Source organism: Arachis stenosperma, chromosome 10 (genome assembly GCF_014773155.1).
Source record: "Arachis stenosperma cultivar V10309 chromosome 10, arast.V10309.gnm1.PFL2, whole genome shotgun sequence".
Classification (NCBI taxonomy): Eukaryota; Viridiplantae; Streptophyta; class Magnoliopsida; order Fabales; family Fabaceae; genus Arachis; species Arachis stenosperma.
Window position 1 is genome coordinate 5,968,305 of NC_080386.1, and position 72,089 is coordinate 6,040,393.

General features: G+C 34.6%; 4 protein-coding genes and 2 long non-coding RNA genes across 9 annotated transcripts in view; 1 reads left to right on the plus strand and 5 right to left on the minus strand.

The window, feature by feature from the left end:
- Nucleotides 1-8,531: 8,531 nt before the first annotated feature.
- LOC130954716 (uncharacterized) lies at nt 8,532-9,896 on the minus strand. The gene is made up of 3 exons (XM_057881475.1): nt 9,459-9,896; nt 9,274-9,369; nt 8,532-9,193 (listed from the first exon to the last, which is right to left on the minus strand). Exons 1-3 carry the CDS (start codon nt 9,894-9,896, stop codon nt 9,122-9,124), a joined length of 606 nt encoding a protein of 201 aa, XP_057737458.1. The 3' UTR covers nt 8,532-9,121.
- Nucleotides 9,897-9,899: 3 nt separating this feature from the next.
- On the minus strand, nt 9,900-15,631 carry LOC130954713 (outer envelope protein 64, mitochondrial-like). Of its 2 annotated transcripts, none has more exons than XM_057881472.1 (10): nt 15,246-15,631; nt 15,015-15,167; nt 14,818-14,942; nt 14,144-14,269; nt 13,724-13,906; nt 13,397-13,541; nt 13,077-13,245; nt 12,812-12,946; nt 12,553-12,718; nt 9,900-10,083 (listed from the first exon to the last, which is right to left on the minus strand). In XM_057881472.1, exons 1-10 carry the CDS (start codon nt 15,491-15,493, stop codon nt 9,920-9,922), a joined length of 1,614 nt encoding a protein of 537 aa, XP_057737455.1. In that variant the 5' UTR covers nt 15,494-15,631; the 3' UTR covers nt 9,900-9,919. The 2 variants fall into 2 exon arrangements, with proteins under 2 accessions (XP_057737455.1, XP_057737456.1); XM_057881473.1 differs by lacking the exon at nt 9,900-10,083 and adding an exon at nt 10,106-10,316 and having other exon boundaries at nt 15,246-15,630.
- Nucleotides 15,632-16,088: 457 nt separating this feature from the next.
- Nucleotides 16,089-19,636, minus strand: LOC130954714 (probable protein phosphatase 2C 9). Its single transcript, XM_057881474.1, has 6 exons — nt 19,322-19,636; nt 18,987-19,084; nt 17,860-18,099; nt 17,456-17,732; nt 16,722-16,876; nt 16,089-16,637 (listed from the first exon to the last, which is right to left on the minus strand). The coding sequence occupies exons 2-6, from the start codon at nt 19,020-19,022 to the stop codon at nt 16,500-16,502; spliced, it is 846 nt and encodes a 281-aa protein (XP_057737457.1). The 5' UTR covers nt 19,023-19,084; nt 19,322-19,636; the 3' UTR covers nt 16,089-16,499.
- Nucleotides 19,637-21,970: 2,334 nt separating this feature from the next.
- Nucleotides 21,971-30,470, minus strand: LOC130954129 (calmodulin-binding transcription activator 2-like). Its single transcript, XM_057880866.1, has 13 exons — nt 30,271-30,470; nt 29,474-29,593; nt 28,706-28,821; nt 28,511-28,599; nt 28,058-28,100; nt 27,323-27,500; nt 27,093-27,182; nt 26,631-26,941; nt 25,630-26,157; nt 24,667-25,358; nt 23,632-24,217; nt 23,087-23,410; nt 21,971-22,702 (listed from the first exon to the last, which is right to left on the minus strand). The coding sequence occupies exons 1-13, from the start codon at nt 30,308-30,310 to the stop codon at nt 22,589-22,591; spliced, it is 3,231 nt and encodes a 1,076-aa protein (XP_057736849.1). The 5' UTR covers nt 30,311-30,470; the 3' UTR covers nt 21,971-22,588.
- A 20,175-nt stretch (nt 30,471-50,645) lies between these two features.
- Nucleotides 50,646-52,710, minus strand: LOC130956415 (uncharacterized). The gene is made up of 3 exons (XR_009077096.1): nt 52,148-52,710; nt 51,465-51,566; nt 50,646-51,360 (listed from the first exon to the last, which is right to left on the minus strand). It is a non-coding gene; the product is annotated as an uncharacterized LOC130956415 (long non-coding RNA).
- An 18,664-nt stretch (nt 52,711-71,374) lies between these two features.
- LOC130955283 (uncharacterized) overlaps nt 71,375-72,089 on the plus strand; it is a 7,333-nt gene continuing 6,618 nt past the window's right edge. For all 3 annotated transcript variants that reach the window (XR_009076701.1, XR_009076703.1, XR_009076702.1), the window contains exon 1: nt 71,375-71,735. This is a non-coding gene — a long non-coding RNA (uncharacterized LOC130955283). The remainder of the gene's footprint in view (nt 71,736-72,089) is intronic.

Below are 72,089 nucleotides of genomic sequence, written 5' to 3' on the forward strand. Positions count from 1 at the left end.
ACATCAACTCATTTCGTTACGTTTTGATTAGGCATTTGCACGAAAGAATCTAAATGTCACGCATTTTTTAAAGTGAGGAATGATTTTGTATTTTTTAATTTTAAGAGACGAATTTATCTTCGAATTAAAAAGTAAAGAACTTATTTGTCATTTTTTTATTTTTTAAATAAAAAGAGATTAATTTTTTTTTTACTAATATTCTATTATTTTTTATACAATCTAATTATATTTGTTTTTTTATTTTAAGATTAGGAGAAATGAATATAAAATATAGTTATTTTTATTAATGTAATAATATATAATTGTATATGTACACTAAAAAATATTTATCAAATAAATATTATTTATTTGCTTATATGTATATCTATTGATTTATATATTATTTGAATAATATAAATAATTATTAAAATAACTAAATTTATAATAAATTAATAATTAAATTATTTATAGTAATATAATATTTTTTTACAATAACAATATATTAGATTAAATTAAAAATCTTTATTTAAAAGTTAATTTTTTAATATATATATATTTATATATTTATATATATATATATATATAATTATATATGTTATTTTTTAAAGTTCAAATAAAAAACTATTTATTAAAAAAAGGGATAAATGTCATTTACTAATGTCATATTTATCATTCCATTATCACCTGCTTCGTTGCTAATTTACCTAGACGGATTATCCAATTTGCTAGGACGGGCTATCAATATCATGCAAGGAACTTTGGACTGATTGGGTAATTTTTTACAAAAAATAGTTTTTAAATAATTTTCTTTATAAAATTTTTAGAAAAAAATAATTATATTTGAATATTTTTTATAAAATTATTTATTTATTTATAATGTTAAAAAATTTAAATAAAATATTTTTTTAATATAAATTATAACTTATAAAAAAATATTTTTTTAGAATTTTTATTTTTACTATTAATATTTTTGCCAAACACACTAAGAATTGATTTAGTAAAGTTTTTAATTTTTAAATATATTTTATAAAAAATAATTTTTAAAAAATAATTGGTATATTTGTTGTAATATCTATATTTGATAAATTAAATTAAAAATAATTTTAATAAGCACAAATAACAATAAGACTTGGTTTGGTAATAATTTTTAAATATTAAAAATTTAAAAATATTATAATAAATATTAATATAAAAATTAAATTTAAATATTAATTAATGTATAAAGTTATATTAAATTTTTTATTTTAATAATTATAAATTATTTTTAAAAAATTCTACCTTAGATAATTTTAAAAGCATTCTTATTTTTTAAAAATTATAAGTATAAATACATAATTTTTTTATTTATTAAATATAAAATAAAAAAATTGTAATTTAAAAAATTATAAATATCTTTTTAAAAAATTTTACCAAATTAAATGACATCTAAATAAGTCCTTTATCAGATGGATTACATTCAAGTTTACCGTTTACTATTCTCTTGATGCTTGCGGATAATGTTTTCAGAGGCTTCTGGACAAGATTGTCATGCTCTTTTGCATGAGAATGCTATTTTTCTGAATTTGTTTTGAGAATTCCATTGCTGTATTGCCATAGTCCTTGGATAGGTTTCTCTTGTGATTCATTTATTAATTATATTAATGTACTAGCTTTGAAGGGAAAAAATATCATTTTTATTATTGACTGCTTTTTTAATCACTACTTGTTTAATATATATTTGTATTGAATATTTGATAATATATAAAAATTGAATCTGAAAAGAAAGGACATGTTGTTAACTACACATACAATAACACTCTTCTTAATCTGCCTCTTCTCTCTCAATATGAGAAAGTTTGTATGGCTCATTTTCTATTGTTTTATATCCAGCTTGAGAAGATGATGATGAAGAATCTAACATAATAGTCTTTTTAGCCACACCTTTTTCAATTACTTTAGACATGTTCACATCGTATTTAAAATAGATGTATAATTTATCAGTTTCTTTGTATCTCAACTTACCCTTTTTTATTTGATTAATTTCTATATTTCCTTTAATTACATAAAGTCTAAATTTTATATTAAGTGTTCCCATATCAAACTAAAACATCTCTTATTATACTCTTAATAACCCAATTTTTTAAAGGAAAAACCTCTTCACTTTACTATCCAAGTAACAAAGAACTCTCTTAAAGTCTCTGACAAATCTTTCTCCATAGTGAAACACAGGAATGATCATATATTCAGACATCTACAATCATATTTATTCAAACTTTAATAACATATTCTAACAATAAAAATGTTTAAACAAACAGTTAACGATGATTGAATTATTTAACGAGTTAAATCTCAAAGTAGTTCCTGAACTTGCACTCGAACCTCAAAGTAGTCTCGAAACTTGCATTTGCCCCAATCGTTCCCGTGAATTTAGCAAAGGTGACTTGCGGTCGTCCCTGAAGCATTTTTCGGGAAATATTCCTTAATGACATGATGATGTGTATGGAGATGTGCCACAAATCCCCAATTTGAGTTTCCACGATTAGAAACCTCTCTCTTTCTTCTCCTCTGCTCTCCTTCTTCTTCTCTGCCATTGCTGAGTGTGGTTTGAATGAATTATGATGGGTGGAGACAGCAACCATGTTAGTAGCTCCAGTAACCGACGATCCGAGAGAAGCTATGGGATGAGAACCACCAGAAGTAGTCACGAATGACTTCTAAATAGGTGTGGGTGTAGTAGCCGACCCATCCTCAAATGGTCAAGAATAGAGGCGAATCCAAGGAGAGCATTTTATGGTTGTCCTAACTACAATGTAAGTGATTTGTGTTAATGTATACATCTCTTGTCGTTGATCATTCAATTTGTAATATTTCTTCTCCATGGGCATGAAATGTGGCTGCAAAGTGTTGGCAAGAGGTGGTGTGATCTCTTTATGTGGGCTGACAAAGTTTTGGATGAAGAAGAAGTAAATGACAGAGATAATTTGGGATTTGAAATAGAAGAGTGGAGAATAAAATTTGCTTGAAAGATTGGAACTTAGAGTATGAAGTTAGAGCTCTAAAATTGGCATTTTGTGTGTTGTTGGTTACTGTTATGTTAGTAAATATGATTGTTGTTTGTGTAGTATAGAAGTAGTGAAGGGCATTTAGATATTGTGTAACAAAAAAGTCTAATGTGATGGTTGTGATTGTTGTACCCTATGAACAAATGAATAGAAATGATAACACAGTGTTCGATTCTATTTTGTCATTGTTGTTGCTAATTGTAATTTAGAAATGAAGGAATACGAAGCTAAGGAACAACAATAAGATTTTAAACATTCGAGGATAATATGCAGCTTATGTAAATTGTTTCCAAATTTGTCTATGTCAAACTAGACACTATCAAAAAATAACATAGAGTATTTAACTGAAACCAAAAGACATACACCCTAAAACATGGAACTTGGAAACTACAAAGTTCAATATTTAAAACCAAAATGTCTCAACAGAAAATATCTAAATGTTCATTTCTTGGTGGATTGAATCTCGGGGTTGGAACAAACCGCAAGACGTTACGCAACCTTGAAGCTGTAGCTGCGGATGCATTAACCATTGGATCGATACGAGTAGTTGTTGGTGGTGGAGTATTTGAAATTGGAACAGTGGGTGGTGGAGGAGCATTTGAAACATTTGTCCAATGGCTGCCAAAATTCGTCCACCAAATCTTGTTTTTAGAAATGCTCCATCAAGCTCTATTAGAGGTCTGCAGCTCGCAATAAACCCCTTCTTGCATCCATCCAGACAAATATACATCTTGTCAAAAGTGGGTTCTTCTTTAGGGTTGGGATGAAGAATTGTTGAGATGCGCACAGTTGATCCAGGGTTGCACTTTAGTAGTCTCATCATAGTCTCTGACAACCCGTATTGTGCAGCAGCATCACCATACATAATGTGCCTTGCATCTCCAAGAGCTCTTGTCAAAGAAGGCTTGTTCAAGTCCAAGTCACATTTGCTTTAGTATGTTAAAGCTTCAGAGTGCTTCAGATTTGGAAATTTTCTAAACTTTTTTACCAACTTGCTTGCCAACCACTCTCTATTAGTTAATCTATTCTTTGTCTCCCTTGGACAGGTATGATCATCATTAAAGGTATTAACTTGCCATCAAGCACCCTCACTATCCTTAGAGGCATAAATAACCCAAGGATATTCCTCACCTTTACATAAAGCCCAGCACCTTAAGTTATCATTTTTTTTTTAACCAAACTCTTCTACCTTCCTGTATGTAGTACTCCTTCACAGAATTTCATCCCTATCTCTAAGCGGAGTTCTCCAAATCTTGTACCTTCTCTGAAAATAGGGAATGCTTCATCATCATCAACTTCATCGAGTTCATCCTCTGAGTTAGGAGGTGTCTTCATTTCTTCCGAATGCCAAGAGTCTCTCCCATCTGAATCATCTTGATATTCATCATGAGCATCATAAACACCAACATTAGGACTAGGGTCTGCCATAGGTCTAAAAAATAACTCATCATATTCACCCGAATCATCCTCAGGCACCAAACTATCATCAGGTTAGAGTATTTCCTTCCTCAATTTACTAAGTTTAACTTTCTTCACATGTTTCTTGTTAACCTCTTTTCTTTTAGCTATTAGTATTGTATTGGTAACCTCCTCATCACTGGAACTCTCTTCAGCTCCAGGCTTATAAGCACTATTCTCTGCACTTTCATGACTGTTCGAGGATTCAAATTCTGATAACACAACCGTCTCAACCTGCTTTTCTTTCCCTTTAGTTGTATGTCTTGTCACATGACCTTTAGCTAATGCCCTAGTTATATATCTCCTATTCAATGTTGTTCTTGTATCACCTTTCTTTTTGGTTTTTTTCAATGCAACACCTTTTTTCTCTGTCCCATTCTTTGATGGCAATTTGGGTTGAAAAAATTTACTAGGCTTTAACTTAGGCACTGGTGTTGGAGTACATTTGGAAATTTAGGTTGGATTGGTGGTTGGAGGTGGTACTTGAATATGGTTCATATCTTGGTTGGATGGAGCAGGGGTAGCAGCCATAGAAATTGGGTTCGGAATGGTAGATGTTGTCTGCTGAGTGGGTTTTAAAATTTCAGTAGTCTTAGGTTGGTTGATACATGGGTTGGAACTGGGTGAGGAGGAATGGCCCTGGAGGTTGGTCCTGTTCTCAGTAAAACTGGTTCAGTAGGGACTTCAACCACCACCTCATTGTCCTTTTTGGATGGTGGTTCTTCCAAATATGTTGAATAGATACCCCATGCTCATAGTACACATGCACATCTCCATGGTTTCTTTCAGCATGGAAACACATCTCCAGGAGCTCACCATCAGAATGTAGTTCCCTTAGAACAGTCTCTAAGGCTGCGTTTGTTTACCGAGACAGGACACTGAGACAGAGGCACAAAGACATAAAATTGTGTTTGATAGAGAAGACATGGACAGAGACAATGTGTCCAAAGACACTGGATTAGTGTATTTTGTGTCCATCCTGACAGGAAGGACACAGGAACACTAACAATAGACACAACTTATTTTTCATTACTCTTGTTAATTTTTTAGAATTATAACTTTTATTATTATATTTTTCATCTCATATTTTTTGAATGAAAAAAAATGAGAAAAAATTAAATTTTCATAATTTGTTCTAGTTTATCACCAAACAAAATACAAAAACACAAAATTTTGTGTCTTTGTCCTTTAGTGTCTTGTCCTGTCCTATTCTCAGTGTCTTGTCTTGTCGTGTTCTTAGAAACAAACGCAACCTAAGGGTCTGTTTGGAACCAGCCACCAATAGTGTTCCACCTTATCATACCCAAGCTCTTTGTAGTAATCCCTGATGAAAAACACATATAGCCGATTTAGGTCAAGTTTTGGAATCTCTGAAATATGGTCCCTGGTGTATGAGACGACACCATTTTCACTCATCACAAAGGATCCTCTATGGTGACACACAATAGTAAAGAGAGCCATTTGCAGGTAACACATGATCATCAAAATTGCCATCAGCCAGGAAGGCACACTAACCCCGATCTCTAACCTACCATGAAAACACATAAACTACATACATACTACTATTTTTAGTACATTACAACCATAGCTACTATCATCACGGACGAAAACAAACAATATAAACAAAACAACAACATACGAAGAAAATCCTAACAAAAATTTAAAAAGAAAAACACATTACAAAAAGGGAGAACAAATGAATATATATATACTTACCAATGTCGAAAAAAGCCATGATCAAGAAAAACAGAGGAGTAGATAGTAGCTATTTTGTTTATCCTTTTCTATTTTAGTTACATCTAACAACCAAGATGCTTCTCCTGAGATCACTACGTGCAATACAGATGAGATAATTAGAGTGTACTTGCTTTCCTTGAGAGAGAACGCAAGAGAAAATCCCTCTTAAAGTGGCACCATTGAAGAAAATAAGGAGAAGAAGAAAAGACTGTGTTGGATTGAGAGAGAAACAGCCACTGCATGTTAAATCCCCTCTATGCACACTAAACGACGGCATTTCTATGCAATTTGGGCGCCAAATAAAAATGGCGTCGTTTTGGATGTCCAGCCTGGCGTCCAGCGTGGCCTCCGTCGATCCAAGTCATCTTTCCGTCACCGGAAAATGCTTTAGGGATAACCGTGAGTCACCTTTACTAAATTCAGGGAAACGATTGGGGCCAATGCAAATTTAGGGACTATTTTGAGACTCGAGTGCAAGTTCAGGGACCACTTTGAGATTTAACTCTTATTTAATTTTTACGAAAATGCACAAAATTTATTCCTATTTAAACTTTTCTATAAACAGGACCACAGAGGGTTGCAGACAACAATGGTGTGCTGTCAGAATCAGAATCAGAATGTTGGACCACACAAAGCGCAAGGGACAAACACTTTCTAACAAGTCACTAACTTGAATTGTGTGAAGCGTTCTCAGAAGATTCCGTCTAGCTTTATTAACAACACCACCAATCCACCGTCAACTATGACGTTGTCAGCACTCTTTTAAGCAGTAACGTCAGTGTTTCTTTCTACCAATCCAGCATCCATAGTGGTCTCGAGAAGTGAGAAACCTTTTCTACTAGGTTTTTCTTGTAAATGTGAAGGCTTGTTGATGGGATTTTATAGAAACACAACATTTGAGAAACAACTAAAGCATTACTTTCCGTACGAACAACGTTATTTTTAGAGCGAAGGAGTTGGACAACTTAACCCCTATCCATTTGAATTTGTCTAACTAGGCACTAAATGAACACGTCAGCGAGCTCATGTGACAGGTCACGCTTCAAATGTGATAGCCCAGCGTTTTCCGTCAAACTTCGTCAGAAAATAACACACAGTGATTGTATTGTGTGACGGAATTAAGGAACAGGGACCAAAATAGATCATTTTTATTTTGAGAGATTTCATTGTCATTTTTTAAAATGGACAGAAGTCGAATTAGTAGTTTACTCTTAATGTATTAGTTTTCAAGAAAAAAAAATCATTTTTATTATTAATTACTTTTTTAATCACTACTTTTTTAATCACTACTTGTTTAATATATCTTTGTATTGAATATTTGATAATATATTGAATATGAAACGAAAGGACATCTTGTTAACTACACATACAGTAACACTCCTCTCAATCTGTCTCTTCTCTCCCTTATTTTGTTTTATTTCTACATATGACTGATACCGATTACCGAACGTCTCTGGTACAAGACAATTTACTTTTATCTAATCACAATAAACAAGTGACAAAGTGACAGTGACATGGCCAGCCCAAATGCAATGTCGTGCATGTTAGGGAATATGCCATAATGCTATATTGAATTTGATCCGGTAATTCGGATTGATCCCAATTTTGCATTAATTCTGCATCAACTTTGAAAAAATTATAAGCCACAAAAGTAGAGCGGAATTGACCAGCACCAAAAGAAAAATGAATTGACTTATTAATACAAAATTTTAAAACTTTTCTTCCATAAATACATAAGCTGCTGATATTCAGAAAATTTAGGGGCAACAGACCAACCGTATTAGCAATTTTGGCAAGTATTTAACTAGCATAAATGCCAAATTATTTTCAATAAATAAAAAAGATAAAAAAAAAAGAATAGTCAGAATTTATTTTATTTAACATTTATTCATTAATTTTTGTAATAATTAATGAATATTAAATAAGTTAAATTTTGGCTATTTTCTTTTATTTTTTTTTTTGTTATTAAATATTTTTGATAAGTTTTATTGATTCATTATGTGCAAATTCTAATAACAATAAATCGATAATGCTATAGAGACAAAAATAAAAATCTAAAACTTGCTTTATTTAATATTTATTAGTAAATTTGGACTGTTTTTGGTTAATTCTTTTTTGTTATCAAATATTTTTGTTCTAATAACTGAGTACAAAATTTATATTAATTCATGTGTGTAAACTCAATAAATATAAATATAAACTTATGTGTTTGATGTATACAAATTTATGTAAATGTGGGTACAAACTATTGCGGTTAACTCAAAATAATATTTGTTGGGTATGTAGTATTGCGGATTGAAATTTCAATTTGTTTGTGAATATAATCAGTTGTCTCCATGCGAGATAACATATAAACTGTAGAAAATGATGCTGTGTTTCACTAATTAATCACCAAAAGCAAACACTACAAATTTACAAAAAATGATTACAGAACATTAGCTAACACTATTACTAGCAATCATATTGGTATTAATTACATCTCTCTTTCTTAGACTTTATTTTTATCCAAACATAATACGAATATAGATCCTCTAAAATGAGAATGAGAATAATTGTAAGGATCCTATTACAGTCTAACCAAGCAATGTTGATGATCATGATTCCCTTGCTAAAAAAGAAGAAAGTTGCATGACTTACTGAGATCAAGAATGGCCTTCTGAATTTGTCCATCTAAAACTAAAACTAAGTGAGGGCGAGGACGAACATGTCTTGGGACCAACGAGGAAAGATTTCAAGTGCCTGGCAAACTCTTTAGACTTCTCTAGGTTCACTGCATGCCCTGCATTCTTGATCACCACAATATGAGCACTTTCCCCTATATGCCTGCTCCAAATCAAACACAAGTCCATTGTTGTTTAAGATGATGCTTCGAACTTGTATGTGCTGGGTTGAGAAATCTATATATCTCACCTTTGTAATCTGTGTCCTAACTCGAGAGGGAATACCTGATCTTGCTCTCCCCATATGATTAGCGTGTTCTGCTCCATCCAATACCAGAGAATCATGTAAATGTTCAAATAATTCAAAGAATAGGTGAATTGGATAAAATGATACATACCTGTTGGATCTTGGGAAGATTAGAAAGTTTTCGACCTTTGAGTATTGCCTCAAGTAATTCTCTCTTCTCATCAACGCAACGTGTACACATCACCTGCTTAGCTTGTTTCCAAATAAAGCATCAATTAAACAAATCATATGTCTCTATCTTTGATTTGATTATGCAAAGAAATTAAAGAGGGATACCTGAATGAAATCTGCAAGGAACCAAGTAGGGACGCCCCTTGCAGGCCTAACAAAAGATAGCCGCATCAACTCCCTGAGCTTCTCGGGAGTCTGAGGCATCAAAATGCTTGCAGCTTCATCCAAATCAGAAACCTTAAACAACCCATTTTTCATGTCAATCTCCTCCAAGCAAACACCCGTGCAACAAAGCGCCAACTTCTCCACTTTCTCAGGGAACTGTGCAGCCAAACTATACGCCACAAAGCCACCATAGCTGATCCCAACCAAGCTCATCCTGTGGACACCATGAAACTCCATCAGCTTCCTCAAGCACACGGCCTGAAAGGACTCCGTCCTCTCAGGTCGTGACGTGAAGGAATCGCCGAAGAAGAGAAGGTCAGGCACGTAAACGTTGAAGTGTGCCACGAAGTTCCGAAGGTGGTCGCCGTATTGCCACATTGCGTTCGCGCCAAAACCGTGGATCAGGACCAGGCTGGGTTTGCTTCTGTCATGGATCTTCGGCACCCAGCAATGCATGACGGTTCCGTCGCCCAAGTCTGATACCACGGCGCGGAGGCCCGCCACGGAGAACGACTGGCGGTACAACCAGTCTCTGGAAGCGGTGAAGCTGAAGCATTTTGAAAGCCTGGGAAACATGGGATGATTACCAATCACAATCGGAAATAAGATTGAAACTTTTTATGACCAATGTGAATGTTTACGGAGGATTTGAAATGGGTAGAGTGTTGAAGGAGAGAAGCTGGATGATGATGATGATGATGACGATGTTGTTTGAGTAATTGTGGCGGTTTTGTGGTTGTCAATGGTGACAAGGTTCATTGGAATTACAACCAAAGTTGAGAATGAGATTGAAGATGGCTGTGCGGAGAAAGCGAGACAATAGTCAACAGAATGTAGAGAATTGGTAATGCCAAAAACTGAGGGTGGCAAATTTACGAGCACTGTTACATGTTACATGCAGCTCCTAAAACATAGCTTATATCATTTTCTCTGGTTTTTCTGTTTTTGTCTTCCTTCCTTTTCGGCAGTCTATTCTAATTCAAGTTCAATAATACCTCAGCTATTCTAATTAAATAAGATTAATACATGAACCACTTTATACAAAAAATAAAGTTATCTAATTTTTAATACTAGAGTAGATGATGTATTCATTGTCTAAAATTAAGGAGACTATGCCGTTTGAATTATAGCTTGTTGGCATGATACAGAAATATTTGATAACAAAAAATATTAGTACAAAATTATTAATTTTTTGTTTCATTTAATATATCCTGTAATAAATAAATACTAAATAAGATAAATTTTAACTATTTTTTATCTTCTTAATATTATTTTTACTGTAAATAACAAGTTATTGTATCAAAAAAAAAATGGTTATAGGTTCTGGCAAACTGAGGTCGGTTTGCCTAGTTTAAGTGTCAGTTTTAGAAGGCACCAATAATGGGGTTTTGATGCTCTGGCAGGACTCTGAATCTGCTTCGTGTAGTGACACTCTAATCATGGAAAACATGTTGTATAGAGTCGTATATTCTTTCTTCTTCAACTTTAATTGAGACTTGGGAATTCATATTTGTGCACTTCGTTTCAGAATTGTATTTCTTCACGTAATGTCTTATTTTACAAACTTCTATATTTAAAGACTAAATAATAGACTATTTTTAAAGAATACCTAATTATGATTTTAAAAATTCTATGCTTGGACATATGATTTTAATAAATAATATTTAATAAAGTTTAAACTTTTCGCTTTTATTTTTAAACGTAAGTTAAATAATTTAGATATCATAATAAAAATATTATAAATTTATCTTAGATGTTTGTAAGTGCTAACTGCTAAGCAACTCTTTTTTTTAAATAGCCTTGCAGCTTTTTTTTTTCCTGTCTTTGATAGTCTTTCCGAGTAACAAGGAATTGAACATTATCAGACTTGTTTTCCCAACTACTAGTTAAATCTAATATATATTTTTCTTTTTTCTTTTTTTAGAATGAGAGTGAGATACAAGTTCAATTAAAAAGTTTGACAACTACTTTTATATATATAGACAAAATATTATATAACGTATTAAATATTCATAATCATTGCATATCGTGAAACGCAAACTCAGCAATATATTGCATCTCAACAATTCTAAAATATAAAGTTTAAGTTTTTGTTTTTCTTTTTTTATATAAAAGATTAATATGACCCTTGAATCCCAAAACCATTTAGAAATTGAAATTAAAACTGACAATTTGAAACTCATGGCTAAAGAATGAAACTAAAATTTTAATTTCAAGATATAAAATTTTAATTCCCTACAATACCTCTAGAAAAAAAAAGATACAAATAGACTAGAATTTATGAAAACGGAGACCGAAACTTTAATATTTTTCTAATAATTAAGGATATTTTAATAAATATTTTCATTTCATATCCATATTTATCTTGAACCAAATAAGATACTAAGACATAATTCAGTTTATACCAAATATAATACAAAGACTTAATTTAGTCTCTTAGGTAGCGTTTGATGGAGGGACAGAGACGGAAAGACGGAGATTGAGAGAACAGAGACTAAGAGATAGAGATTGAAATAAATTTCAGTATTCTGTTTGATGCAAAATGGGAGACCGAAATTGAAATAAGAATGAAACTCTAATTTAATTTGCACAAAATTGGAATTAATTAATTGAAATGAGAGTATTTTAGGTATAAAATGTTATTAAAGTTTCAGTCTCCATCTCTAAAAATTTTAGTCTCATGTGTCCCCACTTTTTGGAGGTACTAAAATACTAAAATTTTAGTATCAGTCTCTAAACCAACAAACATGATACTAAGTCTCAATTTCTCAATCTCTGTCTCAGTACCTCAACAAAAACTACCTTAGTCTCTATTTCTCCGTCTCTCTCTCAAGCGTAACTAAGCTCCTGCTTGGCTAGACTAGGAATAGCATAAGATTCAAATCCAAATTCTGTTCTAATCAAGCCTTGTGGATTTTATTAAGTAATAATGATAGTGATGATATTTACAAAAGAAATGTTGCATGAGATTCTGACCCCAAAAATTTAAGAAAGAACTAAACGTTCTCCAAAAGGTCATAAATTTCAAAATTACCATTAGTATCAGGTGGTGGCAAAGGAGAGTAAGCGACACTAACTTGCTCTTGAAGAGTTTTATACATGTCACAGACAGTATCAAGTAGAAATTTATCAGCTCCATGTGATGACATGAATGACACGGAGACACAACAATCATTATGATGTCCTAATGGAATTGCAACCTGTAAATAATGCAAAACCAAATATAAAATTGTTAACCCAAGTCTCAGAAGAATACATATGAACTGAGGAAAAATATGTATAGAGAAATTTACCTGACAACAACCAGAGATGCTAGCAATGCTGGATAATGCAAAAGCTCTTTCATGGAACTCAGAAGAAATCTCTTTCTCTGTATTAAGCTTTAATGGGTTGTCTGCAACAGTAGGAATAACTAGTATTCCATCATCCTATATGACAAAATTAAAACACTGAGGAGGTAAGGGAATAGCATAGAGATATTCATCATCTTCAAAATATAATCAAATTCCATGTCCAACCTTTTAACAGTTTAGGAACTTACTATAGATATTACACTACCTTTAGAAGACACTGAAAAGCAGCTCGCATCTCTGTCCTTACTCTGTACAAGGCTTTTATATTATCATTTGTAGTTTTGATGGCCTCAGTAACACGATCAGACGCATAACACCCTAACCTGGGTTTTGCATGTTTAATCCATTCTTCATGATTGGTTTTGAATTCATATCTGGAAATAAGGAGCAAGTCCAGGATTATAAAATAATATATTAGGTCATCAACAGAAATATAAAATGCAATATGCTTTTTAACAAAAAGGATAAAATCATAAAGTGTAACATAATCTAATCTAAGTCAAATGATAAAAATGAAGGGCATACCCTTGTAATGATAACATTACTGTAGAGAGAGCTTTCAAAATTGATGTTCCATCTTGTTGATGAGCTAATTGCTCACAGAAACCCTTTAGATTGGGCACTTTAGAAGCAATATACTGGCAAATATTCATATGTCTTGGAGACGGATCTGCAAAACAGAAGGGAAAATTTTCTTCGTGATTCAATGTTTCATCATGCACCATATACATGAATTTTCTCTTCTTTGAACAACAAAAATTTTCTTTCCTTTTTTAGACCACGAATCAACTGAAAGTAATTTTATTAAATATGAACACACACAGATCAGTCCTCAAATGTCCAGATACTTACAACCAGTCAAAGTCTCAATAGCTTTGCCGATAACAGATACTGTCTTCAGATTATGAACTTTAGATAACTGAAAAAGATCATCAGCAAACGAAATCTGCCTTATCCTTTTGGTCTCTACTGAATTGGATTGAAGTAAAACACGTCCAACAAGAGATAGGACAGATGGATCGCGAGCAAACCATCCTGAAATGTAATTAGACAATAAAGAAATAAACAATCAGAAAAACTGCAATTGTTGATCAGGATCTTGAACATATGTATGTAAGATATCAAACAATTAACCATAGTTTTGTAATATCATACTCAGTTGTGTATTGACATGCATATAGTTCTGACTCCAAGAAATAAAACCTTATAATCTATGATAAAATCAGATACATTCAAAAGTATAACAACCAAAGACTTAATCATGCAACATACCAATAGTATCTAGACTTTGTGCATTTGGAAGAACTCCAATGGTTGTTACAGCTCCATGAGATGGTCGAAACCCAAGAATGCCACAAAATGCTGCTGGAATTCTGACACATCCTGTAGTATCAGTACCTACAGAAACAAATACAGCAGCTGTGTGTAAAGTTTACTAATTATGCTCATTCAGAATGTCAACTTTAGAAACCCTAAAATGTTATCCGTTACAAGTTACAACCCTATTGTCTTGTAGAAAATGGATACTTAAACAATAAGTCAAATGAAATACAGTTAAACACAAGAATAAAAAATCGTATTTAACACAGGAAATAAATCTCATTACATATTTCATTTGAATATAGATTATAATGTTTGAACTAATCTCCAAATAATTAACTTATCGCATCATTTTCATCTCACATACTTGCATAATCCTAGAGTATATTTAATGCCTGCCCCAAAAATTTATTTCTATCCAAACTTTAACTATATGTTAGATTTGTTAAATGTATGATTATTTCCCGCGTTAAAGATGTGCAACAAAAACCTATTATGGTGGAAACTCAGATGCAGTTCTAAGAGTCGCCAAATGATTTGACAGGTTTGACTAAATTATCAACATGAAGTTAATAGCACCGGAGTTTCTACTTTATGCAAAATAGCAACGACAAAAACACACTCACCAATAGCAAAGTCAACTAGGCCGGCAGCAACGGCGACGGCAGAGCCACTGGAAGAACCTCCGGGAATGCAAGACGGCGTGCGAGGATTGATGGGGGTTCCATAATGGTGGTTCTGACCGGAAATCCTGCAAAAGAAAGTGATAATTGCATAAGTTGTCCTGAAGAGTGAATGAGAAATTGAGAGGAGAAGTGCAAACCCGAAAGAGAATTCGTCCATAAGAGTGTTGCCAACACAAGTGGCACCGTTGCTGAGCAGAGCGGTGACAACAAGGGCGGTAATCTCAGCTTGAGGGTGCGACTTCTTCCAATCAGGGTTCCCAAACCCCGTCACGTTCCCCTTCACATGAAATCTGAAGAATCATTCAATTCAACGAAGCAGATAGGAAACGCGAATGGAAGCAAGGAATATACAAAAGAAAATTACGAACATGTCCTTCACTGCAAAGGTTAGGCCACATAGCATTTGGTTGCGGGCGCCAGGGAAAGGAAGAAGCTCAAAACGCTGCATAAAGGCACCGTACAACTCCTTATCGGGGGAGCTGGGAATCCTCCGCCTCCGCCGTCTACGGCGAGTCTCGGTGACAAGAAGGACGGCGGTGGTGAGGCCAAGGCCGAGGAGAAGCCAGAGTTTGGGGTTGGAAGCATTGCGCTTTAGAAGATTGAGGGCTTTGGACATGATGCAGAAAACAGAGAGAATAGAAGGTGGTGGTTGGCGGTTGAGGAAGCGCGGAAGGTGGTAGAAGACATGACATCAGCATAGCGCAGTCAACGGTTCAGATTTTGAGTCACAACTTTTCATTTCTTACAGTTAAAAAAAATCTCAAGTTCAGGTATAGAAGTATCGAAGTATAGATTTTGGATAATTGAAGATTTTTTTTATGTAAAAAAGTTAAAATAGGTTATATTAAGCAATAATCATACTATATGTATATTAAATAAAAATTAAATATTAAAGATAAATTACACGATAATTTTATATATATATAACATTTTTTGTTAAGTAATTTTATCAAATTATCTGATAATTTTCTACTATTATTTTGATACGAAGATATTTTCATGAAAATAATCCATATATACTATAGGCAATTTAAAACCAATTTTAGCTTAGTTTGATGCAAGTCTACTAGAAGAAGCTCCACTTTTGGTTTACTCAAACCTCATTTACAATTAGTAATAGTGGCAGAGTTAACTAATGAAATTGAGGGGGAAAAAAACAAGCTTAAAAGAATCAACCAAGAATAGGATTATAGGATATATCCACCCAAAAGTTAAATTGAAACAAATTTTACTTATAAAGTCAGGAATTTGAATACTAAGAAACTCTCTTAAAAAAGAATTGTACTAGTTACCACTCTGAATCACAGGAACTTAGAGTGCCTAACTTTTGATCATTAGAAAAACTAACCATATACCCATCTCAAATTGTCACACTACTCCATGTCACAAAGCAAAATACAGAGAAAAATGATGGTATTAATCTACACTGAAGAAATCAAGAAATGCTAAAATAGAACCACCTAATGTCAAGAACATCAATTTTACAGATAATTCTGGGGATGGGGGAACCTATGGTTGCAGAAATTTCCAGAAGAACAAGAAGAAGAAGGAGCATGGACTTTGCATCCCTATATTGGTGAGTCATCAAAGATTGAATGTAATGGATGGAGGAGAACCCTGAATCACTTGAAACGAACTACAATGCATGAAATGTCATCTTTACTGTCTCTGTTCAATGCCTCCGCAGCTAGCTGTTTCGCCGCCTTTTGAGGATCTTTGATCTTTTTCGCAATATCCACTGCTTCTTGGTTTGCCATTACCTGCAAGAACAAATGAGAACTTCGAGTTCAAAATTATATGTTTTAAGGAAAATACTTGCCATAAAGAAGAGATTGATGGATAACCTTCCAAAGACCATCACTAGCCAGAATCAAAAGCTCAGTATCTTGTTCAATGTCACAATGTTGTACATCAGGATCAGATCGCAAGTGCGATTTGAGGTTTCTGTCTCCGAATGCCCGAGACACTGCAAGCTGCCCGTTCACTCTTGCAACATCTCCTGATATATAACATCCACATGCAAAGAAATGATTACAGAATACACAATTTATTTTTGGTAAACTTTAGATTTCTGAGGATATTGGCCACATATGCATGTAAGGCATTCTGATTCCAATACATTTTGGATTAACATGGGGATGACAGAAAATACTCTTTACTACTCTTTTAAATCTGAACACATTTTGGTTGAACCTATCCTTCACTTTTCTAATAAATGTGCAGATTGTATTTGTAAGTCATGCATGTATCGAAAATCAGTCAAGCAGAGGTGGTAATTTGATTTTCAAGCTTTATGGATCACAAAGAGACACAATTGGTTTCAATAGATACACCCATGAATCTTTGATCAACAGAGGAAGGTTAACTCTCATTTTTGCATAGTTCAGCCTGATCTTAGCAAATTACTTTTACTTCTTATAAACAAATTATGATGTTGATCCTCTTTGAAAATGCAAAAATGAGGCTCATGATACATATATAATCTTCCCAAGCATAACACATTCTTGAGGTTTCAATTTAGCATGTAAAATGTAGGCAATATCAAATAGGCAAGGCTCATTAAGGTTTGCTTAAGAACCTGGCATGTTTGAGACAAATCCGCCTTTGTTCTCGATTATGCCCCTTTCAGTATTGGGCTCATGATCTACCGTCATCTGTATGGCCTGCCCTCCCCGTGACAGAACTGCTCGTGAATCTCCAACATTCGCTATCCACAATTGCTGATTATTTATTAGAATTGCAGTCACTGCAGTTGATCCGCCTCGTCCCAGATCAGGATTGTGAGAAAGAATGGCCTGATCCGTTGTCTCGTACGCCTTAATGATGGAACCGTTTGGATCATTCCAGAAGTCTGCCTGTAACAATCAATCATAGCTTAAAGAAATAGTCTTCACGAAATATGCAACATATACCAGAAAAGAATGGAGAACTTTTCTCTGAACATCCCAATGTTCAGTCCTAGAAATTGGTTGAACAACTTACTTCCTTCAAGATATTAGAAAGCAGATGCTTTTGTAGATATGCTGGAACAGTGTCTCCCAAGTGTCCGTCATAGATAGCGAAAAGTCCTAGCTCTTGCCCTCTCGACTGGACAAATTTCGCCACGTGATAGTCCTCCATTGGGTGATTCGCTTTCCCTTTAACTAGACTGAAGCCATACTTGACTGCATACTGAGAGCTCCTACCCTTGCCGGAGCTACATGAAGAACGACCTCCAACCACCTAAACATAAAGAAGTTTGAAAGATAATCACAAAATTAGAACAAGAAAAGAGGCACAAAACCAAAAATGATCAAATATTTCACAAGTTTAACACAGCATAAAAGAAAGTTGTTAGTACTCCACTGTTAAGTCCTACATTGTTCAAGTATGCAGCTAACATGTCAAGTCCTATAAAATCCACCCTCCAAATATATTGTCCTTTATGTGAGAGCAATCCGTTAAGCCGGACACAACGTAAGATATGGCGAAGATAGTCTATATAGACGGTACTAAGACAGTTCTTGGCCCCTTTCCCTCCTTGAGAAACTCAAAATCAATCTAGTTACAAAGACTCAGAACCTGATATAGTGATATCCTAATAAACTGCCTGCAATGAAACATCACTGGCATTCTCCAAAATATTGAGTGCATTTCAATAGGCTTTTAAAAATTTTAGTACTTTATAGACAAAACACAAAGGCAGCTTTCGATCTACTTCTCAAAGAAGCAAAAAGACAGATTATCAAACGCTCCACCTAACTATAATTATAAAATTTGGGACAGTTCTAAGGCCTCATTCACTGCACCACCAGAACTTAATCCCCACCTAACTATACCATAGCTCTTCAAAGGAAAACACAGACAAAAATATGAAGACACATTTGGAGAACAGAGATAAAAAAAATGCAAAATGTCTCTGTTGTTATGCAAAACCGAATTTTCTGTCTACAAAAAAAAAAGGATATAGAAAGAAAGAAGGAAGACACACAATTTTTTCGTCTTCTCTATTCCTCCTATATCCTTTACCAAACACAGCCTAAGGAATTGAATATGCATGATCATTTCAAAGAGAAGAGAATATATTTTAAAAAAAAAATAACAACAACAAGGAAAGCAGGAATTCTCACCTGAGAGACAGAATTGAAGCAACAGAGATTATCCATGTAATTCAGCTGCCTCACCTCACCTTCGGTTAGTTTTCAACATCTACCTCTTCTACTAAAATCTTCAAAACAGAAAAATTCCATGAAAACTTGACGTCAGGGAAAATAATTTAATTAATTAAACAAATTTTATAAAATCCCCAAGCGCAGTTAATTATCACCAGAAAATTGCCGATCACCCAAGCAAGCAATTCTAAAAACCCAAAAATAAACCTCCTAGAGACCAAAATATTAAAAAAATAAAAATGGAAAAACTTTTGAAGACCCCAGATGAAGAAGTGGCAGAGAAATTCACTAACCAATCCAAAGAACTGAGCTTTGGCACTAGGGAATGAGAAGGAGGATCTATATAGGAAGTGGGTGGTCACGGATTATGCCGTCCACTTAAGGAGAAGAAGAGAAAGAGACAGAGCAATAACACAGAACAGAACAGAACAGAACAGAACACAAAGAAGCTTATACCAAAAGAGCCCCTCTTAATAGAGAGAGCGCTTATTATTAATGGGAGAGAATAGAATTGAATAGAATAAGGTGATGGGGTGTGTTGGATATTGTAACCGTTCTGGTTTTAGGGAGAAAGTCTAATGTGCAATGACTGCAAAAGAATAAAAAGAAAAAGAAAAAGAAAACTCTTGTTATAAAAGGAAGAGCTTGCCCTTATTGACTTTGCAGTTTTTTTGTTTTTATTGCTGCTGACACAATTTGGCTTTCATTATTACAGCTGTTTTTGAGGTTTCATAGTTCGCATAAACACTCAAAATCTCTGCCATTTTCTTTGGGTCACTCACCCTTCTCAGGGTGGGGGGGCTGCCTTGGGAGACCTCAAAAAGTCAGCAAATTTTTCTAACTATAATTCTCTTCACTTCCTCCAAGAGCTCTTGTCCCAAAAGGATAGGGGAAAATAATTCATTTACAAATTACAATACCCTCTAATTGTTTTTAAAAAATAAAAACCTTGCTTATTCAAAGTAACTAATCAAAAATTGTCCTTTCTGCACGTTACTGTATGGTTTTTTCTTTCAAAAAATTTAGGTGTTCACTAATAATTAGTCACTAAATTACAAATAATATATTTTTAATATATATTTTATACAAAATTAATTTAATTATTATTTTTTAAGATACACGTAACATAATTATTATTTTACAGCAGTATTTGAATAATAAAGATAAAGGGAACAAAGGACTTAGAAAATTTTTTAATTTGAATCTTAAAAAAATGTTGGGATTTCTTTGTTAACTATATTAAGTCTCTTTAGACTACTTTTGTCTTTTGAAACTATTTTATATATTTTGTCAATAAAAAAGTTTATTTAGTATTATAATTAAATTTAATTTTAATATAATATAATATAATATAATTATATATATATTTAATTATGTATTATTACATTAAACAATAATGATTATTTTCTATAAATCAGTCACAATTTAATTATATATATAAGAGTTTAGTTATTCTTAAACTCTAATTTAAAATTATTGGTTAAAAAAGGAAATACGTATCTCTCTATTAGATTATGTATTTTATTGGGTTTGTAGGTTGATAATTATTAATTAAGAAAGGAAAAAAGGATCAAAATTAAATAAGTCAACCCTGCAGGTTAGAATTTTCAGACAGGACATTAACTCTCTTGTCATTTCTGGGGATAGAATCATGCAATCTGCAATTGACGACAAAAGAGTGTCATGGATTAATCTTTTATGTATTATTTTTTTTCAAACAAGAATTAAATGCCATATAGGAGAGTTAAGAATACAGAAAGTTTGCAACTTTGAGGGGAAGGAATCTTGTGGGGCTTAATCTATAGGTGCAGTTAAATTGTTAGCGGTACTATGCTGACAATTTTATCAGAAAGTCAGATACTAGTACCCTGTTCCTCTCTCACTCTAAAATATTTGTTGTTTTTTGTTCTGAATTTCTACCACAGGTCCACCCCATAAACACAAAGTGCACATTGCAGTAAAAAGCTGAGTGGTCAAATTATAATATCAAACCTATTTGATAGTCATCACCACTGTGGCCCAGCACCACTAACCCTAGGTCCCCCACAACCACAAACCCTAAACCCAAATTTATGGAAATTTATTCACCTAAAACTTCCTTCCTAGTTTTAGCGAAATAATATTTTCACTTCACGTCATAAAAATTTGATTAAGTTTTTATATTGATTGTCGAAAATGTAATATGACCCTCCTCCTTTATTTATTCGAATTTAAAATCGATTATGTAATATTCGAATAAATTTTTATATTAATTGTCAAAAATGTAATATAATCATATTCCTTTATCTGGGTTTAGAACCAATTATGTAATATAGGTAGAGTTATTTACCTTAAAATTAAAACCAAAATTATTTATCCTTAATGCTCTCATTTCATTGGTTTTGTTTTCTTCTGTGCTTGTAAGAGATGTTGAAAAAGATCCAGTAAAAGACGTAACTTTTTATATTTATCTATTCCAAAAGATTACTTGTATTCTACTTGGTGGTTAAATTGATGATTGTTAAGATTTTATCACGTATTCGTATGTAAATGAATATATGAATTTGTAGGAAACATGATATAAAAATCCAAAGCTCAGACACAAAAGGTATTCAACCAATGAATATAAAATTCCATCTTTACAATATATGTGCATCAATTTAAATAAAAAAGGCACCGACCAGCACGTTGCACCGAATATTAGTTTTAGAAAGATATTGGACATCTCAATACGCCCATACACTTTTTTTCCTGAAACCATGCAGTATTATATATACATTTGAAGATTGATAGACCAATGTTAATAAAAAAGAAACGTAATGAACACAACTAAGTTCAATAGAGCAACCAAAGCACAAAAATATGGTGCATGTGTGCAACAATATAATGCAAACACGGATGGGTCAACTCCCCATGCATGATGCATGTATCTATCTATATATGTATCTGTACAGTGATTGGTGGAAGGAGATATCAGAAAGCAAAGTCAAATCCATTGATGATTACAGAAGAGAGAAAGATGAAGATAATGAAGAAATTCTAATTCCATTGTTTATGTTGGCAATTTGGAATCATCATCACAGCCGACATGCCACGCGTAAATACAGTCAACTACGTGTGCAAGGTGGGGTTCTGCCACGTGTCCTCTGTGAGCAGAGAAACCATATAACACAACATAATATAATATAAATATAAATCATAATTAGCATTTAGCACACGGTTATAATTCCTCTCAACACAGTACACTTTGTGTACAAATTCCATTTTATACATCGGCAAGCTAACACCACTTTATGTTATAAACCTGAACTAATTTATAATAGGAAACATTCTGATCCTGTCATATAAATAAAACCATAAAAGAAAGACAAACCATGTCTTATTAGATTACAACCAAAATGCATGCTAGCTATGATTATCTATTTATATTCAGCATTGAAATCAAGTCATTTCTGATCAGGAATATATACACCAAGACGATGTTAGGACAACCCCAATGCCAAATAAAGCCAACTGGCCATGTATTTACAGTGGGGATGAAAGGAGGAGCAGCAGCCACCACGGCAGAGAGAATCAATCAATCAATCAAATGCTATGGGAATAAAATTGTCATCATCTAAGAGCATATCAATATCAATCAAATCCTCCACACCATCAACTGTCTCTTCAGAATTTACTAAATCCATATTACATGCCTGCAAGATATGACATGAGCACATTATTGATCATTCATTCATTATGCCAATAGCCTCCCGAAATTAGTAATAGGATAAATTCTTTTCCTGTACTCATCACTCTACTCACCATAAAATTTTGACTCGATTTGATCAAGAGTTCTATTGTGATAAGGTGATGAGTACATAGACTAAAAACAAGGTGACTACTCACATGAACTCTTTTCTATGTAAAAATGATAATTAAAAACTGTTAGATGACAATTTATTCAAACTTTCTCAACTATCATCTTTACAGGATGACAATTTCATGAGAATAGTCACCTAAAAACAAAGTCACTCAAATATTTCTTTATCAATAAATTTAGACGTCGCATGTACATGACAGCAGAACATTATACATACCTTGGTTTGACGGAAGTCGTCAACAACATTTAGCAGGCGCCGGTATTGAGCACGTGCCTCTGGATATTGAACCATGGACTTGACCCTTGAAAGGGCCTTTTGGAACTTCTCCTCACTTTGTTTTCTTCCTTCCTTGAGGAAATCATAATCATCTTCTTTCGGCGGATCACTCTGTTGAATGGGGGCCTTATTAAGGGCATCGGGTTTAAATCCGCGCAAGCCACTGCCCTTGCGTCTCCACCGTAATATCACTTTCTCAAGGATTCCCACAGACCAGATTATGCTTTTTAGACTCTTCCTAACCTGGTGACCTCTTACATGGGCCTTCATACAAAAGAATAATTCAAATCTCAGTACAAGTACTACCCAAGTAGCAGAATGATTCAATGATCTAACAATTACCCAATCACTCCTTTTTTAATAAAAAAATAAAGGAGAAGGTAACAAATGGCGCAGACATCAGTGTTTCAACTAACCTCAATGAAGGTCTGTGTAATTTACCCTAATAAATGAAAAAATAAAGTAACGAGAGCGGAAGAATGAACCTGGATTTTAACAATTCTTTGACGAATGATCAAGAATTCTTTTCTCTTCTTCCAACCACGAAACTTCTTCTGTATCTGTGTTGCAGCAGCATTGGCTAAACGATCTCCTTGTCCAGATTTGCTTGCCTTAGATGCTAGAAGGGAAAGAGCTCGCGGGTCTGACAATCCAAACTCATCATCTGCTAGTTTATTCAACTGCTTCCTCTGAAAAGACTGCATTCTGAATACCTGATGTATACGATCTGCAGCTTGTGTAGCATTAATAACAGCAGTAAGGGAATCCTTAAGGCAGGGATCATCTGGCATATCATCCCCATATAATACAGGGGTAGCAGTTCGTTCTGAAACTGTCTGCACTACTTTTGTTACTGAAATCTCTTGCCTGCCACCTTTATATTGATCATCCATTGTGAGGGATTCAAGATGACTGGTTAATAAAGATTCACCAAGGAAACCAGATATTCCTTTGTGCCCATTGGTAGAGGCAAGCTCTGAAGCTGTTCTTCCGGTTGGAAATGCTGGAGATGGATCTGTCAATGCTCCAGAATTTGCACCCATGGTGACAAGGACAACCACCGTCCGCTCTCTGAAAAAAGGACACAGGATAACATTGGGAACCAATAGAGTTATGAAGAATAACAGCATTTGGGTGAAAATAATATATAATGCTTAAAGCTGAAAACATTATGGAGAGGCTTATATTATCTCCCTTACACACACCAAAAGCTATGGTTATAGAGGCAACTCCAAGTGAGCTGATTTAACATGCATAAGGAAAAACGTTTCATAGTCTTAACAAAAATAATTCAAATATTTACAAGAATTTAGGTCATGTAAAATGCTGCAACTTAAGCCTTTGCAGGACATAATTTCTTAAACAAATCCTAATTTGAACAGGTCAGAAGCTTTTTTTTCCCCTAAAAAAGGATCAGAGTACAATCGAAAGCAGGAAGCCTCAATCAGATCAGTTGAAAAAACTTATTCTCAATCAACTCAGCACAATAAAGAGAAATAAAATATCTCAAGGACCATTACCTGCCACAGGATGCAGCCCAATGTAGGGCTGTCCATCCATTTACATCACGGAAATTGATACCACCTCCAGCAGTTAAAATTGGTTGTATAGCCCAATCATACCCAAGAGCAGCTGCTAAATGTAAAACACCCTGTCCATCCTTATCTAACACATTAGGACCTTTATCACTTTCCGTTACTTTGTGCAGAAGCCATGAGTACAGCTTCTCTTTAATCTGCCTGTGAAACAGATGCGCCTTCACCTTCTGTGAGGATGTATCAGATTCTACATGTTGCCCTTCCTTACTCGAGAACTCCTCTTCCTCTCTTAAGAAAATAAGCTTTAAAATTACATCTCTTTTCTCCATATCATTCTCAAAGGTTTGTTTAGATGGGCACACTGGTTTTGAGGACAGAAACTCTTCCAATCGCAAATGCAGCAGCCTTTCAGTTGAATCGTTATAAAAATCTGCAAATTCTACATTTCCAGAAAAGCCTTCTCTATAGTCGAATTCACGCACTTCACTGCAAGCTAATCTATTCGAACATGTTACATAGAAAGGAACCCGTCCAACCTTATGAGGTGGAGCCTGGCAACACAGAATTCCATTAGTTAAAACCTCAGCAGGGACCTCCACTTCCCCAAACATACAGGACCAGTTAGAGGTTGACACCTCCGGTTGATACTTCAAAAAAGATCCAACAATTACCACCTGCATGGTTTAAAATAGGATATAAAATGTCTGTCAAATGAAATCTGGTTCTTTCTCATTTCATGTTACAAACAACGGTCCATACAAGACATACTAAAGGGGAAAGGGGTCTGTTAGAATGCACACTGATGTACTAGGAAAATGGTTGCTGATAATTTTTTTAAAAAAATGCATAGGAATCTGTCATCAATGTTGTTATTTTCTCTTTATTTTATTGTCGTACGTTGATTTATTTCTTTATTATTCAAAGTGCTATCCATGAGACGAGTACCTCAGTTTCCACTTCAGCATAAGCCCATTTGGGGGAAAATTCATTTATGCTAAACAGCTGATCCTGAGAAAGGGACGGGCTCAATGAGGAATCATCTATCACATGCCCAGATTCATCTGTACCCCATGAAATACCAGCTGAAGACTGCATATTCAAATCATCCACCTCTCCAAGGGTTTTAGTAATCCACCTAGAGAAGCTATCAACCTTTTTCAGGCTCTCGTCTCCATCCAATAATGTGCGCTTTGCTGTGAAAGCATGGTTGAGACTTTCTTCACCAAGAACTTTATTCAGAGAATTGGATTGAAGTGCATACTGAGATTGTCCATCTGCATGCCGTTCTGGATAGTGTTGTTGCACATGCTGCTCTTTCGGCTCACCATGAAAGTTAAACAGGTGAGGATCAATTTCAGAACTTGCATTAAGTGTTTCATTCCCAACTAAACCAGATATATAATCGGATCCAAATTCCAAACTCAATGATTGGGTGAAGTTTGGCAAGCGTCCTGAACTTTCTTCAAAAGGAATCTGGATCGAGTAAAATAACAAAAGGTAAGTAGTTACAGATCATTGCCAAATCTCATAAATTGGTTTGAACTTTTAATATAATAGACACTTGAAACTCAACTGACCACATGCTAATAAAACAAGGTTACTTTAATATAATACCCATCCTAGCAGAAGGTTGTATACAGTTACATCTTGAGAAGGGTCGACTTTAGAGGGAGAAGAAAGGGAGGACATGGTGTATTTTAGCCTTTTATCAGCTTCAAACACAATTCAATACCATTTAGTGCAGCACATGTAACTCAACATCAAACAGTTAAAAACACAACGCATTTCATCATATTCATCACTAAGTTGAATTAAAATTAACGTAGACTGCAGTTCAAGTACCAATGCCACCAGACTGAGCCTGTCACTCAGATCATGAGTTTCTCATATGAAAAAATAAGTCTTAGATACTACTGGCTAATATAGCAAGCAGTATCAAAAAGTACCTGCCAGTTTGATTGGATAGATTGCGAGCTCCCTGCCTCCTCAGTGAGGCTACTTTTGCTCCCTAAGAGGTCACCAAAGTCATTACGTTCTTGTTCTACAGTGTTTCCTATCAAACTCGATGGTATGGAAGAAAATGGTACAAACGAAGGATCACTCTGCAATTCTGCATTGCATTGCTTCAACACAGTGTCCCAGGATGCCATGCTATGTGCTTTCTGACCATCAATATAAGTAGTATCACTTCCTCCAAATCTTTCACCCGGAACAACTGGGATATAATCTCCAGAAATTGAAGACTGTCCTCGATCACCTGAAAATATATAGAAATTAACATAAAGTCAAATCTCAGAAAAGCTTGAGTTGAGAGTTCCTAACCGGGGGGGAGGGGGGGGTGAAGAAAGGAAAAAGGGTAACAACTAAAAGAAAAGAGGTACAAGGGATGTATAACAAAATGTTCGAACCAGTATCAACTTTGTCTGTCAGGTGACCATTCCGCGTATGTTGTGACTCATTTAGTGTGTGTAATCTGGAGCTTGCTTGGTGAATCTCCTCTGGGGGGAAAAACATCAACAAACCATTTAACAGACACTATATGGGCTAAAGTTCATAATCTTATGCAAACATATGGATTTAATAGTAAACCATAATATTTAATTTTGAAGACTTAGCACAGTAATTTAGCCATAGTTACCAGAATCAGCATCTTCACGTAAAGATGCCAAACTGCTAGCTGGACTCATGGAATCTGTACTCAGTGAAGGCAAGTTGCTATAATTTGTTGGTAAGCCAGATGATGGAGAAGGGGTCCTTTGGGAGTCAGACGAAACATCATAACTATCTATATTTCCTCCAGTATTTGTCTTGTTACCCTGAGAAATAAGGAACCCAAAAAACACATCGATATAATTTGCCAAACGTGCAAATAAATAAAAACCAGAACTACATAGCAAGGACCCTTCTATACCGAACAGCTTAAAATGCTTTGTATATGTTTCAAGAATAATATGACAGCAATAATTTCAGAGTAAAGAAAAATTCAATCTCAATTTACTTAATTTAACGACACTAGTAACAGCACTAGCTACTCATAATAATATTAAGGGGAAAAAAAACACTCAGTCAAAATGTCCTCATTCATAATTTATGAGAGCTCAGCTATTTGTACGAATTGCAGCTATACCCTTCTTTCTCCCCTCAAGCATTTCATTATATAATTATATTATGTAACATAAAAATTAAAAATGTTATCTAGATAAGTTTTCAGCCAAGTCAAAGACCCAGCATTCCAGCAATAGGTCATCAACATATAGTGCAAAAGCTGAAAATAAAATAGAAATAAGGTTGATAATACACGCAATAACTGACACATAAAAAGGAAAAGTAACAGCAGAAAATGGAGGGGGGAGGGAGGGGAGTGAGGAAGTACCTTAACTTCCAAATAATGTACGAATACTATGTGCATCATATCCCTGAGTAAATAAATAAATAAATAAATAAACTAAAAAATAAAAAATTAACAAAGAAAACTTATGATATTAAATTAAATATATAATAAACAAAAATTAGCTCAGTATATGTATATTGAAAACTTAAAAATAAGCTAAGATGCAGTGAAATAGTTAATATACAAAAACAGAAAAATATCACGAACTTCTGACAATAGGAAAAACTAGGAATGCAACAAAGCTGCCCAATTAGCATATTCTAAGCTAGCAACTACTTGAAGCAACGATATGTAGAGAAAGTAAGTGCACCCACCAAATTAGGGGCAACGACTACAACTGCTTTGAAATATCTAATGCAGTACTTAAAAGCATGCAATGCAAATAATAATAATAAATAAATAAATGTGAAATATGACAGATTTTTTCATACTCACGGTTCAAGCATCCAATAGCTTCGTCTCTGAAAATTTTCATTTTCTTCACCATGGGCATAGTAGCAATGCAACACGTCAACACTTCCCACCTAAATTTGATTTAAAAATGCCACAAACCCGGCATCATGTAATTATTTGAGGATATAAAGACTTGATTATACACAAACTCCAAACTCAAGCAACTTTAAAGCTTACCTTCAATTTTTCATGAGCTTCTTTCACGGTTTTTCCATCTTTTTTCTTTCTCCAATTATGCCCATCCTTTCTGAAGTATCTCAAAACTTTTCGATCAAATAGAAATAGTGAACCACCTGCAATAATTAAATGCAAATCATGAAGTAACGTCTTCAGGATCATTTAGCAAAAACTATGAACCAAGAGATGAACTGAAATCATAAACCCTAGACGAAGCAAAATTTTTGGCTAAACAACAAAACACTATTAATAATTCCAAATACCATGTGAACTAACAAAGTTATGCAACATGCATACATATGCTCTTTTGCTACCATACTTGAGGGGAAAATTATTTACCAAATTTCCTGAAGTGCCATAATCATTGAACTGAAATTTACAGGATCTATTAGAACATTAGAACATGAATACCTTAACTTCAGATATATTTTTGGATAGAAGACTTTAACTTCAGATAGTGAGCAACTAAAAATGTCTTTACAGTAGGAACTAATTTAACTACATGAATAACATGAGGACTATAAGCGATGTCCAACCACAACAATGCACCTACTATACAAGGTCATTAGCAACTCCTGCTAAGTGTTAATAACATTGTAAATGCCGAATTTGCTAACAACTTTGTAAATGCCCAGTTGCAATAAACAATCCATGTTAGATAAATAAGTCTTCTGCAATTCATTCAACCCCATATGCGTATCAGAACTACTAAATTTCATTAGGAGCCATGAGTCAATTAATTTATTAGTAAGCATGCAACAATCTTACTTGGTGGCCTGTTATGAGGTTCTGACGTGATTTGAAACATCCGATAGTTACGAAGAATTTCACAAATTTCTGCAGGTCTCAACCAGCGATGCTGGGCTTCAAATTGTAGTTGCTGAAAGTCTATACATTGATATCATGGCAGTCAGTCAAACATGTGACTTTTTGTATGTCTCATAAGTCATACAAAAATACACAAATACAATTATTCAAGCAATCTTAATGAATTGGAATCATTAGAAATTTAGCAATACTGGATTGGTTTTATTTGGGTCTGGGGCAATATAGGATAATCAATTATTATTATTTTCAGGATAATGGTAGCTTTATTCAACAAAGGAACATATATTCTATTCTGGGAAACCATTGAACCAACACCTATCAAACTCCATATCGTTCATAGCTATGTAGAGTTGCCTAAACGCAATCAATGAAGCTTCTCCACCTAAAAAACCCAATTGAACTAAAAGAGTCACAAAAATCTCAATATGATAACAATCCAAAATGTTTATTTCTAAAAATGTTTTAAACCCCGAATAAATTTCAGCTCAGCTTTCTCAAATCCACGACCTAACATTAGGTCCAAATAGCGAAAACCATTTTCAGTGACTGACACTCAGCTACAACAAGACGAACCAATTCAACAAAGGTGAACAGGAATACCGGAACTACGAATTGGAATTTGGTAAAGCTTCAATCAATCAATCCAAAAAAAAATATTACAGGATCCAAGCAATTCCACGAACAATTAGAAACATTGAAAAATTAACCAAAAAAGGAAATAGCAATCAGAAACTAACCCAATCGGGGACCCAATCCGAAGGAAGGACGCTCCGCCATGGCGAAGACTGAATCAGAGATCAACGCGAACGAAGAGCGAGTGTTGTTCTTCTTCTTTTCTTTTCTTTTCGTTTTTTTTTTTCTTTTACTTTTTTTTCTCTAGTCTCAGACAAAGTGACGTGACAAAGTGGAAAACTTGAGGCTCAAATTTTGGGAATTTATATAAGTTGATGGGGCAAAATGAGAAATTGGAAATTGCAAAAAGGGGCCGGGCCCGGGGTTGGGGTAGGTATATGGATATCCGGATTCACGGGCCGTCTCTTTCTTCGAATCCACGTGAATCTCTCTCCTCTTTCTCTCTCTTCATTTTCTTTTTAATTAATTTCCCTCTTAATTATTTGCTTATTTCTTAAGTAATTATTTCATTGTTATTTTTGGTAATTCTTTCTTTAATATCCAATTTCCACCAATCATATTATAAAAGAACTTTTAAGTATACTGGTATATTAATATTTCAGTAATTTTTAACTGTTAATTTTAATATATATACATATAATATATATAAATAAAATCAATACTGAAATACTAGTATATCGATATACTTAAAAGTTTTTTTTTATTATATATAGACCAATCTCACTATTAGTACAATATATTTACACATTATAATATAAAATATATATTAAAAATTTTAAATTATAATTTGGTGATTAATTTTTTATGTGTACATAATATTTTTAAATTTTGATCTTTATATAAAAAAGAATAGAGAAACTCTTAGAGGTCATCAATTTTTAGTATTTTTTGTCATTATTTAATCAATATAAATACTAAATTATCTTTAACAAATAAATTTTACTTATTCATATGTGTAAATTCTAAAAAAATATGAGTACAAACAGGAATGGATCTACTTATATTGTAGTGAAAACAATTTGAAATTTTTTTGAGTAATACATAATAATAAGATTTATTTATCTCCATTAAATTATTAAATTTGACCTCATAATAATTTTTACACTTAATAGTCAGTTTAAGAACTTCATATTAAATGTACATTATAATGATAAATTCTCAAATTTAAATAAAATTATTGTTCTTTTTTAGAAATTGACTTGAAAGAATATTATCTATCTATTGGCATTTTTTCTTTTAAAATTAGCTTTAATTTTTTTCATAACGATTACACTAATTCAATAAACTTTTTCAACTATAAATATCATTAAGATCAGAGCTAATTATATAAAAGGTAGATTTTAAATATTTTTAAATAATTGTTTAACGACATATATAAAAAAGATACATTTTGATTATATTGTCAAAAAAATTATCCGATCTTTTGTAATATAAAATATAAAAAAAAAATTCTAAATTATATGTTATTATTTAAACAACTATTTTAGTTTTTTAATTTATAATTAGATATTTTAAAGACTAATCATATTTTATAATAACAAAATATAATTATACTAACAATTATATTATATATACATAAAAAATAATTACTTGTACAAAATAAATTTTGGAATACAAAATATAGATTGAAAATAAGTTAAAATATATATATATATATATATATATATATATATATATATATAAATTCATAGTAGACAATTTGATAGCTAATTTTTTATGTAAGCATAATATTTTTATTATAAAAATAATCATGTTATATATATTTTGTCCCTATTATCAAAATTTTTTGAATTTGTCATTGGGTGAAAATTGCAAACTGTATTCATTCATATGTGTAAATTCTGATAAATATAAGTGCAATTATATGCTTTTTTTGTGTAAAATCCTTATAAATATGAATACATATTATTGCTGGCTAAGAAGAATAATATTTATTGGCCAAGAAGAATAATATTTATTGTTCAATAAAGTATTTAATCAGTATGTTATGTGCACATCAATAATCAACCACTAATAAATTAATTATTAATATAAAAGATATATTAAAATATAAAATACACATTAAAATAAATTAAACAATACATATATTTATACATAATATATAATAGTTAATTTTTTATGTGAAAATAATATTTTTGTTATTAAATTATATCAGTATAATTTAAGTAAATGTGATACTACTAAATAATTTGTATCAAAATCATTTATTATAATATATACTATTAGATTGAAAACTTATAAATTACAGACCATATCAATAGTATAGTTTTATTGAAATACCATGTTTGTATAAAATTTATTAATATTAAATTATTACAAAACTATTTTTATATGTGTTCAAATTTTAAAACTTAAAATACATTTATAAAAGTGAAAAAAAAAAACTGGTAACTAACCATTTTTCATCTTATAATTATAGCTCAACATTTGTATGGCAGTTAACCACTAGTTTGTTAGCTGCTTATTAGTTACAAAAATTAATTCTCTAACGAATTGAAAAAAAGATTGATAATTTTAAATCTATATAAAAAAAAGATTGATCTAAGAACTAATTTATTTATATTTTCTATTCAATTATGACATGCAAAATGGCAAGTAATAAAAAACATTGCAACACTTAGACAAACTATATTGTGATATCTGGTAAATCACGAAATAAATAAAAAATTCATAAACCATTTTGAACCACGAATAAAAATTTAGAATATTTTGAGTCTTACACTTTATGAGAGTAGCAAATACTCCCCTAGGCCCTAATATTATTACCGTTACATGACTCCATAGTTTTCTTATTTCAATCCCTTCACGATAATTTACATAAATATTATTTATATATCCAAATAATTATTTTACGATCTTTTTTAGAATAATTATAGGGCGAGTTCAATTCATTTTCTCTTTCTCAATCCTGTTTTCTTTCCGTTTTCCAAATGTTTCAAGTGTAAAAATTAAATTGTGAACAAAAGATTATCAAATGCAAAAACTTTTAATAATTTTATTGAGCAATTTAGTTTAGTCAACATGGTAGGAATATAAGTAATTGATATTTGAGCAATATGATATGACAACGACATCTTAAAGAATCAACGTAGTCAAAGCTATATAAATACTCCTAAAAGATTACTATATAATTTTATTATCTTTTTATTTGATATATATAGAAATAAAAAGTATCACACATTTATATTTTTTTATAATAAATTATCTAAAATTTTAAAAATTAATTAACAAAAAAATATATTATAAACTAGATGAGTAATCCATTCGTGTAATCTATTAATGTACTTTTAAACAAAGAATTGAATTTGAATTTATTGGCTCAATTCGCGCATTTTAATGAGTGATCTGAATTGATTTGTAAGTAATGATTCATTTTAACAATTCTAATTATTTGTATCAAACTTTTACTCTGATTTAACAATTTCATAATTTAAATTTTATGGGTTTAATTTTGTAAATAAAACTTTCACTAACTACAATTTTAAAAACTAATTAATAAAGAACATCATATTATCTGATCCTCTAGAAGCACTCAATATTTTACTCTCAAAAATGGTGGCTAACGCTGACCTTTCATTGTTGGTGGGAATCGTATGGAGATAGCTATTACACCAGCTATACAAAATGAATGCTTGATATAGAAATTCATTTATTGTAAATTGTTAACTAGTATATATTAATATTAAACATTAAAACAAAGATTTAGCTAATATGTATTCGAAAAGTTTTAATTTTTTTAATAAATAAAATAAAATAAAAACATTAAAATTTTTAATTTGTTATATTTTTAATAAAAAAAATTAATTTGTAATCTTAAAATTAAACTGTTTATCTGATAAATTCAAATCGAAAATATATTAAAACCATACCAATTTAAATTTGATTGGATTATATGTTGGACAAATTGCAAGATCGGATTTTAGATCTATTTCTCAAAATCGATCCAATAATCCAATTCAAACCGTATAATGTGATATAATATTATTTTTTTACTATTATATTTAAAATTTTGAGTAATTCACATAAATAAATAATTTGAAATTAAAAATTATGCAAATATCCTAAATTAATTATTGTTACACGAGTGTCTTCACTCGTGAACATCTTTATGTAAATTAATTCAACTTGATTCGATTTATTACTACACAGTACATACATAATAAATTGAAACAACAAACTATTTCTGGAAAAAAAATTCAAATTTTGTGTTTTATTTTAAATTTCAAAAAATTCATATTTTTATAAATTTATGAAATAAATAATTTCTATAAATTTATTAAAAGTAATCTTTTGACTCATTAATATCTAAAGGATTATTACCGAGAATTTTGATATAAAATATAGTCCTTTAAAATAATATAGAAATTAAAACTTAAATTTATTTAGAGGCGGAAGTAATAAATAATTATATAATATAAAATAACAAAAGTATAAAAAAAATTGAGTATTTAATGTTACTATATTTAATATTTAATACAAGAAAATTTCTTTTAAAAAGAAGTGAAATTGAGTGAGAAATGAATATTGAAATTAAACTTTCACGAGAGTGTATATTATATTATTGTTATATATATATGATACCTTTACTTTTTAATATTTTTCTATCGTTAAAAAAGAAAAATCACTCTTTCTATAAAAACACTCCACAATATCGTTACATTAACCATAAATAAAAGTTTATTAACTTATATAAAGTATCTATAAAAAATCAAATACAAAAAATATAATTACGAAAAGGTAAATTATATGGTAAAGATATAAATTTATAAATTTTTTTTAATAGAATGAAAGAGAGATTAATAAAAATAGGACTCATATTTTGAATAATAATAAAATAATAAAAAATAATTATAAAAAAATTATACCCTCTTTTTATACTATTTCAATTTGTACAATAGAGTGTCTTTATAAAAAAGAATAATATGAGTCACGCTGACTCAACATGACGTGTCACGTGTTAACCACATCAATATCCCCCACTCCTATAAATTCAAGTCCATGCACCTAAACCCTTCACCACCAACACTACTAATAATCACTGCTCATTAAAATTATTCTTCTCTCCATTCACTCCCAACATACACTGTTATGCCTCTCACAAGCTTTCGATAATATATTTTATATAGGTATACTTCATTGTTTCTAGTTCTTGTGATTTGTCTTTATATATATAATTTTGTTATCATATATATATAGTATACTTACCTGTGCTATATATCTATACATATATACTGATCATACACTTCTGATTTGGATTGTGGCATTTTAATTACCATCTTGTTCTAATAACTTAACGTGTCGTTAAATTTATTTGTTGCAGCTGTTCGTCGACACCGATGAATGATAATAGAACAAATCGAAGATATACGCTTTGATTTGTTTCACACCAGTTTTGATTTAATCTGCTGAGAATGATAGACGCCAAGAAGATTTTTGAATATTATCGATCGACTGTGATTTCTTTGATTAAATATGGCTGCCGAACTTTTAATCCTTGATTACATAACTTTCTCTTATATTTAAAGATAAGTTAATTAAGGAAATAAGCTCTTACAATTTCGCTATAATAAGTTGCTTAGCGAATAAAGAAACAGCCATATACTCCGGGAAACTCTTTTTATCTATATGGAGAATGAACATAGGTTTTGATTTCATTCTATCTTTCTTCGATTTTTTATGTAAGTTTTAATATATTTTTTTTACTTTATGTAATCTATCAAGAACGAAAGTTATGAATTGTAAACATTATGTGTATAAGATAAGAATTAAGATCGATGTCTTGAAAATTCAATAAAATTGACCACATTGTACATTTGTATACAAGCTAATATGTATCCAAATATAATTATCAAATGCATGGGCATGTTTAAATATTTTGGAAAGCTCTGCAAATTATATTTATGATTTGATCATTTAGTCTTTTAATTTTCAATTGTATATGAATTAATCAAAGTTAATCTCTCTAATAATCTTCTCATAAAATATACTTTTGCTATATTCTCGAAAGGTAATGTGATATTCATATTAGATAAACAGAAAACACTTTATTCTATTAGCAATTGTAGTATAGAATTGGTGTAATAATACTAATTAGTATTATTGGTCAATGAAATTATTCTTAGTAAATACGAGGAAAAAAAGGGTCAAACGTAATCTGTTGGTTTTATTATTTTTCCATTCTTAAAATATTCTTTTCATAAATCCAAATTAAAGTAATAGTTAGCCAGAATCTAAAATATATATTTCTTTTCAATAAATATAGTTTATAAATTATTTAGATACCAGTGGATTCGACGTGTTGATAAAAAAGGTGAGACAGAAAGTCTATAGTTTACAATGTAACTTGGAAAAAAGAGCAGATGGTGTGATGGATTGCGTTCACCAAAATAACGAAACAACTAGATTTTCTGAAGATGTAGATATAAAGTTGTCTGACCGTAAAAATTTGATAGTCTACGGAGATAAGGCAGCACTAGTAGTTACAGAGGGGCTACGGCGGGAAGTTAAAGATGAGGATAGATTGGTAAATTCAGAATCAATTTTGAATTAATGGAGTAATGACAATTTAAAGCTCAATCAAAGGAATTCGGGTACGAAACCGCAAATTTATGGCGACATTGAAGGCTTGGCTGATTTTGTGGGATTGGAAGAGAGCAATGAAGTTGACTCTGAGCTCACCATTCCCTGGAGCTATAATTGCATTCACAATGGGCTAATAAGACGGAAAAATATTGTTAAATGCAAGAAAGTTATTGAACGGGCCAACAATGCTATAAACTAAAAAATAGTGTATTGGGCCAAGGAGGCCCAGTTTCACCAACATGTGAAAAGCTGGGCTCCGCTGCTGGCTATCACTGGGTGGGCTGTGAGAAAGTGGGTCGGGTGGGCTGCTCCAACGGTCAAGTCCTTGGGCCGGCTCACCTTCAGCGCCGTTAGGAAGACCTGGCGGAGTGGAGGTCGATGGCAACATAATCGGTAAGGGAGAAGTTGGGGGACGCCAAGTCGCTCGCGCCGAAGGTGGTGAGGCACGACGTCTCTTGGCGCGAGTAGAGGTAGTGGACTCGTAGCAGAGCGACGGCGCCAAATGCGATGAAGAGGAAGCCTGGGTCGCACTCGACGATGGAGATATCTCGAGACAAATGGTGATCCTGGGCGAGGCAATCCCTGGGCCTGCTAGTAGTGCGCTGGGGATGTGCGCCACTGATGGTGTGATGATAGCTGGAAGAGGAGCCAAACCGGTGGTGGCAGGGGCTTATATGTTGGAGAAACAGGCTGTTAGGGTGGAGGGGGTGTGACGATATTGGAGAAGGTACCAGGGGCCAAGGACGAGAACATGAACACAGTGGTTGACGACGGACACAGTGATGTGGTCGATCATCAAAATGGTGGCAGTGCTAATGCAGATTTGGCGATTGAAGGCCAGGGAATTAGCTCGTTTAGCGACATAAATAGGCTGGTACAGAATGTGGAAGAGGGTTACAGTGACATAGACAACCATAAAGGGAAACAAGGGCATGCCAATGACGACGAAGACAGTAGTAACGAGTGTGCAACATTGGATGAGCACTGTTGGAAAACCAAAAGACTTAGGAGCTAGCGAAAGAATCAGGAGCAATGATGATTAATGATGAAGATGACATTATGGCTATCCTCCAAGAACAGAATGAAGAAATTGCCCAAAAAAGAAGATTGGCAAAACAAAAGGTTAAAGAAAGACAGAGCAGACCCAAACATCACAATAAGGTGTGTAATAATAATTTAAAATGATTGTTAGCTCATAGAATGTTAGGGGGTTAAGGGGTGATGGAAAGTTGAGAATGGTGAAAGAACATAAGAGTAAACATAGATTAAATATGTTAGGCTTGGTATAGACTAAAAGACAGTTAGTGACAAAGTTTGACGTTTTAAAAATATGGGGGAATAGTGGTGCAGGGTGGGAATATGTGGGGTCTGATGGTGCATTTGGCAGGTTGTTGTTAATATGGGATGATGGTCTCTTTAATATGAGAAATTGCTATAAAGGTGAGTGATAGTTATATGTGGAAAGGGTTCTTTTGGAGAATTCTATTGATTGTGCTTTCTTCTTGATTTATGGTGCTCGTGCTAGAGATGAAAAATTTGTTGTGTGAGAGAAGTTGAGTTACGTGGCTAGATTGTGTCTGGCCGCGTGTTATTATCTGAGGGATTTCAATGAGATTGTACAGGTGGAAGAAAGGCGAGGCACAGATAGCTTACCTTTGTCAGTGCAAGATTTTAAGAATTGGATAAATGACATGGGTTTGGTGGACTTGCTGATTACTGACCGTAAGTTTACATGGTTCAGATGACAGTCCTATAGCCGTATTGATAGATCTTTAGTTAGTTTGGAATGGCTTGAGGCATTTTCAGAGACTCGCTTGAAAGGTGGTCCACGGGGATCGTCTGATCACTGCCCTATTATAATGGAAGATAAGAGGCTAAGGAATGGATCGAAACCGTTCCAAAGTCTAGATTCATGGTTTACTCATGAAGGATTTCTAAGAATGGTGAAGGAGGAATGGCGAGGGTTAGGAGAGGTACAATTCACCGATAAACTCAAGGCGTTGACGAGTCCATTGGGAAGATGGCATAGAGACAACTTTGGGGATGTGGACAAGAGACAGTGGAAGCAAGAAGGAGGGCACTAGTTACTTGTTGTAAGAAATGGTATGTGAGGAAAGAACTACATTGGAAGCAGATGTTAAGGTTGAGGCATGCGAGGGACATGGATAAAAACACGAGATATTTCCACAACTTAGCTTCTGCAAGAAAGAGGAATAATAGGATTGATGCTCTGGTTATTAATGGAAGATTGATAAGGAATTAAGCTAGGATTAAGATTGCTATCACGGAGTTTTATAAGGAATTATATCATCAAGAGAAGTCACCTATGGTGGGTTTCAGAGATGGTCTAGTGAAAAGGATTAGCGAGGAGGATGCTCTGACTCTAGAGATGTTACCGACATCTCAGGAGGTTAGAGAGACAGTGTGGAATTGCGAATCTTCCAAGGCTTCAAGAAGTGACGGCTACAATATGAATTTCATTAAGAAGTGTTGGAGTGTTGGGATGAAATCGGCTCGGAGTTCACGACAGCAGTACTGGGCTTTTTCCAATCTTCCAGGTTGCCGCCAGATGCCAATGTCACTTGGGTGGCGCTGGCTCCCAAGTTTACTGGTGCTAAGGAAATCAAAGATCTGCGTCCGATAAGTATGGTGGGGTGTGTGTCTAACATAATCTCGAAGTTGCTGGTTAGGAGAATGAGAGATGTTATGCCAGGGTTAGTAGGCGAGACGCAGAGTGCGTTTGTCAAGGGTCGGAAGATTCATGATGGGGCTCTCATCGCATGTGAAACGGTTTAGTGGATCAAACAGAGGAAGAAGGGTGCAGCAATAAGAAAGCTAGACTTCCAGAAAGCATATGATAGAGTCAAGTGGAGTTTTGTGGACCTTGTATTGCAGAAGATGGGATTTAGACGAAGATGGAGGGGGTGGGTTATGGAGTGTATCAGTACGTGCTCTATGTCAATATTGATAAATGGTTCGCCATCCAAGCCGTTCAAGATGGAAAGGGGCCTGCGACAAGGTAATTCCCTGTCCCCATTTTTGTTCGTACTTGTTGTTGATGTCCTTCATAGGATGATTGGAGAGGCGGTGAAAATCGGTCGCATATCGCCACTGCTGGTTGGGCGAGATCATATTGAGTTGTCGCATCTCCAGTTTGCAGATGATACTATTTTATTCTGTCCCCCTGACGAAGAAACCATCAAGAATTACATGAGACTGCTTCGTTGATTTGAGCTGATGTCAGGTTTAAGTATTAACTGTGGTGAGCAGTGGATACAACGTATGTGTAGTGTGTTGGGCTGTAAGCAAGCCACTCTTCCAGTTAAATATCTGGGCATCTTGTTAGGAGCAAACCCAAGGTTGGTTAAGACGTGAAAGCCAGTAATAGACAAAGTGGAGGAAAAACTTAGTCTCTGGAAGGCCAATGTACTTAATAAGGCTGGTAAGTTGGTACTCATCAAATCTGTGTTGAATAGTCTTCCGGTTTATTATTTAAGCTTGTATAAGATGCCAAAGGCAGTCGCAGAGAAACTGATTTCTTTGTAGAGAAGGTTTCTATGAAGTAAAGAGGATGAGAGGAATGGTATGGCTCTGGTTGAGTGGGAAGTGGTGCATGCTCCTAAAAAGTTAGGTGGTTGGGAGTTGGGAATGCTATGATATGAAATATAGCTCTTCTGTTTAAATGGTGGTGGCGATTCTCTAAGGAGGAGTGCTCGTTGTGGAAGAAGGTAGTCTGTTTCTATAACAACCTAAATCCAAATGAGCTTCTGTCCTCACAGGAATTACTTGCTCGGGGGTCCGTGGAAGGATGTATGTCAGCTACAGTTCAAGAATCAAGAAGTCAGGCAGAAGATGATTACTGGGTTATCCATGGAGGTGGGTGACGAGAGACGAACTCGGTTTTGGGAGGATGTCTGGATTCATGGAGATCCTTTGAAAGATTGGTTTCCAAGGCTCTTTTTGGTTTCAAACCAAAGAGAATCAGTGATAGGGGATTGTGGGTTTTGGGATAGGTTAGCTTGGATATGGAATTTTCAATGGAGGAGAGAACGTTCCAATGGGAGTTGGATCTAGTGAACCAGCTCCACCACACTTTGAGACTAGTCAAACTTGCACATGGAAGAGAAGATAAAGTGGTGTGGAAATATGATAAACAAAGATTTTTTTCTACTAACTCATTTGTGCAGGTGTTGCAGGTGGAACTGGTCCCGGAGGATATATCAAGTTACAGCTTTACTAGGAGTATTTGGAAAGGTCTTGTCCGACCTAGAGAGGAGCTGTTTGTTTGGTTTGCCCTGACTGGCAGGGTAAATACGAAGGAGAGACTGAGTCGGTTTGAAGTTATTCACCAAGAAGATACTTTATGTGTTTTATGTAACAATGTTGTTGAATGCGGCCACCACTTGTTTCTTGGGTGTAGTTTTTCTTGGCAGGTATGGTGTGCTTGACTATCATATATTGGTATGCAATGGGTTCATCCGGGTACGATAAAGGAGCACTTCCAAAGTTGGACTGAAATCTCAAATAGAAAGGAGGAGAGTAAGAGATGGATGGTGTGCTTTTGTGCGATAATTTGGAACGTATGGTTGGAACAAAACCGGAGGATTTTCCATAACAAAGGAAAAGGGGTTGCGGAGATTATCAACATGTCCTTTTTGAGCTACAATGAGTGGCTAGGTGCAGATCCCTTCTATTGTTGATGGCAATACCGGAGATGACAAAAGGAGATCTATTCTTGCTTTCTGTTTGCTTATTCTTCTTTAGTTAGTTGTTTCCTATGGTGTTGTCCTTTTTGCTCCACTTGTTGTATTGAGTTTCTCTTTCAAAAAAAAAAAAAAGAATTTGACTAAATAATTGTAGTATATAAAGTATGAATATTTTGCTGAGTTACTGTATGTATGTGTTGGACACATTTTAGATATGACACTTATTACACTCGTTTGATACGCGTGTCTGTTGTGTCTAACTGTATCTTAATAAAAAATAAAAAAATTTAATCCAAATACACTTAAATACACCTAAATACTATTACGTGTCAGAGTATTCAGTATTATTCTTAATATATATTTTTGAAATAAATTTAGAAATAGTATATAATTATATATTATTATTTATTAAAACAAAAAATATTTTAAATATTTTATATAATTAAAATAAAATTTTAAAAATAATAAAAAATTAATTTATATTTTAATATCAATAAAATATCAAAATATCATTACAATTTATTAAAAAATACTTTATATTTTATATATATGCGTGTCTCTGTGTCTTATAAAATTTTAAAATTTGTATATCGACGTATTTCGTATCGTGTCGTATCTCATGTCCGTAAATCATAAATTGAAGTGTATATAATTTACTGTCAATGAGTTTATCTTCACATATATGTCCCAAAAATTAAAGTTATAATAAATGTAATAACTTTAAAATGTGTGTATATATGCGCACGTACATGTGTGCGTGTGTGTGGTATTTTTTCACTTGTTTTTAGGGCTGGAAGTGAGTCAAACTGAGTCGAGGTAGACCAATCTCAAGCTCGACTCACCAAAATTGAGCTTGGCTCACGACTTGGCTCATTAACAATCGAGCATAATTTTTAAGCTCAAGCTTGGCTCACCGAAAGCTCACGAGCTGGCTCAAATAATAGAAACATAAATACAAAATCTATAATTTTATATCAATAAATTATAACTTATATATTTTAAAAAATATTTAAAAAGAACAATTTTATATATTGTTTATCTATCAATAAATATAAATTTTTTATTTATGTCCTACATCAAAATTATATGTAATAAATAAATATAAAATTTTAAATAATTAAGATCATTAATATATATAATTATATATTACTATTTATATATATAATATTAAAAGTATAATATGTGTATTTATATATATATATATATATATATATATATATATATATATATATATATATTCTACGAGCCAGCTCACGAGCTAATGAGCTGAGTTTATCCAAGCTCAAGCTCAATTTATTTAATTTATGAGTTCAATTTCAGGCTCAAGCTTGGCTCACCAGCTCACGAGCTTAGCTTATCGAGCTATTAACGAGCCGAGCTCGAGCTGGCTCATGAGCTGACTTGACTCACTTCCAGCCCTACTTGTTTTATTTGACTTATTTGGTATATTATATATTTTTCCATAAAACTATTTATCTTTTTTAATCACTTCTTCTAATTACCCGATATATTGTTTTCCAGTTTTCCTACGTATCTATACAGATGAATGAGGGTAACATTTTAAGGCTGACAATAATGCAATTCTTTAAGGGCTGGGCTTGTCTTTGTTGTTGGGGTCCTTGATGATGGCTTCATTTGATCACCATTTGTGACGTGCTTTGCTTCACAATTAAGTGTGATACATGGATGTCATGATTTTCCAGGTTACTCTTATTTATTTGATTAAATATGATAATAATTAATATATAGGAATCCTTAATTTTACACCCTGCTAGCTTTATCTTGTGATTAAAGACAATAAATTTATACAGAGACTATTCCTATTATTTCCCATGCAATACATATAGTGCTTCAACAGTTTCTCCTAATAATAAGATTTAAGAGAAATTATTATTAGAGGAAGAAATCAACTACCTTACGGAAGTAGTTAAGAACTTATTATTTTTGGGTTGACCACCCTATTTTTTACCCCGTTAGATTAAATAGGTTTGACTAACTAATAAATTGTTACATGGGTAAGACAAATTCGAATTTCAATATTTATTTAAACAAATTTTAATACTTAAACAAATGAGTAAATTAAATATTTGACCGGTTAATTCAATAAAAGCTGTATAGATTATAATTTAAAAAGAATTTTAACTATATTAGATGTAACAATATTCTAATAATTTTAAATGTTAATCTCAATTATAAAATATAACATATATATTAATTAAAATCAATAATTAAAATTATTGAAACATCCATATTATAAATACATTTAAAAACTTTTTTATAATTTATAGGACAGATATTGCCATATTGGATCAACAATCCAGGCCCAATGGCCCATCACTCCCTATATCTCACAACCGCAAAAATCGAACGGCCTATAACTGAGAGACCCCCACAAAATCACGTGCAACTTCTTACTCAGCAGGAGTCAGTAGGGTTCTACTATAAGTAGTAACTTCAACCCTCTTCCTTTCCGCCGTCACCTTCTCTTTGCAGCAAAACTTTCACCAACTTTTGCTTCACATGCTTTCAGATTCCTTCGCTAAGCACGTCTCTCACTCCTTTTATTCATTCTCAACCGGTTTCACCTCTCTCTTTTTCTCTTTATATCGCAATCAAGTTCAGATCTCAGATCTATTTCACAACTCTTGATCGGATCTACTTGTTAATTAGTTTCAATGCTTGTGAGTTCTGGATCAGTTATTCAATGCTCGTGATGTGTCGCGTTCGTTCCTCGTCGGAGCTGTGCTTTGCTTCGTGGACGAAGCTTGTGGCTCCGAACACTGTGATTCCTTTGATTAGATACAATAGAAGGATTCTGTATAACGGTTGACATGAGTTTATCTTGTCTTTAAAGATATCTTTGCATTTCATATGAGATTTACAATAGTTATTGGTAATATAAATCTCGCATGAAATTTAAATTTATATTTTAAAGTTAGGATAAGGTCATGTCACCGTTAATACAGAATCCTTCAATTATATTTAGTCAGGGAATTCTTTTAATTTTGCTGAAATTGTTACTTTGCAGCATTGTTGATTTTCATTGTAATGTCGAATATTAGTAAATGTCATGAATATGATTTTCATTGTTCTTTCTCCTGTTTTATTCATGTGAATTTTTTCGTTGACTCTGCTTGTTTATTTAGTTGTTTTTTTCTTTCAATTTTTTTAACTGAATGACATCCAAACCTTCAAAGTAACCCTGGCTTGAAAAGTAATTATAAGTTGAACACACACATAAATATAATTAAGCCACGTACATGTAGTAAGACACAGTGAATGAATGAATTAATATATTTGTAATGAGGTTCTTGATTTTTGGATCACATAATCAAATAAGTGGATCAATTGATCCGTCGATTTTGTCTCATAATCATCTTTGTGGTGTTATTCCAAAAAGTATGATTGACTTATATAACCAATTTCAAACATTGAACGATCTTAAACTCATTTTATAATTTTAGGCCTTGTTGGTTCAATTTTCTTTGTATGTGTTTTCATATTTGTTGTGAATTATATTGGGTTAATACTCAAATTCGTCCCCGAAAGATTACGCGATCTTCATTTTCGTCCCCGAATGATTTTTTTAATCAAATTAGTCCCTGAAAGTTAACGAATAAGTCAAATTAGTCCTTCTGTCAGATGGGCGATGACGTGGCACGTTAAGTGCCACGTGGCATGATGACATGGCACGCCACGTGGCAGGTCAACGCTACGGTCAACGCCACGTGGCAAGTCAGCGATACGTGGCACGCCACGTGGCAGGTCAGTGCCACGTGGCATGTCAGTGACACGTGGCATACCCGTGACATGCCACGTGTCACTTGACATGTACAAAAGTTTTTTATAGTCAAAATAGTCCTTGAAAGTCTAGGATTAAGTCATTTTCATCCTTCAAATTTTAAAAATTAGTCAAACTAGCAAGGTAGTTAAAATCGCGACTCTACTCGTAAAATCGCACGATTCTGCGATTTTGTTTCTCCCTATCGTCTCGTTTATGCTTTTCGTCTTTCAAGAAGCAGCTCCGTGCTGAATCCCCGAGGAAACACGTTTAAACGCTGGAATCGCGAGTTTCTGGCGAGGTTGCGTTCCAGTTTTAAGAAGGATCCAGAAATGGTTTTCTTAGCCCAAATTGCAACCAATTCAAACCCTAGAGCCCAATCTGAAGTGAAGAAGGTAAATGTCCCTACAAATTCTTCTTAAACCGTTTACCCTAGCAATTTTTCCTCAATCTATGACTGTCTTTTCAGTTTTCACCTCATTCAATTTATCACTTTCCCTCCCTCTAAACTCTGAACTCCCTTTGAATTCTGAAATCACCAAATCGGAGAAGAAAAGTTGTGTTACCGCGACCCATATGGCTTGTCGCGGTGCCCCTGTGAGTGTATCTCTGCCTTTCTGGCTCTTTCTGAGTGCAACTGTGACTGCATCGGAAGGTTGCTGACTTTGTGTTGCTGATGCTTTGTGTCGCTGACTGCCGGTATTCATGGTTGGTTGTTGCTGCCTACTGCGCTCTTCGCCTCCCCTGTTTAGTGAATTTAGGTAAGCCTTAAATCTGGTTTGCCTCCCCTGTTCAGTGATTGTTCATTTTAGTGGTTTGTGTTCACAAGTCACAATAAAGCTGTTCTTCATTTCTTTGCAGGTTGAATTTTTTTTGTTGAATTTTATTTAGCTGAAAACTTGAATTGTTAATTTATTATTATGGCATTGGATATAGTTTGCTCACTATTACTACAACAGAAAAGGAACAATTTCAGCCAAAGATTTCGCACTTTCCTTGGTTGTAGCTGTTGATATCAATCATATAAAAAACTGTTGGATAGGGTGGAGGAAATGAACGATGATTCGCATCTCAGAAACATAAAAATCACATTTCAAGAGTTTGAAGTCTTTGCAAAATTGCGCAAGCAGTTGGAATTCTTCTCCCTAGCCATATTCAGCTATGAAAAAATCAGTGGAGAGTTGACAAAATCTGATTTTCAAAAAGCAGCATCACAGGTATGTGGCATCACTATTACAGATGCAGTTGCTGACATAATTTTTCATGTTTTTTATGCTAACCGGGATGGAAACTTAAGTGCTGATGAGTTTATTAAAGTTATACAAAGAAGAGAAAGCATTGCAGCACGTGAAGGCATGGGGAGCTTGTTATCTTGCTTTTGGAACTGTGCAACAAAGCATTCATCAACTAAGATTCAAAGTTAATGATGAATTAATCTAATTAAGCATTGCAATGAACTCAACCATATGAAGCAACACAGGATGAAGATTCATCATTCATTACCTTAGCAAGGAAAACTTGCCATAAACACTATCACCATCACATGATTTTGCTGTGTACTTAGAGATGTACAGTGTTCAATTTTTACTTTTTGTTCAAGATCTTTCCTTTTCTGAGAATTTGTCCTCATATGATCATTTTTGTACATACTGATAAACCAGCTACTATTAAATATTATTGCTTCTCAAAAAAAAAAATAAAAAACTAAATACTTATGCTACAAAGTGAAGGGATACTGTGTAAAGGATAATTGAAAATTTTATATTATGGTGTAATGCACAAGATAATTAGTTATTCATTGTAGTAGTTTAGTTGCTTTATTTATTACTTAACTTTATTTCATGTTTTATAAATCTGTGAGTTGTGAATTGTGAATTTGTGTTTTAATTTGTGATTGAGTTTTGTTATGAATTATGACTTTTGACTTGTAAATTTGTGTTATCAAATTTTTTATAATTTTTAATTTTATATTTTACGAGTCACGTTTACGTTCCGTCTTACGATTCAACGACTTACGATTTTGAACTAACTTTTCGAGTCGAGGTAAAAACTACGAGTTCACTACCTTGCAAACTAGTCCTTATATAATTTTTTTTATTTTTTTCATAATATTAAATTTGAAATATTTTTTGATACTACTAATTTTAATAGAAATATAATTGACAAACAAAACATTAGTAATTGTATCTTTTCTTCTTAAAATTTTTTTCAATAAAAGTATCTCTCTCTTTTAATTCTTCTCAAAATCTCTCTTATTCTTTTCTATTTTAAAACATTTTTCTTACAGATATTTTGCTGCAGTATATATATATACTCAAAATTGAAATGTATGTATTTATTAACCTAAACAAAATTATATGCTCAAAATCAAAATTTATGTATATTAAGCTAAACAAAACCCTGAAAACCCTACCCGGTTCCCCTGACCCGGTACACACTAGTGCACCTAACCCTCCAGCAGTAGTAGCTACAAACCTAATGAAGAAAAGAAAGAAAGGGGAAGCAGGGGAGGGGTTCCATGGAAGTAGAGTGAGGGAGAAGGAGGAAAGGCAGCGCGGTGGGTGTCACTGCCATCGTCGCCGCCATTGCCGTCCGTCCATGGAGCCTTGTGTCGGGGCGGAGGAGAGGAGGAGGGAGCTTGCCGTCGCGTCACCACGTCGCCATCGAGCTCGCTGCCGGCGAGCACGAAAAGAGAGATCGGATAGAGAGAGAGAGAGAGAAGACTTACGAGGGAGTCACCGCAGGAAGGAGTTCGCCGCCGCGTCCCGTTGCCTGCGCCGCCGTCATTCATCCTCCCTGCTGTCCGACGCCGTCGCCGTTCGCGAAGAAGAGAGGGAGCTCGCGTTGCCATTAGATCCGCCGTTCCTCACTGTTTCTGTCGCCGCCGTCAGTGCCTTGCTGCTGCCGCCGCTGCCGCGGGGAGCTACGCCTCTATGTTTCTGGCCACCGGAAAACCTCGTCGCCGTCGCCGAAAAAACTCTGCCGGTAAGGGTTTATGTTGGTCTTCGTTTCATTTGGGTTTCCGGAAGCTTCATTGTCGCTGTATGTTAGTTTCAGCTATCGTCGCCGGAGATCTGGTCGCCGCCGCCACTAGAGGTGGTTACCGGAGCTGCTGCTAAGCCGGTTCAATGAACGCTGCTGATTCGTTTTCATAGTTAGGTATTTGAATGATTTTACAATCTGAAAGTTGAGTTTTTGTTTATTGGAAACTGATTTGGTCTTGAACTTATTGAAAAAAATTATATAAGGACTAGTTTGACTAATTTTTAAAATTTGAAGGATGAAAATGACTTACATTTGGATTTTCAAGGACTATTTTGACTATAAAAATCTTTTGTACATGTCAAGTGACACGTGGCATGTCACGGGTATGCCACGTGTCACTGACATGCCACGTGGCACTGACCTGCCACGTGGCGTGCCACGTATCGCTGACTTGCCACGTGACGTTGACCGTAGCGTTGACCTGCCACGTGGCGTGCCATGTCATCATGCCACGTGGCACTTAACGTGCCACGTCATCGCCCATCTGACAGAAGGACTAATTTGACTTATTCGTTAACTTTCAGGGACTAATTTGATTAAAAAAATCATTCGGGGACGAAAATGAAGATCGCGTAATCTTTCGGGGACGAATTTGAGTATTAACCCGAATTATATTACTAGGGTTTATCTTCTTGTATCTATTTGCTCATGGATATAAGTAGGGCAGTTAAATGACAAATCCATGACAATAAATCAAACACACAATTTCAGCTGTATGTCTAAATACATGTAAAAAAATAGACATATCTCAGCATTTTTTTTTGTCTAATCTCAAGATATATATATATATATAATGAATTACTATCAAATATTTTGTTAAGTGAGCATAAGATGTAAAATATTGTTCAACATACAGTAACATTTTTTATAAATATAGTCTACATTATTTAGTATATTATATGGATACATGAGATAAAAGGAAAAACACAACAATATATCTCAAAGCAAAACGGAGGAAATAATTGATAGAAAACCAAAAGTATAAATATTAGTCAGAATTGTACATTATTTGTACTTTTAATTAAAGATTAAAATGAAATTTAAATTGATTGCAAGACTTTTTCTACACAATCATGCTTATATTCAAGATAAGACAATTATAAATTTATAATTGAATCTCAATATCTCAAGACCAGTAAGATAATAAATTAACAATTCTTCTAAACTATCACCATTTTTTCTACACAATCATGCATTTACCAACTTGCTTCACTGCCATGGCATGGTCATAAGTAACATTATACACAGCCAAAGCATCATTATAAATATCATCATTTATGTCTCTTGCACTATCTTCCATATTGTCAGCACGACCATACAATATACAAATAATATAACTAGAAAAATATGAATTTTACCTGCTTATAATATTTGATGACTTCATCTGCCTTCTCTTTGGAAGAATCTTTGTCATTTTCTTTGTCTCTTAAGGCAGCAGTCATATCACTCTTATACTCCTCATATAAATTTCGTCAATTTTCCAAACTTGTTTTAGGTACTTCAATATCAAAACAAGGGAGTTTTTTTATTTCTGGTAACATGGACAGGACGATAATCAGCATACATAAAATGGACAGATTGTACATCACCTTATATAAAGTACTTGGAGGAAAATAAATAAATAAATCATGAAGGTAAGCTTCAAAACCAAGTTAAGGTTGCTGCCTTATAACCAGAAGATTGCAAGTTTGAATCTTCATAAACACCCCCTATCCTCTATGAAAAAGTAGAGCAATATACATCTATCATCCTGGGACCTTGCCAGATGGTAATGTTATGTGCTTGACAATCCTTTTCTGTATTTATATAAATACATAAATACCTGGCTTAAATGCAGAATCTTCTTTATGTTGCCATCTGAGAACCTCCTCATATATCATTCCTAACACAGAGGTTGAAGTGAATGATTTCTCCTTTTCCATATAATGTGGGAACAATTCTGCAGACAACTCTTTTGGGACTTCAATCTGTTGATAGAGTACATGTTTCAGAGTTCAGACTGGAAAACACAGATGGTATTCATTCTGGAAAGCATTATTTGTAAATATTTACATCAATAAAACCAAATTCAAAGTGATGTTATCTATTTGACCATACAGCACCAGAAACATGATTTTTCAATCCTGAAACAAACATTTAAATAGTAGAAAACCGAAAACCACGGATGATAGAATAAAGGATATGAAATCATTGCATCTATTGGCAATGGCTGGCAACAAATGAATAAGAGAAGTTTAGGACAATTGATCAGAAGTGAAGAGACATGCACCCAGATTTGCACGCCATAATGATAAAGATAAAGATAGGAAAAACGACAAGCTAGACAAAATGTTGTTTTACTCAGTCATAAGTCATAATCCTTGGCTTTGTCACCGGTTTTTGGGGAATTCTTGTGGTTTTGTATTTCAAAAAGAATTGGAGGTATGTTTGCTTTGAATATGTGGACAAGGTAGCAGATAAGATATATGTTGCAGGTGTCTTGAAAGTAGCCAAACTAGAGGAAATGGTGCAGAGGAACCAACCAGTAAAACTTAAAAGTTTGAAGATTAGTTTTCACCATCCTCATCCATAGTTCACCTAATGTTTAATGAGATTGTTTGTGTGATTAGTTTTTCCTTTTATGACTAGTTTTGTTTTGTTTCTGGTTTGTGTGTACTTGATCTTTTGCTCGGTCAGACTTATAAATAAATTATTTATTATTCAATCTTTATGTTCTATATTATCCATATCAATAAAATGATATAGTTATATAAATACACACCCTTTTATTTGGACATCAGGTAGGCAAAAATCTCAGAACAAAAACAAGAACCAATAATAACCACAGGACTACTGCAAAGACTTTAGTGTCTTGTAATCCGGTGTCAGCAATCTTTTACATTATACATTTTTCACATGATATGAAAAGGATAACATAATTGACATTTTTGGTACCATTTGAGCTAGGCTACATAGAAAACCAAAGTAGAAACCCTGCAAGCAAACTTTGCAACGGTCTCTGTCCCTTATTAGATGCACAGTTCTTTGCAGTTGATGTTTCAGTTGTATCCTTGTTTTTTCCATTTTGGGAACTTCCTTAGCTGAATACAAAGAGGATACACATTGTAATTATCATTTTTGCTTCCAGTTAAGCCTAAACAAGTGCAAAACCAAAAAAGAATATGTACTTTGACATTATAATTACCAGAAGGACTAGGAAAAGGAGTTTTAGAGCCGCCATTTGAGTTCGGATCAAGTTTATTAGAAGATTGAGCTTCAGCTAACTTAGGATCCAAGTGCAACAGTGCTGCTCAAACAATTCCAAAGTCAAGTTCTCAAAACACAATCAATAGCTTAAATTTTCAGAACTAAAAGCTATTTCAGATATCATTGAGTTCTGAATTAGTTAGTTAGATAATTAGTTAATAAGATGATGGTTCAATGCATACCATATAATTTTGTTACGCTGGTATTTATTTTAAGGGAAATACAGAAATATAATAGAACAGTAAAAGATAATAGAGGAACTTTGAGAGTCCTCTTCTCTCCTAATCTAGGCCTTTCCAAATCTTTTCCTACCTCTCACCTAATCAGCTCCTCTTTTTATTGCCTTCCCTCTCTGTAATCAAATTAATTATCATAATTATCTCCTAAAATCAAGCATTCAACTCCTATGATTACGCCTCCCTAATTCTCTCATCTGACTAATCCAATCATCAATTATTGTCACTTATGCTTACATATTTTTCTTGCCCTATTATTCCTCCCTTTTTTTTTATTACTTCTTCTAGAATAATGATAAGATAAAGGAATTATTTTTCTTCCCTTTTTTGGCTGCTTTTGATGCTGACTAAGCATTCTCTCCCTCTCCCAGATATGTAAAAATACCTTATCCTTGAAGCATCACCTTGTCCTCAAGGTGAAAGGAAGGAAAGGCATCTTGAATTGCAGCTGCTGCTTCCCACGAATCCTCGAATTCTGGACGGTCCCTCCACTTGATCAACACCTCCAATTTACCAGCCGAATTTTTTCTAATAGCTAAGATTTCTTGGGGTTCAACTTGTAGTTCATATTCTTCTGTTAGATTTGTAGGAAGTGGCTGTTCAATAAAAAAATATGGAAGACCGGATGCACCCGAACTCTTTCCGGTAATTTAAGCTTGTAGGCAACCTGTCCAATCTTCTCAAGAATCTCATAAGGGCCATAGAATCTTGCACTCAACTTTTGGTTGACCCTTTTTGCCAAGGTCTTCATTCGATAAGGCTGCGGTTTGAGGTACACAAACTCTCCCGACTCAAAAGTTACATCCATCTTCTTTCTATCAGCATATGTCCTCATTCGGTTTTGGGCCCTTTCTAGTTGAAACCTTAATTCATCCAACATCTGATTCCTTTCCTCCATAAGATTTCTTACTTCTTCAATCGCAGCTTCTCCCTCACCCCGCAACAAAATCGGGGGTTCCTTCCATAAAGAGTCTTGAAGGGGTCATTTTGATCGACTCATGATAATTGTGTTATACCAATATTCTGGCCAATTCAACCATCGGGGTCATTGCTTTGGAGTAGACCCCGCAAAGTACCTGAGGTAAGTTTCCACACACTTGTTGACCGCCTCGCTTTGCCCATCCATTTGGGGATGATGGGCTAAGCTCATCTTTAATGATGTGCCTGCTGCTTTGAAGATTTTGGACTAGAAACACTCATGAACAGCTGGTCACAGTCGAAAATATTCGATGTAGGAAACCCATGAAGTCTCACCACTTCCTTTACAAATATGTCTGCAACTTCCATTGCTAAATAAGGGCAAGATAAGGGAAAGAAATGAGCGTACTTAGTCATCCTATCAACCACAACGAAGATGGTGTCCTTTTCTTGTGCCTTTGGTAGTCCTCCAATGAAGTCCATAGCTATATCCAACCAAATATTTGTTGGAATAGGGAGTGGCTGTAGCAGCCCAAATGGAGTCAAGGTGGAATGTTTGTTCCTTTGGCATACTTTACATTGTCTCACGTAATCCATGATGGCCTTCTTCATTCCCTCCCAATACAATACTCCAGCTATCCTCTTATACGTTTGGAAAAAACCAGAATGTCCTCCCAACTTTGTGTCATGGAATTCCTTCAATATCTTGGGAATCAACTTCGAATGCCTTGAAATAACCAAACGCCCTTAGTGCAATAATGATGCGGTAATTTTTAACCACAAACTAACCGATAAATGCACCAGGTCGTACCAAGTAATACCTCAGGTGAGTGAGGGTTGATCCCATGAGGATTGATGGATCAAGCAACAATTGTTAAAAGATTTACTTAGTTAGGCAAGTAGAAAAGGGTTTTGAGATATTCAAATGGTTTAAATTTGAAAATATCAGAAGGCAGGCATGCAAGAAAATAAGTTGAAAATAACATATTGGAGAAACAGTTAAGGCTTTAGAGTTATCTATTTTTTCGAATTAACTTTTCTTACTAACTATTTTAATCATGTAGGATTTAATTTATGGCAAATTATATGTGACTAGACCCTAATTCCTTAGACCTTTCTAGTCTTTTCTAAAATTCATTAACTGCCAATTCCTTGGTCAATTAATTCCAATTAGAAGCTGCATGATCAAATTCCAGTTTATAAGCCACAAAAACTCTAATTACCCAAAAATAAAAGGATTATATGTCACGTATCCCGTTAAATCCAGATAATTAAAATTTAGGAGAATATGTTTTCAAGTTGTTGTTCAAGTAAAGAGCTTTTTCAAGTTTTACAAAAACTCAAATAGAAAGAGGGTCATACTTCCGTTCCACCCAAATTCATAAGATGAAGAGAGAAAACAATTCTTAAATTATAAATCCATACATAAATTAAAATAGAAAAAGTAAAAAAATCAATCCATACAAATAGACAGAGCTCCTAACCTTAACATTGGAGGTTTAGTTGCTCATGGTTCAGAGAAAAACTAGGATTGTGATAAAATGTACAGAATTCCAATCTGATGGCATGAAAAGTTAACTAATGGAATCCCTTTTTATAACTAACCCTAATTAATTTAAAATCTAATTATCTAAAATTAAAAATAATATATTTTCCTAAAAATAAGATTTGAATTTAAATCAAAATAATCAGCAGGTCTTCAGTTGATGGGTGGGGACCACATGTTTTGTCTATTCTGCAACTTTTAATATGTGTTTTCTGGGCTGAAAACTGGGTCAAAACAGCCCAAAAATTGCCTCCAGCGTTTTTCTGCGTTTTCTGCACGTGACGCATGTCACGCGTACGCGTTAGTCACGCGTACGCGTCGTTGGTCTTCTTTGCAAGTCACGCGGACGCGTCGGTCACGCGCACACGTCAGTCACGCGTACACGTCGGTCACGCGCACGTGTCAGTCACGCATACGCGTCGCTCCTCGATGCCATCTCCTTTGAGTGCTGCAGAAACTCCATCAAATCCAGCCGAATGCTACCTAAAATAAATAAAATTACAAAAGACTCAAAGTAGCATCCATATTGGCTAAGAGATAATTAATTCTTTATTAAACTCAACAAATTAGATGCAAATTCAGTAGGAAAAGATAGAAAAGATGCTCACGTATCACAACACCAAACTTGAATTGTTGCTTGTCCTCAAGCAACCAAAACTAATATAAGCTTAGGATGTGAATTTGCATGAGAATGAGAATTAAACTCATGTCTCTTCTTATAGTGGGATTTACAACTGTAATCCTGAATAATTTTGGTATCTCACTCTCCTTTGAATCAGAAGAATGTTACTGTCATTTGGAATAAGAATCCGGATAATATTATGAATTCTCTGATCTTTTGTAACTCAATTTAATCCTTGAACACAGCAATTTTTCTTTGGTGCTTTACACCTTGAGCCTAGCCGTGACTTTAAATGTTTTGTCTCAATGATTACTTGACATAGAAACATCACAAGTACTTAACTGGGGAACTTTCTTTAAGTTCTAAATATTTTCATTATTATTAATTTTTTTTTCAGTTACTCCCAAACAGTGGTGCTCAAAGCATTTGGCGTACTCTGTAATTGATCTCGACTCTAAATATTTTGTCTCAAGGATTACTTGACACAAGAACACCACAAGCATGTGACTATGGAAACAACTCTTTGAGCTTTTAATCATGTTTGACCTCCCTAGTCATTGATGCTCAGAGCCTTGGACCTTGCTTTTATTTTTCTTTTGCTGTTTCTTTTGCTTCAAGGATTAAACTTTCATTAATTTCAGGGAAATCATAATAGTTCTCTAAATTCCTGTTCCTTATATATCAACATTCTTTGATTCAAATTTAAATATGGACTGTTCATGTCATGCATTCAGAATTACAATTAATACCACCACATTTAAGTAAATAAGACTACTCATACAATTAACTCAATTTCTCATGCAATACATCACTTCTGTATTTTTTATTTGAATTCAAGCTCAGTGGGTAATACATGAGACATCTTTTAAAGCAATTAAGAGAAAACTAAACTAGTCCTAGAATTCTAACTAATAAAGGATCATGCAACAAACCAAGTAAAATAGCAGAAAACTGGAACATAACAAAGAAAAAGAGGGGAGTAATAAAAAATGAAAGGAACTCAACCACCTTAGTTATCCTAGCGGTCGCTTTATTCTTCAGGTTGTGCTCCTCAGTGAAGATGATTCGCCTCCCTTTTGGTGCCATAGGAATAAACAGAAAACTCTTAAGCGAAGCGTCAATACCAAACTTAAAGGTTTGCTTGTCCTTAAGCAAAGAAGAACTGAAAATAGAAAGAGACAGATATTGTGATGAAAGAAAAAGAAAAGGATAAAAGAACAGGAGGGAATTGGGATTGGAAGAGGGGGAAAGAAAATTAAAACTGGGCGGTGAACTAGTGTAGTTGTGCGGCGCAAGCGACGCGTACGCATGGGTCGCGGAATTTTCTTAATGACGCGTAAGTGTGCCCTTAGTTTTGTGCGATTCATGCAAAACCAGTCGCGCGCACGCACAACTCTCTGTTCGCGTGGCTTGGGCACCACTATTTTCATACGACGCGTGCGCGTCATGCACGCGCACCCGTGGATGGCCATCTGTGCAAATGACGCGCACGCGTCAGGGACGCGTAAGCGTGAACAAGTTTTGTGCTTCTAGAACACTTCCAACCCTAAGCTAGCACAACTCTCTGCCAAAATACTTATTTACGTCGATTTTTAAGGTCACGCGCCCGCGTCGATGATGCGTACGCGTGGAGTGCCAAAATCACGAATGACGCGCACGCGTGGGGTACGCGTACGCGTGGGCTTGTTTGTGCGAAAGTAATCATTCATGCTCCACTTTCGCGCAACACTCTATTCATTTTTATTTTTCATGCACACCCATCTGATGCGTACGCGTCAGGGACGCTTGCGCGTCGGGTGCTCTTTTTTTTATCCCCGGTTCCTATTCTAAAATAGCTACATGATCAGAAAATTAGTAAGAACTCAATAAAAATCAAATAAGTAAAATGACTACTAATACGAAAAATAACTAAGAATGAAAAGGAACAATCATACCACGGTGGGTTGTCTCCCACCAAGCACTTTTAGTTAAAGTCCTTAAGTTGGACATGTGGTGAGCTCCTTGTCATGGTGGCTTGTGCTTGTACTGATCCAGGAATCTCCACCAATGTTTGTAATTCCAATGACCATCGGGATTCCAAGCTAGGTGCATAACGCCTTCGAGCAAGTTAAAGCAAGTGACAAGACCCCAAGACTGTTGATTTTGGGAATGAATTCCAGGGTCCCAAACTTTGTTTTTACACCCGTCTTCTTGTGGATCACTATTGTTCACACCGGATGGCAAGCAATCTGAATTCTCACAGAGACATCCAAACAACCTTCTAGACCCATTCAACTATGCTCTACACCAATCCTTGCACTTCAATTTAGAGTATGCAACCATATTGAACCTTGCTTGACAACTCTTACCACTAACCATCTTCCTCTTACTCTTAATGCGACAAAGAGCTCTAAGTTGACCATCCGTCTCCAGTAGCCCATATTCAAGTGGGAAAGTAAATGTTAAGGATAGGAATTTTACCCACTTGAATGTTGTATTGGATGGTGATGGCTTTGGAAGAGGTCTTGCAAGCTCCACTCCCTTGTGTATGTTCTTCTTTGAATTCTTCTACCTCTTTGCAAGCTTCCTCAATTTCAACATCTTCTTTTTAGTAGCTTTCTTCTAATTCAATCTCTTCTTCATTGCTTACCAAGGGCATGGGAGGTTATGCATTTTCCTCTTTTTCCATATGAGTTCTCTAATTCACTGGAGTATAAACTCCTTTGATTGGTTTTCTCACTTTCTTTCATAGGATCTTACATTGTATCTTTTGGGGAGGAATTTGCTTGTTCCTCTTCCTGGTTCTTGATCATCGTCTGCACATATTTCTCTATATTTTTTACACTTGTCTTTATATCATGTAGGAATTCTTTCATGAGAAGCTCAAGATCTGATGGTATTTGAGATGAATAAGGAGATGGTGGCTCTTGATATGCATAAGAAGGAGATGATGGTTCTTGATAAGTGTAAAAAGAGGATGGTTCTTGATAAATAAATTTTTGCTGGTATAGAAATTATCAAGTAATGAATCGTAGTATAGTCTAAACCGACGCAAAATCCATCATCAAACAATTCTACAATCTATAACCGAGAGTATTAGTCCCGAGTCGTTCTTCCCTAGGAATGCTACAAGGATGCATGCTATTGGTTAAGTGATCTTTCGTGGTTTGAAGAGTGTGGCATAAAAGTGCTAATAAAAGAAAACAACAATCAATCAATATCAAAAGCCTTGGCCAAGGTTGAACATTGGAAGTTCCATCACTATAACTTCCTTCAAGTGTGATAACAAAGGAGTGTTGCTTCACTTAGTTAACCCCTAATCATAGAAGAAAGTCAAGTAAAAGTAACTAACTTGAGTCACAAGTCCTAGTCTTACCCTAGGGAAGTCTAGCTTTAGTGCAATCTAGGTCAATCAGCAATTCTCAATTATTAATCAACAATTGACATCCATTATTTAAGTGTCTCCAATGACTCAACCACTAGGCCAAGTGAGGGGATGCTACTCCATATCTAAAGTTGACATTTTCTCAAACATGTGGAGAGCAAGAATGGAAGACATAGTAAAATTGAGAAAAGGTTTAGAATCAAAGTAATTCAACACAAGAGATTAACAACAATCAACAATGAACAACAATGAAAATGAGATCTTCAATGAATTAATAGAATCCAAAACAACAAAGTTAAACCTAAGATCTATGAGAATTGAACAATTATAAACACTAATTGAGATTAGAGAAGAGGATCTACAACATGAACAAAGTAAATTGAGAGTTGCAATAGATCTCACCAAGGAATGGTTGAGAATTGATAAAATGAAGATGAATCCTAGAGAGAGGTTAGAGTCTCTCTCTCTACAAATGTAACTAACTAAAAATATCTACAAAAGATGTAAAAATGAGTCTATGGATGTGAATGTGTGTTAATCCCCTTCAATCCTTGGTTCTTATATGCAATTTGGCGCCAAAGTTGGTTGCTGAAACCTTCCAAAATCGCCCGGCACGTGTTGCAATAACAAAATCACGTGTGGACTACGACGCGTGCGCGCACGGTACGCGTGCGCGTCCCTGGCTTATTCCGTAATGTGCGCACGAGCGCCTTGTGCGCGTGCGCGTGCTTGGCCGAGATCAATTCTTTGGCTTTTTGTGCTTCTCTCTACTTGCATGCTTCCTTCCTTGCTCCTTTGATCCATGCCTAACCTATTTCAACCTGAGATTACTAGCAAACATATCAAGGCATCTTATGGAATCAAGGATGAATTAGAATTCATCAAAATAAGGCTTAGAAAGCATGTTTTTACACTTAAGCACAAATACGGGAGAGATAACAAAACCATGCCAATTCATAGGTTAAATGCGAGAAAAGGTTATCAAAATACTCTAAATTCAATACAAGATAAACCCTAAAAATGGGGTTTATCAATTCTTGGTATAAATAGGGAGATGGTAGCTCTTGATATGGGTAGAAAGATGATGGTTCTTGATATGGATAGAGAGGTGGTGGTTCTTGGTATGAATATGGAGGTGGTGGTTCTTGATATGCATATGGAGGTGGTGGCTCTAGATAGTTGGAACATGGAGCATTGAAGTTTCTTTAGTTTTGACTTTGCCAACCAAAATTTGGATAGTTCCTCCATCCACCATAATATGAATCACTACTTGGGTGTGAGTAGTAACCCAGGTGATTTCTCTCCATTATTTTTCCTTAGCACAAAACACCAAACAAAATCAAACGCACCATGTGGTAAACAGGAAAGCAAAGAAGATAGAATATAAATTTTTTTCGAAATTTTTTTTAAATAAAATTTAAATTAAATTAAAACTAAAATGCCTAATCTAAGCAATCAAACAACTGGTAGTTGTTAATCATAGTCAATCCCCGGCAACGGCACCAAAAACTTGATGCGGTAATTTCTAACCACAAACTAACCGGCAAGTGCACCGGGTCGTACCAAATAATACCTCAGGTGAGTGAGGGTCGATACCACAAGGATTGATGGATTAAGCAACAATTGTTAAAAGATTTACTTAGTTAGGCAAGCAGAAAAGGGTTTTGAGATATTCAAAAGTTTAAATTTGAAAATATCAGAAAGCAGGCACGCAAGTAAATAAGTTGAAAATAAAATATTGGAGAAACAGTTAAGGCTTCAGAGTTATCTATTTTTCCGGATTAACTTTTCTTACTAACTATTTTAACCATGTAGGATTTAATTTATGGCAAACTATATGTGACTAGACCCTAATTTCTTAGACCTTTCTAGTCTCCTCTAAAATTTATTAAATGCCAATTCCTTGGTCAATTAATTCCAATTAGAAACTACATGATCAAATTCCAGTTTATAAGCCAAAAAACTCTAATTACCCAAATATAAAAGGATTATATGTCACGTATCCCATTAAATCCAGATAATTAAAATTTAGGAGAATATGTTTTCAAGCTGTTGTTCAAGTAAAGAGCTTTTCCAAGTTTTACAAGAACTCAAATAGAAAGAGGGTCATACTTCCGTTCCACCCAAATTCATAAGATGAAGAGCGAAAACAATTCTTAAATTATAAATCCATACATGAATTAAAATAGAAAAAGTAATAAAATCAATCCATACAAATAGATAGAGCTCCTAACCTTAACAATGGAGGTTTAGTTGCTCATGGTTCAGAGAAAAAACTAGGATTGTGATAAAATGTACAGAGTTCCAATCTGATGGCATGATAAGTTAACTAACGGAATCCCTTTTATAACTAATCCTAATTAATTTAAAATCTAATTATCTAAAATTAAAAATAATATCTTTTCCTAAAAATAAGATTTGAATTTAAATCAGAATAATCAGCAGGTCTTCAGTTGATGGGTGGGAACCCCATGTTTTGTCCATTCTGTAACTTCTAATATGTATTTTCTGGGCTGAAAACTGGGTCAAAACAGCCCAGAAATTGCCCCAACATTTTTCTGTGTTTTCTGCACGTGGCGCATGTCACGCGTACGCATCGCTGGTCTTCTTCGCAAGTCACGCGCACGCGTCGCCATGGGAAGCTCCAAATCACGCGCACACGTCAGTCACGCGTTCGCGTCGCTCCTCGCTGCCATCTCCTTTGATTCTTGTGCTGCAGAAACTCCATCAAATCCAGCCGAATGCTACCTAAACTAAATAAAATTGCAAAAGACTCAAAGTAGCATCCATATTGGTTAAAAGATAATTAATTCTTTATTAAACTCAAAAAATTAGATGCAAATTCACTAGGAAAAGATAGGAAAGATGCTCACGCATCAAATAACCTCCCATTTTTCAATGCATATCCAACGGTAATCTCCTTTCCAAGAATCAAATTCTGTATGATGCTCTTGAGTTTTGGGTCATGTTGCTAGGGATGGCAGTGGGGCGGGTAGGGGCAGGTTTTTGCCCTACCCGACCCTGCCCCGCCCTCCTTTTACCCCACTACTACCCGCCCCGCCCCTACCCACGGGTAGTAGGCTACTCTACCCTAACCCGCCCCACGGGTACCCGCCCCGCCCCTATAAAAAGTAAATGACATTTTAAATTTTACACATTCATATATAAATCAAGATACAAACTTAAAATTCATAACTAAATTAAAATACAAACATAAGATTCATACAATGTCAAATAACTTAAAATTAAAAAAGAGTTCAAAGAATGTCAAATAACTAAATTAAAATACAAACATAAAGAAATTACATCATTAAAATATAAAAAAGTCTTCAATCCTTATTCTTGTTCACTTTCCACATCTTCATCATCATTAAAGTTTTGAAGATCAAGATTCAAACCTAAAAATCAAAAGAGATACCAATTAATATATTAATTACTATGATGTAAAAAATTAACATAAATGAATATTAAGTAATATATCACCTTTATTCCCTAAAGCTGCCCACAACCAACTTTGGCCACACATCAAAGCTTCAATTATGCTTTCTTTGAGCTTTCCGCGATGAGGAGAGATTACACGACCACTTGTACTAAAAGCATATTCAGAAGCAACAGTGGATACTGGAATGGCATATATATCCTTGGCTATTTTTGCCAAAACTTTAAATTTCATTTGATTGTTCTTCCACCATTTCAAAACATTAAAGTTAGGATCATTTGGAGGATGAATTTCCTCCTCAAGATAATGATCAAACTCAACATTTACACATGAACCCCTTGTCATTTTTCTTCTTTTAAGATACACCATATAATTATCACCCCCAAATATGCTTGTATTTCCACTTTCATCAACTTCCTTTGTACCAACATGTGACACTTTAGAATTCATTTTTTGATTGTATTCATTAACCAACTCATTACACAACTGATGAATTCTATCAACTTTCTTGGAACATTCTATTGGATCTGGATACATTTTTTCAAATTGAAACTCAACTCCAACCATCTTGTACGTAGGACCTAAAACAGTAGCAACACCCATAATGCCATGAATCTCATCCCAATACTTCTTAACTTTCTTCTTCATGCTAGATGCCATATTAGCAATTAAAGAATTACTATAAAGTTGCCATTCATTCAATGAGACTTTTATTTTACAAACCAATGTAAAGTAAAGATTGGCCGTCGGAAATTTAGAACCAGAAAACAGTTGAGTAACATCATAAAACAACTTCAATCTATCACATATTTTCTTGGCAAGTTCCCACTCCTCATTACTTGGCACAGTTTTATATTGGGGTTCTTTCTGCCTTAACCTAGGAAAGACAGATCTATATAACAATGCAGTTTCTAACATCAAATAAGTTGAGTTCCACCTAGTCGGACAATCAAGAACCAATTTCTTAGTAAATGGAATCGCTGTTTTAGCACACCAACTCACAAAAGTTTCGTTCCTTTTCTGCGTTGCAGTCCAATACAATATACTACTATGAATCTTTTCAATACTTTCCTTCACTAAACAGTAGCAACACCCATAATGCCATGAATCTCATCCCAATACTTCTTAACTTTCTTCTTCATGCTAGATGCCATATTAGTAATTAAAGAATTACTATAAAGTTGCCATTCATCCAATGAGACTTTTATTTTACAAACCAATGTAAAGTAAAGATTGGCCGTCGGAAATTTAGAACCAGAAAACAGCTGAGTAACATCATAAAACAACTTCAATCTATCACATATTTCCTTGGCAAGTTCTCACTCCTCATTACTTGGCACAGTTTTATATTGGGGTTCTTTCTGCCTTAACCTAGGAAAGACAGATCTATATAACAATGCAGTTTCTAACATCAAATAAGTTGAGTTCCACCTAGTCGGACAATCAAGAACCAATTTCTTAGTAAATGGAATCGCTGTTTTAGCACACCAACTCACAAAAGTTTCGTTCCTTTTTTGCGTTGCAGTCCAATACAATACACTACTATGAATCTTTTCAATACTTTCCTTCACTATACTCAAACCATCCTTGACAATCAAATTTAATATATGAGTACAAAAATGCATATGCAACAATTTACCCCCCAACATCAAGAATGAAGAATCTAGACGCCCCAACAGTTCATCTATCATAGCATCATTAGTGGAATAATTATCCAATGTAACAGTAGACAGTTTTCTATCAACGTTCCATTCTAACAATATTTTCATCAATGTTTGAGTAAGAACTTCACTTGTATGGGGACAAGGAACATAACAAAAGCTGAAAAATAAAACAAACATGCATGCATTTTAGATTGACGAAGCTCAACGTACAAAGACAACACAATGTATAAAAGTTTACGAAATTTTTGAATTACCTCAATAGGCGCATTTGCAACTTCCACAAACTATCGATATAATGAGCTGTGACAACCATGTAACCCTTTTTTTGATTGGAAGTCCACATGTCACTAGTTATCGCAACTCTACTATCATTTTCATCTAGTTGAAGAGTTAGCTTCAGCTTCTCATCCCCAAACATCTTCAAGATGTCTTTCCTAATCGTGTTGCGACTAGGCATTTTAAATGTTGGTTGCATTGATGCAAACGCTCGCCTCAGTCCATGGTGGTCCACACAACTCAAAGGATACTCATGCAGGACAATCATTTTGGCGACACACTTTCTTGTCTTTGAAGGGTCAAACACAAAGCCATCCTCGTTTACTTTTTGCACTTGTGCTTGTTTTGCTAGAGATTCAACAATTGATGATTGCCTTGAGGTCGCCACTTTTATTCTTTTAAAATATCGGTCCACATGATTTCTCAGTGACTTGGTACCATTCTTCGGATTTGCATTAAGCACACTCTTGCAAAATTTGTATTTTGCCTTCCATTCACCTTCAACTTTTAAACGATCAAAATACTCCCAATAAGCACTCTTAACATTAGCCTTATTGTCACCTTCAACAGGAGTTGATCCTTCTGGGTTCGAGGCATTATTATCCGTTGCTTGTGGAGTTTCCAAAGTTGGATTAATATTACTCTCAACTTCAATTTCATTATCGGTCGGAGCAACATTATTGCTTTGTGTATCTTCTCTAGCATTGCTAGCCATAAAATTACCTTAACAAACCTACATTGAAAACACAAAGCATATAAACTAGAGATATATAAGTGTGGAGAATGAATCACAACAATAAAGTAACAAATTCTTGTCCACAAATAAATGTCACTGGGAAAGCATGCTTTATATTATGACAAATCTAATTTAGGTAAAATTAGTAATAACACAAGGGTGACAAGCAGAATTTCAATATCTAATTTCAATTCCCATCACTTGCTCAAACACAAGAAAGAAAGCAACACTCAACATAGCTTGATATCTAATTCACTCAACATATACTGTATTAATAAATATAATTAAACAGAATCTAGAAAAGCTGAAGAATCTGATGAATCCAGGTTCAACTACACAAGTCCAAGAATCAACACAGGAATAGAATTAGAGTACAATAATAGGATAAGAGGAAATATGAACAAGAGGAAACAATTAAAAAAACACAAAACAAAATTTAAGAATTGGCAAACTGAATCATGTTCACATCACCTAGTCCAACACAAGTCTCTCTTTTCCAACAATTCTAACAAGATCTTTTAGTCTTTTGAGATCCATTTGACCATTGTTGAACACATACTATAAAGAGAGAAATTAATTAAACACAACATGGCTAAATTATTTCCATTGAAAAATAACACATAAGTGGCATCCTTGAATAACATAATTGGTTGAGAGAGTTAATACAAATGCTTTCTCAATGGATGAAAGTTAATGGCAATTAAAAGGTGGAAAAACTCAAAGAAGAACTTACGGATGTGACAATGACGTGGCTTGCTCCTTCCTCGATGTAACTCAAACAATTGTTCGAATTTATTCCCCCTCCAACTTGCAAACCGCCTAAATTTTACCAGTCCTCCACGTTTAAGTTCAGCAGAGGAAAAATCTGTGTAAGTTTTAAACATTTCATCAACCATAAAAGACAATGAAAATGCTAACATAACTTGTATATTGCTAAGACTCATGTTTCAACTTTCAACAACATCATTCTTAATAACAATTAAGAACACAACATTTTAGTAAATATGTTCCTTTAGAAAACACAAATGCCATTAATCAGTGGCAGCATTTAGAAAACCATACCGGGATAAGCATGTAATGCTTCAAATGCAGCAGCTTTGCTCAAAGGATCTGCACCGAGCATGATCGCATGGCCACCGGTAAGCCCATCTTGTTTGTAAGAATAGCATACTCATCTAAAACATTAAAAATCAAAGATGAATATGTTTGTTATCAAATTGAAAGTTCAATTAATATCAATAATACAAGAAAAGAATATATGACTTCAAAGTATTCTGCACAGGTTGAATATATGACTTCAAGGAATGAAAAAGAAGAATAATACTCTAATTCACTCAATAAAACCACACACTAACCCAGCATGAATTAATGGTTATAATGCAGTGTGAATCAAGGATGAATTCATCAAGGCTGTGTTTGGTAACTAAAATAGGACACAAATATAAAGATTCAGAGATAGAAAAAATGTCTTCCATTCGTATTCAATTTTTAGTACAGAAAATAAAGGAAGTTTAAGATCTCAATTTTCTCCAAACAGTGTTTATTCTTTTGAACAGTTAATCCTGTGACAAAATCGGCCCCATAAACTAAAATTGTTCCTGCAAATGAACATACATGTGATGCTAGACATGAACAGAAACATAGTTACATAACCTCACTAAGATATGACAATATTAATGCACTCAAGCTTTAAGATATGGCAGCAGAAAGAGCATGAGATAGAGAAAGGGGCAACTTACCAGTTACTAGAGGAGGAAGACAGCGACAAAGAGGGCAGCGCAGAGGTTCGGTAGCGCAGGACAGCAGCGCAGTGACACAGCGAGGGGTTCACTGTTCAGCAAATGAAGACTCGGCGAGTGGCTCGGAGGATGGTAACGTCGTGACGGTGAGAGGCTCGGCGGGAGAGGAAGAGGGTTGCGGCTGACGAGGAAGAGGAAGTGGGCGAGGGGCTCGGAGGAAGGTAGCATCGCGGCGGTGATTGGCTCGGCGGGAAAGGAAGAGGGTTGCGGCTGAAGAGGAAGAGGTGACGGGTGACCTTTCTCTGTTAGGGTTAGGGGAATGGGGGCACAAAGCCTCAAACCTGAAGGAGACAAAGAGTGAAGCTGTTAGGGTTGCGGCTATGAGAACTGGGAAAGAGAAACCCTAAAATTGAAATTGTGTATATATACTATGCACTCCGGGGTAGGTTTATCCTGACCCCGACCCTGCCCCGCCTCGCTTAACCACCCGCCCCGACCGGGTTGGGGTGGGTCGGGTACTCCTGCCACCCCTACATGTTGCACCTCTTCTTCTAAGTTTACCCATTCAACAAATGAAACCATGGAAACAGCAGGAAATTGGAATTTTTTGGAGAGGGCATCGGCTACTTGGTTGTCTTTTCCTGCCTTGTATTTTATTTCGAAATCAAACCCGAGTAACTTGGTCATCCACTTCTGTTGTTCCTCGCCTCCAATTCTCTGATCAAGAAAGAATTTAAGACTCTTTTGGTTCGTATAAATAGTGAACTGTTGACCTAATTGGTAATGCCTCCATTTTTGAATTGCCAGGACCATAGCCATCAACTCTCTCTCATAAACAAATTTAGGTTGAGCCTGTTTAGAAAGTTTCTGACTCATGTAAGCCACTGGCCTACCTTCATACAGCAGTACTGTCCCTATTCCCTTCCCAGAAGCATCAGTTTCCACTACGAAGAGCTTTGAAAATGAAAGGACAGCCAGCACCGAGACTGCCACTATGGCAGTCTTGAGTGCTTCAAAAGCTACTTGTGCCTCATTATCCCACTTGAATTGATCATTCTTCATTAGTTGCGTAAGGGGCCAAGCTATGCCTCTGTAATTTTTAATGAAACGGCGATAGTAACTAGTTAACCCAAGGAATCCCCTCAACCCTTTGAGGTCCTTCGGAACTGGCCAATTCACCATGTCTTGAACCTTTTTGGGGTCTGCTGCCACTCATTCTTTAGATATAATGTGACCCAGGTATTCAATACGTTATTGGGCGAATCTGCATTTCTTCTTATTGAGGTAGCGCTAGTTGCGCTGGAGGACTTAAAAAATCTGTTGCAAATGACCCCAATGTTTTTCCAAACTCAAGCTATAGACGAGTATATCATCGAAGAAAACCAAAACAAAATTCTTCAAAAATGGCCGTAATACCTGATTCATGAGTACCTGGACTGGAAAGTGGAAGGAGCGTTTGTGAGCCCAAATGGCATCACGAAAAACTCATAGTATCCTTCATGAATTCGAAAAGCGGTTTTGTGGATGTCATCTTCTCTCATTCTTATTTGGTGATAGTCGGACTTGAGATCTAGCTTAAGAATACTATTGCATTTCCCAATTCGTCCAGCAGCTCATCAATTATCGAAATTGGGAATTTTCAGCTATGGTCTCTCGATTCAATGCTCGGTAATCTACGCAGAATTGCTAGCCTCCATCTTTCTTTTTAACTAGGATTACCGGACTTGAGAACGGGCTAGTGCTCGGACATATGATGCCAGAATTCAGCATCTCTTCTACAATTTTCTCAATCTCAGTTTTCTGATATTGTGGGTATCTATAGGGTCTGATGCGAGGAATCTCTGACCCTTCCTTCAAGATGATTGCATGGTCCTTCTCGCGTTTGGGTGAGAGGCCTACAGGAGTCTGAAATAATCCCCATATTGTTGTAGAAATTGTTTAGCTTCTGCAGAAATCATCTCTTGCTGTTGCTCCTCGATGGCAGCAACCCTAGTGGTGATAACATAACCCTCCCCATCACTTTTCAGAGCGTGCAAAGTCTTCTTCCATGAAGCCTTGCTTCTGCTAGAGGAAAGATCACCTTTTAGTTGTATCTCTCTGCTATCTTGCTTCCAGTTCAATGTTAATTCTCCATAATCTCCAACAAACCCTCCTAGACTCGCCAACCATCCTGTTCCTAACACCATCTTCGAACAGCCCAGCTTCATTACAAAGAAGTTTTGGACTATTTGGACCCATTGAATATTCAAGTGAACCCCTTCACAGCCTTCATGCCCCTTTTCTATAGCGTCGTTCCCCACCCCCACTTGAAACTCCCTTATCTTTCTCATTGGTAACTCCAGCCGCCTAACTACCTCGGTGGCAATGAAATTTGCCGAAGCCCTAGGGTTGATGAGCACCACCACTGTTCTATCCTAAATCTCCCTTGGACCTTAAAGGTCTTGCGAGTAGTAGGTCCACAATAGCTATATGATGACAGTTGCAGCTCTTCCCGTTCAGGTTCCCCTTCATGTGCCTCTTGGTTCATCCCTATGTCTCTTTCTGCCTCCTCTTCTGCATATTCTTTTAGGAGTATGATTTGATAGTGCTTCATGGAGCACTTATGATCAAGTCCCCACTTCTCTTCACATCTGAAGTAGAATCCTTTCTTCTGTCTCTCTGCCCACTCTTCATTCGAGAGTCGCTGTCTGCTGTTGTTACGAGTCGTCTGCGAATGAGAAGCGCTGCTGCCTCCGTTCGAACTATTATTAAATAGTTTGTTAGCTCATTTTTTCTTTTTAAACAGTTTTGTATGGAATAAAATAACTTTTTAAAATTTTTAAATTATTATTGATTATATAGATATTTTATATAAAATTTGAGTACATACATGAATATTTATCTTTAAATTTAATCTTTTTTTAATTGCTTCGCATGAAATAAATTTTTTTTTGTAATTTTTAAATTATTAATTATGTAGAAGAGTATTATATTTGAAATTTGAGTAAATATATTTTTAATAAATTTTTAAATAAATTTATTTAAATTATACCACAAAAAAATATTTTATTCTATGCAAAATAATTTTAAAAAATGACTTAAAAGATATTAGGGGTACTATAAAAATTTGTAATAGCTCAATGCATAGTAATTCGAATCAACCCCATTCGAAATATATAAGAACAAAACTATGGGATAAATCAAAACAGCTTGTTTCGAATTATTACGGACTTTACATGCATGCATAAATCGACTCTATGCTGCTTCGAATTGTATAAATCTGACCAATTCGATTTGTGTGTATCTCTAGTAATTCGAATGAAGGCTGATTCGAATTACGTAAAATTGTCCTTCTGGTAGATCATTGTAACGTATTTTTTGGTAGAATTGTGCAATTTTGGGCTCCATTTGGTTTATATGTGTGATTTACCCTAAATTTTAGTTTTACATTTTTTATTTTATTTATTTTTTATTTACATAGGACCGGATCAATCGATTCAACCAGTGATCCACCGATTGAACTAATAACCTGACCGGTTCGATCACCGGTTCGGTTCTGACAACTATGGTGGGAGAGGTGAAAAAGATGTTATAAGTTGTTTGAACGTTTTAATTTTTGACTAGGAAACAAAGATTCTAATTTTTACGTTAGATAAGCGCTAAACCATTAACTTTAAATTTAGAGTAAACTACCATTTGTACCAGAAAGTTGAAAACGATGACATATCTACTCATAGAAGAAGAAAATTATCATTTGTACCCATGAAACATAAACTTTTGATAACAAAACTATCCAAATCCAAAAAAATTATTTGAAATGTCCAAATTCCCTACCACCACCACTTACTCCACACCACCACTTTTTCAATCCCAAACCCACGACTGACACTCTTCCTCACCACCACCTTAAACCCTAACCACTACCATCACTCAAAATACTTTCCGTGCCTCCGACGAACATTCCAGAAACAACGATTATTTCAACCAAACACAGAACAAGTACAAACTTCAACCATGTCTTGTTGTAACTCAAAGAAAAGAAAGAGACGCACTTGAATTTAGGGTAGAGTTCTTCCATTGAAGGGGTAGCAGATGTGACGATCATAGAATATAGATCCCAATCCGTTGGTTCTCTTGGGAGCGTTTTATGGCCGCCATGAGGGAGTTCGACACCGGAGGTCCGTCGTCGTTGGCGGTGGAGGAGGGAGGTCGTCTAGGAAGCTTGTGGATTTTGGATGGCGACAATGATGGTGGTGAAGAAAAGTTTGGGTGGTGGTGGAATTTGAGATTAAAAAAGTGGTGGTGAAGATAAGGGTAATTTAGGAATTTTAGGTAATTTTTTTGTGTTTGGATAATTTTATTGTGCGGAACCCATATTTTATGGGCACAAATGGTAATTTCCTTCTTTTATGGGTAGATATGTCACCATTTTCAACTTTCGTAGGTAGAAATGATAGTTTACTCTTAAATTTTTATTCTTTTTTACCAATACTACCTTTCATACATGTTATTATTTTATTTATATGAGTTTTTTTTCTGTTATTTATTATTTTTATTTTTGTTAATTTTTGTTTAGTTTGAAAAATTATAGTTTACTAAAAAAAAAGTCCCAAGAGTATTAGGAAAAAATACTATATAAAAAACATACTAAAAAAATATGGTTAAAAAAATAACATGTTCTTTTTAATAATGATGAATTTAAAAGTGTTTTTAATTAATATTATTCAAATAATATTTATTTTATCAAAATCAATTTTGGTATAGAATTACTAAACATAAATCATGTTGACAAAAATTCACTCCTACCCAAAATCAATTTTATAAATTTCAAGGTTGTGAAAATCGGACTGGACCGTCCAGTTCAACTGAATTAACCGAAAACCGATTACCTGACCGGTCCAATTGACCCTCAGAATCGTCCTGCAAAAAACTGGTAAAAAATCAATGATTAACCGATTAACTAGACGAACCGGCCGAGTATTTAACGATACCGGTTTTTTATTATTGGTCTGAAACAGCGTCGTTTTGACGCGTAGGAAAAAAAAAAGAAAAATAAAAATCTGTTATTGAACATCTGAATTATAGTTCTAAAAACTGAATTAGATCGACCGGTTCAACTTAGATTAACTGAAAATCGATCACCCGACTGACCTAATTGATCTCATAAACTGTCTAACAAAAACCAATTAAAAAATCAGTCAAATCGACAGTTAACCAATAAATCGTCAAAACCGACCTATTTTTTAGAAGATTTTTGGTTCAGCATTACTCTTAAAATGGCGCCGTTTTACATTTTATAAAAAACAAAAAACCCTAAATCTACCCGACCACCAATGCAGCCCAGGCACACTCCCACCTCTCTCCTATCTGAACTTTTGAACTTTTGAAATTGAAAGAACAAACTCAAGAAAGAACGCTAGCCACCCAGTCCCGTCGCCCGCATCCACCGCAGCCCCGCAGCACCGCAGCCACCAAGCCCCCCGCAGCCCCGTTGCGTGTATAGGCATCGCGTGTAGAAACTCCGTCACCGTCGCAGGAAGCTCCGTCGCCGTCTTAGGAAGCTCCGTCGTCGTCGTAGGAAGCTCCCTCGCCGTCGGGCGGAAGCTCTATGGCCGTCGCCGTCTCATCTATTCGAGGGCTCTCTCTCTTATCGCCGGTGTCGCCGTCTCTCCCCTTCATCCTTGTCGCCGGTAAGCAGTGTGACTTGGAATCATTTTTGCTGTTTTAGTGTTTTACTATTGTTTGAAACTGAGTTGCTGAGTAGCTGGATTTTGTTTACTGAGTTAATTTTGTTCATGATTTCTGTTTGCTGGATTTTGTTTACCTAGTTAATTTTGTTCATGATGACTTAATTTTGTTCATGATTCTCTATGCTGCTTTTACTCTCATTGTTTTGAAGCTATTTCATATGTGCACATTGTTGTGGACATTGTTCATATAATCCGTTGTTCTTTTTTATTTTTTTTTATTGGGAAAGAAATGTTGTTCAAAATTTGGAGCAAAGAACAAAGTGTGTATTCTTTTAAAATTTACATGAGATTTGG

Bases quoted from the DNA above. Each gene is read 5' to 3' on its own strand.
- LOC130954716 (XM_057881475.1), bottom strand. From the start codon at position 9,896: ATGTGGCAATACGGCGACCACCTTCGGAACTTCGTGGCACACTTCAAC. The intron at 9,370-9,458 runs GTATCCCTCTTT...AAACAAGCTAAG, and splicing joins TCCTTGCAGATTTCATTCAG to CAGGTGATGTGTACACGTTG. The intron at 9,194-9,273 runs GTATGTATCATT...TGGATGGAGCAG, and splicing joins ATCTTCCCAAGATCCAACAG to AACACGCTAATCATATGGGG.
- LOC130954713 (XM_057881472.1), bottom strand. From the start codon at position 15,493: ATGTCCAAAGCCCTCAATCTTCTAAAGCGCAATGCTTCCAACCCCAAA. The intron at 15,168-15,245 runs GTTCGTAATTTT...ATGATTCTTCAG, and splicing joins ACCTTTGCAGTGAAGGACAT to ATTTCATGTGAAGGGGAACG. The intron at 12,947-13,076 runs GTAGTGTAATAT...TTTGTCATATAG, and splicing joins CTTTTCAGTGTCTTCTAAAG to GATGATGGAATACTAGTTAT.
- LOC130954714 (XM_057881474.1), bottom strand. From the start codon at position 19,022: ATGGATAATCTCTGTTGCTTCAATTCTGTCTCTCAG. The intron at 17,733-17,859 runs GTAAGTTGTTCA...TGATTGTTACAG, and splicing joins TTTCTAATATCTTGAAGGAA to GCAGACTTCTGGAATGATCC. The intron at 16,638-16,721 runs GTTATCCATCAA...TTGTTCTTGCAG, and splicing joins CTAGTGATGGTCTTTGGAAG to GTAATGGCAAACCAAGAAGC.
- LOC130954129 (XM_057880866.1), bottom strand. From the start codon at position 30,310: ATGGCGGAGCGTCCTTCCTTCGGATTGGGTCCCCGATTGG. The intron at 27,501-28,057 runs GTACTTCCTCAC...CTTATTTCTCAG, and splicing joins TACATTATTTGGAAGTTAAG to GGTAACAAGACAAATACTGG. The intron at 24,218-24,666 runs GTAATGGTCCTT...TCCTTTTTTCAG, and splicing joins TGGGCTGCATCCTGTGGCAG to AGAGCGGACGGTGGTTGTCC.